Source organism: Magnolia sinica, chromosome 3 (genome assembly GCF_029962835.1).
Source record: "Magnolia sinica isolate HGM2019 chromosome 3, MsV1, whole genome shotgun sequence".
Classification (NCBI taxonomy): domain Eukaryota; kingdom Viridiplantae; phylum Streptophyta; class Magnoliopsida; order Magnoliales; family Magnoliaceae; genus Magnolia; species Magnolia sinica.
In genome coordinates, this window is record NC_080575.1 from 93,861,442 (window position 1) to 93,933,530 (window position 72,089).

The 72,089-nt window shown below is 39.9% G+C and overlaps 2 protein-coding genes across 2 annotated transcripts; one reads left to right on the plus strand and one right to left on the minus strand.

Annotated features, from left to right (window-relative positions):
• The first annotated feature begins 5,959 nt into the window (after window positions 1–5,959).
• LOC131240268 (beta-hexosaminidase 3-like) lies at window positions 5,960–54,836 on the plus strand. The gene is made up of 14 exons (XM_058238391.1): window positions 5,960–6,792; window positions 8,777–8,851; window positions 13,259–13,294; window positions 13,438–13,549; window positions 31,321–31,391; window positions 33,413–33,543; window positions 33,630–33,695; window positions 34,444–34,544; window positions 36,668–36,727; window positions 44,532–44,565; window positions 51,779–51,877; window positions 51,984–52,043; window positions 52,560–52,810; window positions 54,396–54,836. Exons 1-14 carry the CDS (start codon window positions 6,490–6,492, stop codon window positions 54,560–54,562), a joined length of 1,566 nt encoding a protein of 521 aa, XP_058094374.1. The 5' UTR covers window positions 5,960–6,489; the 3' UTR covers window positions 54,563–54,836.
• LOC131240270 (uncharacterized) lies at window positions 18,405–19,420 on the minus strand. The gene is made up of 2 exons (XM_058238392.1): window positions 18,811–19,420; window positions 18,405–18,508 (listed from the first exon to the last, which is right to left on the minus strand). The coding sequence occupies exons 1-2, from the start codon at window positions 19,412–19,414 to the stop codon at window positions 18,474–18,476; spliced, it is 639 nt and encodes a 212-aa protein (XP_058094375.1). The 5' UTR covers window positions 19,415–19,420; the 3' UTR covers window positions 18,405–18,473.
• Window positions 54,837–72,089: the final 17,253 nt, after the last annotated feature.

Here is a 72,089-nt window from a genome sequence, read left to right on the forward strand (position 1 = left end):
TTATAGTTTTGGAACTAGTGGCCCACCAACGAGCGGTCTAAAGCTTGTTCGGAAAATCGGCGTATTTCTATAATGAATTAGGTATTGAGATTTTTCGTGGGCAATGATTAGTGTTTGGATTAACTATGTTCATAGTGTGGCCTATTTATAGTTAATGAAAGTGGAGATTTGGTCATAATTACTCTAAACTGTCGGTTTTAGGCTAAAAGAGTAACGGGGTTGATTTGGTCTATTAGTCAAGATCCGGGCCTTATCTGACTCGGCTTCGGTTAGATCTTTAATTTAGTTATGTCTGTCTTGATTAGTTAGCGATGGGTTGGTTAGATTTGTGCCCTATGTGAGTAATTCATGAGGGCTAAACTTGATGTTCAAGTGATTGGGCGGATTCGTTGGCTTCCTATTGTTGATTAATCAGACTTGTGCAGTTCTTTACTAGTTCTACCCATGTATAAACTAACATTGAGTGCTAATGGTCAGTAAGTGATATTATAAGTTAATTACAAAAAATAAAAATAAAAAATCAAGGATTTTTAGAAATCCAAAACAGTGAAAATTCAGGACGTTACATGTGTACAAAGGTGCACACGTGAGTAGGTGCGCAGGTGATCATGACTCATTTGCATGACCCAAAGAAATGAGGTTTTCTGAGCCAACCACGAGTCAGAGAACTCGTTTGCGTGGCATGTGCATTTCAAAGTGGTATACCTGTGAGATTTAATCTATCCATCAGTGGGGCCTAATTCTTTAAATGCTTTTATTTGTCCATACCCTTGAAACCTTGATCCGAATACCTGATAGGTATCCCATTTCGACCAAAAAATCGATTGGATCTGGTCCGGATCTTCCACATGGGAGTGGATTAGGTGCTACCAGGTAACACCTCAGTGGGTGTTATCCTTACCTTGCGGCCAGTCTTGATGATTTTCATATATCCACACTGTCCATCCATTTCTTTAGCCCATTTTAGCGCATGATCCCAAAAATTAAGAAGATCCAAATCTCATGTGGATCATATTAGAGGAAACAGTGGTGATTGAATATCCACCATTAAAAGCTTCCTAGTTCCCACTATAGTTATTTTCCATCCAACCCCTTGATATATATATATATAGAGAGAGAGAGATATGCTCACACACAACTAGTTGGACCATTCAAATTGGTCCAACTAGCTGTGCATTAAATTACATAAATATCTCTTTTTAGCTATATGTAAAGCTTAACTATGAACGGCCACGTGGCATCAAGTGTTACGTGAGTATGTTGGGAATGCATGTCAAAGATCTAGCTCGTTTATCAAACATGGTCTACTAATTAAATTTTATTGGTTAAAATTTATAAATAGACTTTATAGCTGAATCCACACATGTAAGTTGAAACTAAATTATTGGAATGGGTTTTAACAGCCGCTTTTCTTGTATAAAAATGTTATGTACTATTGATAACAAATATATATTTTTTATACCTTTCATATATGTACAATGAACTCTATTTGATTAACGGATTGGATTTCTTACCCATCTGATACATTATCTAAACCTATCACACGTGCACACCTTACATGGTTATCTTACCTTTTTTTAAAAAAAAAAAAAAAAAAACAAGCCTGTTCCTCCTTCCTCTCTCCACATTTAATGCTCTCTCTCCCTCTGTGCCGCTGGCAGATGGAAATTGCCTCTTAATCTTCCGCCACTTCTGCCATAGGAAGCTAGTGGGCCCACTATGATATCTGTGATAAATCTATTCCGTCCGTCAGTTTTTCTAGATTGTGTTAGGACTTGGGTCCAAAAATAAGACAAATCCAAAGCTCTAGCAGCCACACAATAGGAAAAACTGCATATTGAATTGAAAATACAAAAATATTAGCATGATCCAAAACTTTTGTGGCCCGTCCTACCATGATCCGGTAGAACATTTGATAGTCTCCGGTGCATCGGTACTCTTCCAGAGTGTTTTCAAAGGGGGGTGGATTAGATATTACCTTGACCATGGGGCCCACCTTGATGAACGTGTTATACATCCACCTTGTCCATCAATTTTTATTGATCATTTTAGGATTTGTTCTCATTATTTAATGCACACCATAAAAAACTACATAGGTACCACCTATGGCCCACTGCAATGTTTATTTTCCATCTAACCTTTTAATAAGGTCAGATAGACCCGGATGAAGGAAAAATACAAAGATCTACTTAATCTAAAACTTTACAGCCCACAATAAGTTTTTAATAGCGAATCACCATTGTTTCTAGTGGTGTAGTCCACTTTAGGTTTGGATCTTCTTAAGTTTCGGCATCAAGGCATAAAATGCAACGAAAGAATGAATGGACAGCATGAATATACAATACATTCATCAAGGTGGGCCCCATACGCTTAGGGTAACACCCACTCACATGTTACCCGGTGATACGTAATTCACTCTCATTTGGAAAGAAGCGTAAAAGAAGGTGCGGATTGAGTATTACCTCATCGGACTTATCCAAGTCGAATGGTCATGTCAGAGGCTCTCCGGCCCTACGTGTTCTATATTTTATCAACACCTTTCATCTATTTTGACGTATCTTTATATCACGTGAACCAAAATAAGTAGAAGAAAAAACAAAAAAGTAAATTGGATGCTCAATTAGACCACGTCACATGAAGTAGTGGGGATTGAACTCTAACCGTTGAAAACTTACTAGGACCCACCACCATGTTTATTTGTCGTCCAACCTGTTCTTAAGGTCACATAGACTTGTAAGAAGGGAAAACATAAATATCAGCTTGAGCTAAAATTTTTGTGGCCCCCAATGGGTTCTCAACGGTAGGCTATAAATCTCTACTACTCATGTGGTGTGGTCCACTAGATCCTTTGATATGCCTCATTTTCGAGCCCATGTCCTAACATAATCTAGAAAAACTGATGGATGGCACAGATTTATCACAAAAGTCATAACGGGCTCCACCTAGCTTCCTATAGTATAGGGGCAGAGATAATATTAATTGAGAAGAGATAACATTAAATGAAGAGGGATGGAGAGGAGGAAGAGTCTTTTTCCGGTAGAAAGTAGGATGAGGAGACAAGCATTACATGTGTGATGTATTTGATTAATGCACCACGTGTGTAAAACATCTAGTCCCTTAATTAGGTAAGGTTCTTTGTAAGCATGTAAATGACATAAAATATTATTTCTGTAATCAATAGTATGATATATTTATACTAGAAAAGTATGTTGCTAAAAATTCATTCTAACAGTTCAAATTTAATTTTCATATATGCATTCAATGATGAGGTTTATTTATTAATTTTTTGTAAATAAAATTTAATTAGTATATCATATTTGATGAACGATGTTGATCTTCAGCACATATTTTTGTTGTACCTATATAAGACTTGATGTTACATACTCTATCATGAGTGGACATTATATGTAAATAAAGAAAAATATTTATGCAATTTAATGTCAAGCTAGTTACCAATTTGAATACTTGTGTGGGAGCATCTCTCTCTCTCTCTCTCTCTCTCTCTCTCTCTCTCTCTCTCTCTCTCTCTATATATATATATATATATATATATATATCAAAGGGAAGCGGTTTGTGTACTGAGTAACTCAGTACCCTTAGCATACTGAGTAAACTGTGTGGGGTCCACTGTTATTTATTTATTTTATCCACTCTGTTAATCCATGTTAAAAAATAATTTTAGGACTATATCCCAAAAATGAAGCAAATTAAAATCTCAAGTGAACCACACTACAGGAAACAGTTTGATTGAACCTCTACCATTGAAAATTTTTTGGAGGCCAAAGAAGTTTTGGATCAAGCTGATGTTTGTGGTTTCTCTTCATATATGTCTTTGTGATCTTATGAACAGGTTGGATGACAAATAAAAATTAATTTGGACCCTAGGAAGGTTTCAACGATGGTAATCATTATTCCACACTGTTTCCTGTGTAATGGTCCACTTGAGTTTTGGATTCACTTCAATTTTGGTATTAACCTTTAAAATTTTAAAAATGGATAGACAGTGTGGATAAATCACATACATTAACAGTAGGCCCAACTGAGTTTACTCAGTACGATAAAAGCGTACTGAGTAACGCATTAGGCAATTTCATGACAAAGGGAAGATAGAAAGATTAGGTTGATCTAAAACTGTTGTAGCCCACAAAAAGTTTTTAATGGTCATTCACTACTATTTCCAATGGTGTGGTCCACCAGAGATTTGAATCTACTTAAGATTTATGATTACGTCAAGCTGAAAATGTGGACGGAAGGTGTAGTTATCCTTAGCACTTGTTTGTTAAATCTGAAATCTAAAGGTGTATCTAAAATTTGAATTTAAAGATTTGAGTATGAAGTCGAAAAATTAGTAATGAATCTAGAACAACCGGTCTATTAACTAACATTTGAATGTTTGAAACGGTCATGATTGAATCCCTACTATTAAAAGCTTTAACTGAAATGTTTTTTAGCCATCCAACCTTTTGATAAGGTCACAAATAGCTAAATGAGGATATGACACAAACATCATCTTGATCTAAAGCTTTCGTGGTTCATGAGAAATTTTAAATGGTCAATCACCACTATTTCCTATAGGATGGTCCATCTAGGATATAGAGTTACTTTACTTTTTGGATCATGCCCCGAAAATGAGCTTTCAGTACGGATGGATGGTGTGGATGTAGTCATATATATCATAGAAGCCCCACAAGCAGGGTCACACCCACCTCGGTGGATCCGGGTCGCACCTTACATACTCCCCCCATATCTAGCAGACGCGGATTTACCGCGGAAACCATTCCTAGGTTCCTGCGCTGGAAACTTAGATGGGGGTATGCTATGATGTTTGTTAGAAATCCAACCCGTTCATCCGTTTTGTGATATCATTTTCGAACATATAGTAAAAAATGAGCCATATTAAATATTCAAATGAGCTGAAAACATGAAGATTAAATGTCCATAATTGAAATATTCACGTTGAAATATTCATGGGCCCACATAAGATTTGAATATAGCTAATATTTGTGACTTCAGTTGGTCTCAATAGTATAAACCATATTGATGGCATGTAAGCATCACTGTCAACCCTAAGGCAGGTTTCAGTGGTAGAAATTTCCCTACCCACGTTTTCCTTAGTGTGGCCCACTTAATCTTTGTATCCTGCTCATTTTTTATCTAAACTCGTAAAATGAGCTCAAAACATGGAAGGACAAATTAAATTTATGACAAACATAACAGTGGGCTTAACATAGGATTGGATACTATCCTAACATTTTATAAATTAAGACAAAAAATTAAGAAAGATGTAAGGATTAAGTGGGCCACACTATGAGAAACAGTGTGAATTATGTACCTACCATTGAAAACTTCCTGGGACCATAGAAGGCTATGATCAAATTGATTTTTGTTTTTTCCCTTCTTCCAGGTCCGTGTGACCTTACGAATAAGTTACATGGCAAATAAACTTAACGGTGGATCTTAGGAAGATTTTAATGATAATCGTTTCATTCTCACTAATTTCTATGGTGTGGTTGACATGAGCTTTGAATGTGCCTATTTTTTTTGAATCATATTTAAAATGATATAAAAAATTTGATGGACGGTATTGATCGAACACATAAATTATGGCAGGTCCAAAGAAGTTCCACATATTAAAAGTTATGTATTATTTAAAGGATAAAAATTTCGTCACACACGCCGCGTTAAGTAAAAAATCAGGCTAAAAAATCAGGCCCTTAACTTTACTTAAATCCGGCTCCAAAGTGGGTCGGGTCGATTTGAACCGAAAATTGCCGGTCCCAGATTCGGATCCACGCTGACGATAGTAGATATAAGGTGGGATCACAATTTCACATGGTCTGGCGAGTCACCTACCCGTTAACTTATAGGAAATGGCGGGAATGCTGGCAAACTACCACAGCTTCTATCTCCTGCAGATGGAGACAAAAACAGAGAGTGTCGGCGCGAGAGAGCGAAATGAAAGTGGAACGGAAGCCGGTAGCAGATATTTACCAAAACTACCCCTCGCGAATCTTTCCCATATCCCCTTGCTTCCTTCCTCTTCCCAAACTACATCTCACGTAAAATTACCAAAATGCCATTGCTTTGAGAGCTCCCGTGACTCTTAAAATATTACAAAAAACCCCTGCAATTTCCTTGTTTATTATCTAAGGTTCTCAGATTCCATTCCCCCAAATTTACCAAAATGCCACTCACCTGACAATCCGAAATTGATAAGTAGCGCACGACCCTACTCCCTCTCCACAGCGTTCTGTTTTCTTATAGCTCTCCATTTCCAAGATTCCTTAAAATTACCAAAATGCCATCCTTCTTCTAATTACCAAACTGCCACTCATTAGAGCTCCTGCAAAACCCTGCAGAAATTCTTTAATTTGTTTGTTTTTTTCTGTTTCAGGAGCTTTAAATTCCCTTAAATTACCAAAATGCCATTCGTCTAACCTTTTTAAAACCCTCTCATTCTTCTGTTTTTTTATTCTTAGGATTTGATAGATGGAGAAGATTATCAGAACCTTCTCTCTTGTGATTTTTCTAGGGTTTATTACTGTAGTGGCGGTTGATGGGATAAATCTCTGGCCAATGCCAAAGTCGGTGAGCTATGGATCGTTGTCGTTGTATCTGAGCAAGGAATTCGAGCTTCGAACTGATTATAAAGATGCTTCCGGGATATTGAAGGAAGGATTCTCGAGGTTTCTTGATGTTATCGAATCGGCGCATGTTGTTGATGGGACAGTGACTGGTCAGGCAGCTGCTCTTGAAGGATTGCATGTGGTCGTTTCATCGTCAGATGATGGGGTATATAGGAAACTGAATTCTCTCTCTGGATTACCTGTTTTTGTTCTTGTGAAATTGTTAATGTTCTGGTTTTGAATTTTGGTGAAATTTTGTATTTTGTTGATATAATGTTGATAGGATTTTGAAAGGCAAAATCATTTTTAAAATTTTGGAATTTGCGGAGAAGCCCGTTTTCGGGACAAAATTGAGGGTTTATGCCTGATTTTATACTGGATTGGATTTCTGGTAAGAGAACTAATCACATGCAGCCTGAAGTATGCTATCTTGTTGTGCAGTTAAATCATTCTGGTCAACATTTCACTTGTGTAGAAAATCCAAATATGTGAACGGTTGGCCCCTGCCATGAAGATTACCTAGCAGAAAAGAATCAAGCTGGTCCTCTCATCAGGAAGATCACACTGTTGAAATCAATGGACCACCACGGTCTGCTAACATGTAAATGTGGCCCACCTGATAAGAGGAGCATCCTGATTTGTGTGCCAGGTGATCTTCATGGTTGGGCTTGCCTTTTGCATTGTGCAGGTTTCCTACACAAGTGGCATGTTGGCAGAAAGTTGTGGCTGCACAGCAAGTTAGTGTACTTCCTGTTGTATGTGATGTTATCGGTTCTCTTTTGGGAATTGTTTGATTCCATGTTGTTTGGATACAAGGAATTGACTACTCAGCACTTATGAAAATGTTTTCAGTCGAAATCACTTCATCTTTTGTTTATGCACACTTTTGCATTCCCTGCAAAGACTAAGGGAGCACATTCGAGGGAAAATGAATCCTCCCAATGACAGGTTTCTGGGTGCTTTTAAAATCCCTTCTAGTCCCACTTCTCTCCAATGCATACCCTTCTTTCTCCTATGGCTCTCCTCTGCCACTCTTTCCTTTCTCACGTGTGCCCACCTGATGGATGCCTCATGTCCTGTACTTGTTTGTCATGTTGTTCCAAGCGCTGCGATTCACCTCTTCAATTTTTACTTGTGTGAATGCCTATTGTTTTGGCAAGAGTCATGTAAACTTACGTTCCATACATGAACATATCTTTCCATGGAAAATCCAAATTTCTCACTAGACACAGGGTCATTCAACTTCTGGGAATCCAGCCATTGGGAAATGGATTCCATTAGCAAGAGGCTGAATTTGTGTTTGTCTTGGGAAAAGTAGGGAAATGAATTCCATGGGAATCCAGTTCTCAGAATTTGTCCCTTTTATGATTCTCAACTTTAAGATAGCTTGTAAAAATTTTGGAAATGGATTCCCATCCAACAATCATACTCTCTCCTCTCCTAACAACTCTTTGTAAGTATCCAAATACAAAAACTGTATTCCGGCGAATGGCTTTCCCGGTACCCAATCACCATATACATGATCTCTTTCACTAGGAATCTGTTTCCTAGAAATAGAATCATGATCCCTTTTCACATTCTAGGGTGCCAATTGACCCCTGGATAATATCTTATCAGGGATTTTCTTTCTAACAAAGCTTTCTTTTGAGGGAAGAACACCTGTTTGTTGTTTCTTTGAGTTTATATTGGATAAGATGTTTGAAAATAAGGTATTTTATATTTGTAATGTTGTTATTGAAAACCTTCTCTTTTCTAAGACATGTTTTGTTGATGCAGTGTTGTATAAGAATTTCAAAACTGAAGATACTTTTTATTATGAAAATTGGCAAAATAACCAAAATTTTGAAATAAAAACCGAGGCTTTGTGTTTATTTTGTGCTGGATTAGTTTTCTTCTTCTTCTTTTTTGAGTAAAAATCGAGGCTTTTTGTTCATTTTGTGTTGGATCAGTTTTCTTCTTCTTCTTTTTTGAAATAAAATCTGAGGCTTTTTGTTCATTTTGTGTTGGATTAGTTTTCTTCTTCTTGTGTGTGTGTGTGTTTTTGTGGGTGGGGGGGTGGGGGGGTTGCATGGCCAAGACTGCTGCCTCTTAAATCTTCCTGTAGAGATATCTAATCATATGAAAATTGATGTTTGTTTGTTGGTTTGCAGTTACAGTTTGGTATTGATGAGTCCTACAAGTTATCTATACCTGCAACCGGAAGTCCTATATATGCTCATCTTGAGGTGGGTGGGAGACAGTTTTCTGACCATTATTTTAATCTCTCTCTCTCTCTCTCTCTCTCTCTCTCTCTCTCTCTCTCTCTCTCTCTCTCTCTCTCTCTCTCTCTCTCTCTCTCTCTCTCTCTCTCTCTCTCTCTCTCTCTCTCTCTCTCTCTCTCTCTCTCTCTCTCTCTCTCTGTCTCTTTTCTGTAATATGGAACTCTCTATTGAAGTACTAGTAAATTGCTATGGAGCAGTTTCTTTTTTCTATTCATTGTTTTGAAGAACTATGAAGTGCTCTCATGATTAATTTGAAAATTTGAATAGCTAACTAGAAACCAGATGAATTGTTGAAATCCCTAGTTGTACCAACTGTAAGACTATATGCGGAATGAAGGATCGATTTATGCATCAATTATGGAGATCATAAAACTGAATCTGAATCTAAATTGCATACCTGATTGGAAGCCATTCACACTTTGCATTGATAGGGATGTTTTTTGATAAACTTAGCCTTTTGCGCCTTACACCTTTCTAAAAACCCTTTTGAATAGGACTTAAGTTTTCTGTGTATGTGGGTGTGGGGATCAAGACATGTATTTATAGAAGAGAGGCCTGGAGTAGTTCTTCCCATCACAATTACTCCTCCATCAAGAGTCTCCATACTAGATAAGAGTCCATGTCCAATTGAAGTACTGTGGATACATAACATAGTCCAAGTGCACCATCCCATTATGTATCTGAATCGGTCACAATTGATGTGGGGTCCACCAGTATGCTCAACTAAATATCCAATGATCAAATCATCCAAATCATTGATCATGTGGGGCCCACTTAATAGAAGTCTTACATTCTCCCACTTGAGCTACACTGATCAATCAAGAAAAAAATTTAAACAGTTTACAAAACACATTAGCTTGAAACTTCTCATTGGGTACCCGCTATATTTATAAAAAAAAAAAAAAAAACCCACTAACATTGGATTACATCAACAATGCTTCTTAGATTTGGACCTTGGTCCATCAAGACCAGTGATATTGGATCATGGTAGTCATCACAACATTTAGTTAGTTCGAAGTGAGACGAATCACGATTATGAATACCAATAACCTTAATAACATAGATGGTAGACATGGAGTGTGGTATGACAAAGTGTGTATGCTGAAGGAGAAGCAAAAAATAAATTGTATAAGAAAATTGTTAAGATAAATGATATCTCTAAATGTTTGTACGTGAATCGGATTAAGCTAAAGCTCCCACTAGTCCAATACTTCCTTGGGGTCAACAACTTCCATAGAAGACATGACTCATAAGTAGTGTGAGAGAACGACCTTTAGGGAGTATATCCACCACATCTGTTTCGTGCTTATGAGTTTTACAGATATTTAAGAATTCTGCATTGAGTAAAACTTGAAGCCATATCACCTAATGTGTGGGCTCAAGAGAAGCTATGTATTTTGCTTTCACAGTAGGTGAAGCCATACTATTTCACACTTTTCATGATACAATTCCTTTACGAAAACGTAGCCAGAGGTGGACTTCTAATTATTAAGGCAACTAACAAGGTCTACACCTGTATATCCAATCAATTCTAAGTGTTACTTGCCTTAGGACCCATTTGGATGTGCCGACTAAGACTAAAGATGCATTTCGTGGAAACACCATTTGTCTTGTATTTGCAAGGTCAAAGAAATGCCTCATTTCCTAAAAAGTGGATCCATCTTATTTTTATTTTGGGAGGGGAGTTGAGTAGAGCTGGGCACGGGACGACTCGACTCATCTGAGTCGTTCAGACCCGACTCGACTAGAACCGAGAGGGTGAGTCGATTTGAACCAAGTAGACTTCGTCCAATCCGAACTCAAATCGAGTCGAGTTCGAGTCACCCAGTAACTCAACTCGACCCAAAAACTGACTCAGTACTAACTTGACTCGATTAGAAACCCGACTCATACATAATAAAAAAAATCCCAGATTTGATGTTTCAAATCTGAGATGCCATGTAGCTGATGGAGAGGCCGCAATTATGGCAGGTGCACTTAGGTTCTAAGCTGTGATTTCAGCCCATGGATACCCGCTGCGCCCGACCTGGCTCGATGCTGACTCGACCCGACTCGGTACCTGTGACCGGGTCCGACTCGGTCCGAGTTAGTCCTGGCCTGAACTCGGATCGGGTAAGGCATGCTGGACTCGGTACTGAGTCGGGTTGAGTTCGGGTCGAGTCTATTTCAAAACCAGGTCGAATCGGGTCAACCCTAACTCGATCCGACTCAACTCAATGCCCAACTCTAGAGCTAAGCCCATTAGAGGTTAAAATCTCCATGTGCCACATGTGCCACCATCCTACATGTGCTACATGTGCCACGGTCCCACATGTGCCAAATATGCCACAATGCCACCATACAACTCCCAAGTGTTTCACCTGTGCTTTAAGATTCCCAAATGCCTCACATGTGCTACATGTTTCACCATCCATCTTCAAGTGCCCTACATGTGGCACGTGTTAAAGTGTCACGTGTGCCACCATAACTTCAAGTGTCCCACATGTGCAACTGTTCAACTTCAAGTGCTCTGCAAGCCATATGTGTCACTATCCATCTTCAAGTAGGGATGCAATGGGCCAAGCGGCCTGGCACTATAGGGCCAAGGCCTAGGCCCCTCAGGCCTCAACTTGGTACAAGGACCAGGCTTGGGCTTGAAATCCAAGCTCGGTTCCCAGGCCAAGATGGGTCAATATGTCAATGATGAACAACCTAGCTTAGCTCATTAGCCCTAAAGCTCTTTTTTTTCTTTTCTTTTTTTTTGTAAATTAGGATGGATTGTTCAATGTGACCCTTTACCCATGGGTTATTCCTAGGCAAGCCCATCGAATGGAAGCACTTAAATTGATGATTAACGATCCATCTTATTCACGCCAACATGCCACCTGTGTGGGATCAGTACCATTCAAATGGTAGGCTCCACCATGAAGATCACTGGGCAGCAAAACTAGGCCAGCATGCTTGTTGGGGCCAACCCTGACTCGGCCCTAGCCCAGCCCATTGCCACACTTATCTTCTAGCACCGAACAAGTGCTTCATAGAATTTCAAGGTTTTAACATGTGCCACCATCCATTTTCAAGCACCCCACATGTGCCAAGGTAGCACATGCGTCTAGGTGCACATGTGCCACCATACAACTTTAAGCATCCAACACATGCCATTCATTTATTGTGGAACTTGTGTTTCTATTTCTGTGAAATCTTTCTAATGTCAAAATGAAAATGACGTGCTACATCATGGATGCCTAGTTTTTCAAAGGGAAATGGAAATGCCCCTAAACTTATTTTTTACATTTCCATCTCAATGTATTTCATTTCAATCGTATTTTCAGAAAGCCAAACCGTTCCATGAAAACTTTTCAAAGTATCCAAACAGTCTCTTTGGTACAAATGTATGTTTAAAACTTGAAATCCACTAGGAAATCCGTCAGCTGATTTATGAGAACGGCTGTGTGTCTGTGTGTGCACTTGTGAGTCTCCATATCCCAATTGGGCCCTTTGGCACAAATGGATGTTTAAAACTTGAAATCCATTAGGAAATGTGTTTGCTACATTTATGAGTTCTTCTCTGTGTGTGTGCGTGTCTAGCTTGGTGAGTTGAAAAGCAAAAGTAGGTAATGAAAAGATGAAAATGAAGAATATGTCAAAACTACTTCAATGGCATAAAAGAACAATGAAGAATAGGAGAAATATAAACAAAATTTCTGAAAACCTGCATTTGGTTACTTTCGTGTTTAGATGTGGGGGGTTGGACAACAACTGGCATAAAAGAACTATGAAGAATAGGACAAATAAACCAAAATTTCTGAGGACCTGCGTGGGGTTACTAAAACGTTTAAGTAGGTGAATTAGTTTAATTTTTGCAAGGGAGCTAAGAGCGATGAACTGAGAAGGTGAAAGAAAAGAGTAAAGTTGGTCTGTTGGTATTTTGGGTAGACAAAGCTGGTTTGAGTGGATGGTGGGAAGGGGTTTCAAAAAAAGCTTCTAAAATTACTAGAAAGCCCATCAAAATATTAGTAAGACGGTGATCACCAGCATGGCTGATTCTTGAATATTTAACGTTGATTAGCTCAGCTGACATTTCTTTTCGTTTTCTCAAAACATGTAAATTATTGAATTTCTTTGACTCTGCACATCGCCCAAGCCAAACCAGTTAACTCGAGTACCAGCATATGAATGGACATCCATATAAGCTAAAACAGTGTTAAATATGAGCAAAATAGTTCAATTGAGCTTGGGATGATGAGACTGAATCCATTCTCACTTTCAATTTTGTGACTGCTATGGTTATAGTCACTGTCCCAGTAACCAGTGTCAGCAGTGAATTAGTTTTTCCAGTTTCTTACAATTTTATACTCTCTAATTAACTTGATTGATTGGGAGCTGATGCAGGCACAGACAGTATACGGGGCTCTTCATGGATTGCAGGTAACTCAAATCCACATGGTTAATGAATTTTGTCACACCTATAATCATTGAAAATGGAAGATATACGATACAAGTTTTCTGGAAATGCGTTTTATGAATAGTGTTCCAATTCTCACCATGATTGTATGGCATGAAATTTGCAGACTTTTAGCCAACTGTGCCATTTCAACTTCACAACCAGGATAATCGAAGTTCACCGGGCACCATGGGTCATCATAGATCGGCCAAGGTTCTCTTATCGTGGGCTTTTAATTGGTGAGAAGCCATTTAGCTGGAAGTTATGCCTGCTTTTCATGTCCGTTGATATGTTAATTAACTGCTTAGGTAGCCTCTTCTGCATGTGGCACCAGATGTCTTATTCTTGAGGTGTAGATTGGATTTGGCAATAACCCCTCTCGTAGACCAGGACCACACAAGGGTCTACATGACTTCTCTTGTTTGTAGAAACCTTGTCGAAGATATGCCACTTGATTTGGCATCCTGCTTGCAAAGAAATTGCAAAACCATGGTTTGTGTTAAGGTTCAAGAGAAAACCCCCAAATGACCAATGGAGAATAAGATAAGAGCAAAATGCCTATTTTAAAGGCATTAATAGACACTGCTACCTTCAAAACATAAAACAAAATCAAATAAGAAAGAAAGAAAATAACTGAAATGCAGCCCTCTGTTTTCACTACAGCTGAACTACTATCCTACTACTTGATTCTGATGGGTCATACAGTCACTACTTGAATCATGCAACTCAGCTGTGAATTGTACGCTTTGATGATAAACATTCTGAATGGTTGATGGAAAATCGTTTTTATCCACCTGTGGATTCAAATCGTATATGGAATTGTAAATTGTCAGATTTTGACAACAGCAGATCTGGTTATCATAGAATAGAGTAACATCCATATTAGAGCATTCCACCACAACAGACAGGTGAGGAGTGGTTTGCTTCCTGCTAGCTTTTTTATATTCTGGTCATATTTATGTTGGGGCCAGATTATTTTGGCTGGCTTCTCACTTGTAGAAGTTTGGATTGCGAATCCATATTGCTTATCGGAAGAGGATTTTGGATTCTGAATCCATATTGCTTATCAGAAAATCTTCTTGCAGTTGTATCATTTCTTTATTTTCTTGAAATAGTATACATTCCACTTGGTATATTTTGTAATACTATCATACCTGTGCCTTGAGGTTTCTGCCTACGCAACCTAGACCTAGATGACCACCTATTGTTAAGAGAAATAACTACTTGAAAAGAAATAAAAATGATTCTACTGTAGATAGGAGGAGAACTTGATGTCAGGTAGGCAGCTGTTTTGGGATTTTCGAAATGCAATGGAAAATAAAATTTTCAAAAAATATAGATTAATTTATAGCCCCATGGATACTTGTTCAGACATTCTTATGGCTATGATTTGTTAGACAGCTCACATACTACCTTGTATATCTTCTTACCTTGTATAGATGATTGTAATATCTTTCCTTTCCTGTTATAGATGAGTGTAATATCTATATATTCAACCCCATTGGGTTGTCTCAAATACATAGAAAAACCTTTTTGGATTCACTGTTTACATGGTATCAGAGCGATACTGATCCAAATCCGGCCACTCCCTGCTGCGTCCCTGCTGCGTCCGGCCTCCCTGCTGCGTCCGGCCACCCCCTGCTGCGTCCGGCGTCCCTGCTGCATCCGGTCACCCCCTGCTGCAAGATCCGGCCTCCCTGCTCCCTGCCCCCTGCTGCGTCAGGCCTCCCTGCTGCTCCAGCCTGCTCCAGATCCAGATCCGATCCACCCCCTGCTGCCCCTGCATGGTTTTCCGGCTCCAGCCTGCTCCAGCCTGCTCCAGATCCTGCGCCCCTGCTCCAGATCTAGCGCACCTGCTCCAGATCCAACGTCCCTGCTCGGTTTTCCTGTTCCAGATCAAGATCTGACGCCCCTGCTCCAGATTCGACGCACCTGCTTGTTTTTCATACTCCAGATCCAGATCCAGAGTTGCCTTTCCAGATCCCGATCAAGGTTGCTGATTGCTTTTCCAGATCCAGAGTTCCTTTGCCAGATCCAGAAACTGCAATTCCTTGGGTATCTCCTGCTGTACGGTACTTCTACGACCTTCTTCTGCTGCAACTTCTTGTCTGCTTTACATTACTTCAGATCAATGGACAAGAACTCATCACGTACAGAGGCCCCACGATGTAGTTTTGATGGTACCAACTACTCTCTGTGGGCCATCCATTTTCAGAACTTTCTCAAGGGTCGTGGTTTGTGGGGACTAATTGATGGATCCGTTCCTCTCCCCACTTCCACAGATGCCGACAAATTAGCTGATTGGGAAATGAACAAAGGAAAGATATTACAATCATCTATACAAGGTAAGAAGATATACAAGGTAGTATGTGAGCTGTCTAACATCCCCCCTCAAACTAATGCTGGTCATCGACAAGTAATAGTTTGCCAACAAGAAAAGAGTGACGTGCAGATGTGAGGGACTTGGTGAGAATGTCAGCAATCTGATCATGGGATACCACATGTGGAAGAGAAATGAGCCCAGACTGAAATTTCTCGCGGATAAAATGACAGTCAACTTCTATATGCTTCGTCCGTTCATGAAAAACCGGGTTAGAGGCAATCTGAATTGCACTGAGATTATCGACATGGAGTGGAGTAGGATTCTGTAGACGAATGCCCAAGTCTGAAAGAAGTCCACGTAACCAGACAGCTCACTACACGCACCGGTGACATCGCCGATACTCGCTTCGTACTTGATTTGGAAAAGGTGCATCGCTTCTTACACTTCGAGAGATGAGAGAAGTGCAGAGAAAAACACGCAGTGGTAGATCTTCGTGTGAGCGCAACCGGCCAATCAACATCCGAATAAGCACGAAGTTCCAGCCGTGGAGGAGAAGAACAGAGATTGATCTAGAGTTCCACGAAGGTACCGTAGGATGCGCAACACAACAGTCATATGAAGAGTCCGAGGGGCATAAGACAAACTGATCGACTTGGAGGCTGACAAAGCGTAAGGCAATAATCAATATCGGGCGAGTCAAGTTAAGTAAACCAGACTCCCAACCAAACGGCGGTATGAGCGGTGCAAGTAGATCACCATCGTCACGGCCATAGTGAGCGTTAAGTTCTAAGGGAGTCTGAACTGTTTCGATTCGTAAATGATGCCAAGGCGAGAAGATCCTTGGTATATTTACGCTGGCCGACCAGGATCCCAGTTGGAACGTGAAAATTCAAGTCCAAGAAAGTATGTGAGATGGCGGAGGTCTTTCGTCTTCAAGGATGATTGCAGAACTTCCTTTAAAGCCGAAATACCAGTAGCATCGCTACCAGTCAAGAGGAGGTCGTCAACATAGACCGAACAATGACAATTCCGCGAGCAATGGGTGCGCAAAAAATAAGGATGGGTCATAACCACTTTGAGTAAAGCCAACACTTGTCTATAACAACATCGTGAAAGCGTTGGAACCATGCCCGAGGTGCCTGTTTGAGGCCATACAGGGCTTTCTTTAGGCGACATACCTTATCGTCAGGGATTAAAGAGCCAGGAGGAGGTTTCAAATATACAGTTTCTTGGAGGTCTCCATGAAGAAATGCATTTTTCACATCCATCTGAGCGAGTGGCCATGAGCGAACAGAAGATATAGCCAGAAGAGTACGAACAGTTTTCATCTTGGCCACGGGAGCAAAAGTCTCATCATAATCAATTCCGTATTCCTGTTTGTATCCTTGAGCGACAAGCCGAGCCTTATATCGATCCAATGATCCATCAGACTTGAGCTTGACAGAATAAATCCATCTGCTACCAATCAGCTGTTGGTCAGCAGGTCGAGTGACAATGTCCCACGTATGATTATCATCCAATGCCGCAAGTTCGTCTGCCATAGCCTTCTTCCAACAATCAAGAGTGGCTGCCTGAGAGTATGAAGTTGGAATAGAAACAGTATCCAGAGTAGCATTCATGGCAGACATAGAGCATATCAAGCGATTATGCGCATGTACACGATCGGAACGTCGTATCGAGGTAGGTTCGGGATCCGCAACAGGTGTATAGTAGGTTCGGGTTGAGTAATAGGTGGTGGATCTCGTACGTGGTCGACGTGAGTAAACCTGCAACGGACGAGGAAGAGTTCTTGAGGCAAACTAAATTTCTGGAAAGGCGGTTAAACCAGGAGGGTTTGGAGTGTGCGGAGGAGGAGGAGATGAATGAAAAGCAATGTGTTCAAGAAAGACAACATTTCGTGAAACCCGAACACGACGAGAAACCGGATCATAACACCGAAAACCCTTCTGAGTTTCCCCAAATCCCAAGTACATACATTTGATTGATTTTGGAGATAGTTTGTTGTCATGTGAAGCCAGTGAACATAACAGATACAACCAAAAACACGAAATGTGGAATATGCAGGAGGTAAGCCGGTGAGAGCAAAGTAGGGAGATTTACTGTTCAGAACCTTGGTTGGCATCCGGTTAATCAAGTAGACAGAATGTAACATTGCTTCCGCCCAGAAAGAACGAGGAACACTCATAGCTGTCATCAGGGTGTTGGCAGTTTCAACAATATGACGATTTTTTCGTTCAGCCACCCCGTTCTGTTGTGGAGTATCAGAACAGGTGGTCTGATGAATAATCCCATGACCTTGAAGAAATGTACGAAAATCTGTTGAGAGATATTCCCCCCCTGAGTCAGAGCGGAGAGTTTGAACTGGAACCCGAAATTGAGTCTCCACCATAGAGTGAAATAACTTGAATTTTTCAAAAACCTGTGACTTCGATTGCAGAAAGTAAATCCAAGTGTAACGTGTGAAATCATCAATGAATATAACATAGTATCGTAACCCAGAGAGAGACATTATTGGTGAAGGTCCCCAGACATCCGTATGCACAAGCTCAAACATAGAAGATGATTTTGTAGTACTTAGGGAGAATGGAACACACTTACTTTTTGAAAGACAACATGAAGAACAAGAATAATCCAAATCATTGTTATTAAGAGAAATATTCCCTAACATGCCAGACGAAATTAACTGAAGTAACCGATCGGAATGTGGATGACCCAAGCGAAAGTGCCATAGTTTCCACAATTTATTTGCTGAAGAAATATCTGATGAAGAAGGAGAAAAGAAACAACGAGCCGGAGTGACAGATGGATCAAAATCCAGCACGTACAGACGACCATGCCGCCTACCCCTCCCAAGCACCTTCCCCGTTGCCAGATCCTGCACAAAACAACAATTGGGAAGAAAAATGACTAAGCAGTTATTGGATGTGAGTTGACCAACTGAAATTAAATTGGAGGAGAGGTTAGGGACATGAAACACATCACGAAGGGTGAACTGGCGATGAGCAGAAGGAGAGAAAGTCAATGATCCAACAGACTGAATAGGTAGTCTAGTGCCATCCGCAGTAGAAATAGCCTGATTGCCGGTGTAGGGACGAATGTTACGAAGATGGGATACAGCACTGGTCATATGATTGGAAGCATCCGAATCGAAGAACCATGTAGAAGATGGGGATATACCTGACAAACCGGCCGCAGAAAGGGCCTGAACGATTTGCTGGATCATCGCAGGAGTCAACGGAGATGAAAGACCTTCAGCGGAAGCAGTAGATGCAGAATCACTAACAGACGGCTCACAAGAAATAGTGGCAGCAGTAGCAGAAAGAGCACGACCACGGCCACGACCACGACTTCCACGTCCACGCCCGAACGAAGATGCATTGGCACGTGTACGGCAGTCCTGAATACCATGACCAGTCCGTCGACAATAAGCGCACCATTCCTTGCATTGAGCGACAACATGACCCACCTTGTTGCACCCGCGACAAGTCAAAGGAGAGGAACCAGAACCACGTGTTGGTGGAGTGGTGGACACAGCAAGCACCATATCAGATGAGCCCGGAGTTGAGGAAGGAAGAGAGAGAACTTTCAGACGTTGTTCCTCAGCCAATAAATCATTAATAACTGAATTCAGTGAAGGAGTAGGGCTACGGTTCAAGAGAGCAGCCCGACAATGCTCAAATTCCGGACGTAGCTTCATAAGGAATTGACGAACTTGCATACTCTCGCGCATAGATTGGAATATTTTAAAGTCATGAGGAAATGGTGGATCCATCATAGCCATCTCTGTCCAAATTGTGACAATTTTAGAGTAAAATAATTGAATACCCATTGGGTTGTCTCAAATACATAGAAAAACCTTTTTGGATTCACTGTTTACATGATTTACCTAAATGGTGTCGCCGATGAACCATCGATTTTGTTGGTGTTAAGCCTTCAGCTAGAAGATCTCTCACCAATCTATCCCAGATGAAAGAGAGGATGAGAGTCACGCGCCAGCCCTCGGAGTAGGGCCAAGGGAAACGCAAGAGCCATCAACACAGTGGACCCTACATGTGGAACATGTGATGTATGGAGGAAGGAGAGATGAGAAATATCCTCTCTCTCTCTCTCTCTCTCTCTCTCTCTCTCTCTCTATTTGCACTGTCTACAAGTGACGCCCAAGGGGGAGATGTCCAAAGCTCTCTCTTTCTCTAGTGCTTCTTTCCCTTTAGGATAGGGTCTGTATATAAGGAGGAACTAGGATTAACGGGAAATACCAACTATGGTACACTACCACCCTATAGTCTTCTATATGCCCCACTACATTGGAAGTTTGTGATCCTGCCTTATCCCATATGCCGAATTGATCCAACCCTTCCACTATCATGGTCATCCACCATTGACTTAATACTTATGCAGATCAAGTGGTGGGCCAGACCAAATCTAAACCATCATATCATCATCATCAAATGGGATCAAAACCATTTTAAGGGATCGTTTGGTTGATGGTAGACGGTGGTGATCAGCAGTAAATGGATGCACATGGACACAAAGGGTTGTTTGGTTGATGGTAAACAATGGTAATTGTAATCAATGTTTTAAATATCAACGATATCGGCCGATATATCCCACGATATATCTTGTATCCCACCATTGCAATATGAAACGCACAAGTAGTGCGATATATCCCACATGTTCGATCTGGTGAGCGTTTTTGTATTTCGATCATTTTATTTTCTATAAATCATGTTAAATTAGTGTCAACTTGTTACAAATCCATGATTTTTCATGTTTTGCATGAAAAATCATGGATTGAGACCTTTGATTTCAAGATTTGGAGATGGGCAGAGTTGCGGAAAATTGAAAAATAAAAAATAAAAATTCCCAATTTCTCGCAAATCATTTGCAATCTATGTCCAAATATCAAATCAAACATGAAACCTAATCTAGTGATTTTTCTTTTGCTTTTGAATGTATCACTTGTGTTTCCATGCATCTTCTTACATTAATAAATTATATGAATAGACATTGAATATAATTGCATCAATTCAGTTAGACAACGCATAGATTAGGACCCCACACAAAGAAAACCTATTATGTGTACTTGTTTTTTTTAATGTTTTGATTTTTAAGTGTGTATTGATGCTTTTTTAACAATCATCGAAGTTTCATTGAAAAATTTAACCAATTTCCCAATGTTTCCCCATGTTTCCAACAATAGCTATACATTACATGATACAACCGATATCTCCCATGCAATAACCGATGTGTATCCGTATCCCAAGAATGCGATATGTAATGCGATAGAGATATTTTGAACATTGATTGTAATAAATATGAAATGAAATGCAACAAAATCATGTGAATTGGATTACTCTCAAAAAGCTGAGAATCAGATGTAAATGCCCAAAATGATTGGATTTTCAAAATTGGGCCCACTTTTATGGCCCATCCGAAGCTCCGAATTTCCTTATTTTTGGCTGAAGTATATATTTCAATGGGCTTATTATAATTATTATGTCAAATGTCTTTAGGAGGAAGAGATTAAGTGGCGTCAAAGATCAAGGGCTTTGTGGCTTAAAGAATGTGATAAGAATACAAACTTCTTTCATGCAATTGCTAGTGCTAGAGCCCGCATGAATAAGATCAAAGTTCTTCACAAAGATGGTGTGAAGTTAGAGGGGAAAGAAAAAATTTGTGGTGCCATAGTGGAGTTCTATAAGGATCTATTGTCTAAAGACACTTTGCGTCGACCCCCGTTAGATGATTTATGCTTCTATAATCTTTTGGCTGAGGTGGCAGATTCTTTGGAGAGTCCTTTCTTAGAGGAAGAAGTTAAGAAAATAGTGGCAGATTTGAGAGGTGATAAAGCCTCGGGTCCCGACGATTTCCCTATAGCGTTCTATCAGAAATTCTGGGAGGTGGTAAGGGGAGATGTGCTTTGTTTTATGAATGAATTCTTTGATAAATGTTTCATTGCGCTAGAATTAGGAGCCACGTTTATAGCCTTGGCTCCCAAAAAGGAAGGTGTTGAAAGTCTTAAAGACTTTCACTCTATCAGTTTGATTGGTGGCCCATACAAGATTTTGGCTAAGGTGTTGGCTTCCAGATTCTGGATGGTGTTGGGAGATGTTATTTCAGCGGCTCAAGGAGCATTTGTGGAGGGTAGACAGATGGTTGATGGGTCCTTGCTAGCGGATGAATGTATTGATTCCTGTAAGAGAAGGGGGGATCAATGAGTAGTTTGCAAACTTGACATCGAAAAAGCATACAATCATGTAGATTGGGATTTTCTAGATTATATGCTGGGGAGGTTGGGTTGTGGGGTAAATGGCGAGGTTGGATCCAATCGTGTGTCAGATCGGCTAAATACTCCATTCTAGTTAATGGCTCGCCAAATGGCTTCTTCCCTGCTTCAAGAAGACTTTGTTAAGGCGACCCGTTGTCTCCTTACCTTTTTGTCTCGGTGATAGAAACCCTTAGCAAAATGATGGTGAGAGGAGAAGAGTTAGGGTTGGTGGAAGGCTTTGAGGTGGATAGGTCAAAATTTGCAGGTTTCACACTTGCAGTATGTAGATGAGTTCAAAGTGCAAAACCTTTGGTCGATTATAGTATCGTTTGAAGCGGTTTCCGATCTGAGGGTGAACATCAGTAAAAGCGAGATTCTCGGAGTTCGGCTCTCTATAGAAGAAACCCAAAATTGTGTGTCGATATTTGATTGTAGCGAGGGGTCCTTCCTGTGTTCATATCTTGGCCTCCCATTATGCTTAAGTAAACCGGCCAGACACATGTGGGGCATAGTGATTAGAGCTGTACACGAGCAGCCTAAGCTCGGTAACTCGCTCGACTCGACTCGGATTGAAACGCTGTTCGAACCGAATCGAGCCATATTTTGGGCGCTTGGAACATTTCCAGTCGAGTTCGAGTTGGACGTAGCTCAACTCAGCATTAAGCTCGACTCGGCTCGACTCTAAGTTATATATAAAGTTTTTTTAAAAAACCTTACCCAGTCGCCCGACCCTACCCGTACGCCCAAACCAGCAAGCCCTACCCGTTCTCCCTCCATTTCGCCCGAATCGCCCCAAATCACCCCATTTCTCCTTCCAAATCGCCCAAATCGACCTTCCGTCCGGCTACATTTCATTCGTCTGGCGTTTGTCTGGCGGCATCTCGTTCATCCAGCGTTTGTTCGACGGCATTTCGTTCGAAAGTGAGTCCTATCCTCTGACCTCCACTCTCTCCATTTTTTCTGACCATCAAAGTAGTGGAACCCATCCGACCAGCGACCACTGGCTGGACAGACCTGTTGAATGTATATTAAGTCCGACCAGTTCCGACTAACGACCACTAGCTCGAAGACTCGAACTCGAACTCGACTCGAAAACTCGGCTTGAACTCGGCCAAACCGAGCACAAGCTGTTGTTCCGAGCTCGAAGGCCGAGCCGAGCCGAGCCGAGCACGAGCTAAGACTTGAGCAATCCGAGTCGAGCACGAGCTGGGCAAAGCTCGACTCGGCTTGACTCGTGTACACCTCTAATAGTGATCGAGAGATGTGAGAGGAAGATGTTTAAATGCAAATCGAAATATTTATCTACAGGCAGAAGATTGACTTGGATCCAAGCGTCTATGTCTAACCTTCCAGTTTGTGTCATGTCTCTTTTTAAATGTCTTAAGGAAGTCTTTAAAAAGTTGAAAAAACTAAGGAGGGATTTCTTTTGGAAAGGATCAGAAGTGTATCACAAGTTTCACCTTATGAGATGGGAAGATGTGTGCAAACCATGGAACCAAGGAGGAGCAGGTATGAGAAAGTTAGAAGAGATGAATCTGGCATTGCTAGGGAAATGCGTATGGAGGTTTGGGGTGGAGAGGGGAGTTAGGTGGAGGAGATTGCTAGAAAAGAAATGCGGGATTGACGAATCCGGGTGGTGGACCAAATCTTCTTCGTTGTATCGTGCTTCTTACTTATGGAAGTCGGTGGCATCTTTAAAGCAAAAAAGTTTGGGAAGGGATAGGCTTCGAATTGGGGAATGGGGAAAATATTCGTTTTTGGGAAGACAGATGTCTAGGTGACAATATTTTGAGAGATTCCTTTCCTAGATTAGTGGGGATAGCTAAGGAAGCAAACATGAAGGTCATAGTTGTTTCTCGTGGAGGGGTCAAGAAGCAATTTGGGCTTCCTAGAAGGAATTTGGGTGAAGAAGAAATTCAAGAATTCACTTCTCTTATCCTTTATTTGGAGAAGGCTTCTCTGGTTGCTTCAAGAACGGATTCTCTAAGATGGTTAAAAGACAAGTCCGGAAATTTTTTGGTTAAATCTTTGTATCAGTTTATAACTGAAGATGGGGATATTGAAGGGCTTGCGTCGACAACATTTGTTTGGTAGTACGGTGCTCCGTTGAAGGTAGTAGTTTTTGGGTGGTTAGTCGGTTTGAACAAGGTGCTTACTATTGATAATATTTCAAAGAGGAATATGATTCTTCCAAATGCTTGCTCGCTTTGTTTGTGAGATGCGGAATCAGTAAATCATATGTTTCTTCATTGTTCTTTCGCTAGAGAGGTGTGGGATTCCTTATTCCATCTCTTCAGGGTTATACAGGTGATTCCGAGCTCAATTGATGGGGTGAGTCGGGAAATCAGAGAAGAAGATCTGGAGGCTTAGTGGGCTAGCAGTTTTGTGGGCACTTTGGTTAGAAAGAAATAGTCCAGTGTTCAAGAACAAGAGCGGCTCAGTGAAAAATGTTTTTAGGAGGGTTAAATCTCTAGTTGTAGAATGGACTTTTGGCTTTAGCTAGCTCTTCTTCTTTCCCATTGGGCTGGTAGTAATTGGCCTTTTTGGGTTTTTTTTTTTTCTTTTTTTTTCTTTTTTCTTTTATATATATTGGCTTTGGCCTTTTAATGAAATTATCATCTTAAAAAAAAAATGTCACATATACCAATTTGGGGTATTAAAATTGAGCTACTTATGCATTCCCATTAGAGGCATCCAAACACAATTTTTTATTCTAGTGTATTCTAATTAGGGTCATCCAAACACAATAGAGGTGATGCAGGACATGAAAATTAAATATGATATGTGAGATTTCAGGCTTAAGATCACGTTAGTTCAGAAACAATTACACAAATTCCATATCCCACATGAAAGTCTAAACATTCAATTAAGGGGAATCTATGCGGGTCTAGGCTTACACATGATAGGGCTGGATCAATAAAAATTATGAACCAAACAATACTCAAAGATAAGAAATAATCATCCACGCATACATAGTAATTAGTCCATAATCCAAGGGATTCAGAAAATTGGGTAAGAAAATTGGCAAATAACTTAGGGCAAACGTAATTTAGGGCTAGGATTCATGAAAAACGACTATGAGAGAATAAAAGAGGATAAAAACCTGAGCCAAAAGACGATCCCGCGTGTGGACAACAACAATGGCCAGACGGACGTGCGTGTGATCCCGACCGCAATTGTGTGGGGCCCACTATTCAGAAAAAGGCCACCTTGGCCCTAGTCGGCCATGGATGGTCTCCAAAACCTCCAAATCTCAGCTCGATCCAATGTACGGTTTGTGCATGGTGCTCCGCCGAAGTTTCAGCTCGCCTGCGGGCCGAAATCTGGAAACCTGCTGTAATGAAGAAATCTGATGCAACAAAAGAATGAATTCGAAGTACGGATGGTGGGGAAAGATAGAAAAAAAAATGATGGAGGATGGGGGTGAATCGGGATCGATGTTGCTTCGCACCACGTTAGTTAGCCCTTCGAAAAGGGAGGGCTTCACACCCACTTTTGAATTCTTCTACAACTCACGCAGAGAGTAGAAAAATAAAGCAGGAATTTTTTTATTAACTTCAATGACTCAAAAGAACTTTATAGGGAAAATCCTATACCCCAAAACTCGCACCATGTGCGCAACCTATTACTTGGTGATGAAGTAAACTAAATAAAAACCAAACAGAGAAATCTAAAGCGTTCACAATGTTCTAAATAATAACAATAAACAAAACCTAAAATATGAAATCAATCGGACTAGTGGGCCACGATCATGAGATCCCATGATGGGCTTTTCTTGACTATCGGGCCCACTTTTCTGAACCAAAACTTGTCTTCTAGCTAGGAGGTCCTCCCTGGACGTCGTCATCGAGCCAGATCGATGGTGGGGTCCTCCTTCTGCGTACGTACATGCGTAGGGGTGGTGGTGTGCGGGCATGCATGTGCACGATGTCCTCATCAAGAGGACTCCAATTTGCATCGATTCCATTTTACCATGTCATTTGGATTCCAGTGTATTCCAATTACAAGCATCCATATGAGCCCTAACGGTTAAAACAAAAGTTTAATGGTTGAAAACATTTGGAAAACCTTTTCGAGTGATGGGCCTAGCAGGAAAACTACTTGATGAACATCTAATCCCCAAGATGTAAGCTATCAGAAAGTTCCTAGGAAACTAATGGACCCCTTGTTGGCCCATGTGAGTCTCAATGGACCATGTGATGACCTCGTAAACGAGCCAAAGCACCTATAATCAAGACCTTGATTCCTCACTCATCCTCAGGTATAAGGATTAATCAATGACAGTACATCCTCTAGTTGATCCTAGTCCATGCATGATGGTTCTCTTGGTCAAGAGACTTGACCTCGATCCATTAATGCATGTGCCCAACAAATCCAAACTAGGAGCCTATATCCCTGGTACACTCACACTCCTATGGGGGGTAAGGCAAAGGCACACCGACTTGTCATCATGCCCGATGGTTGAAACTTTTCATCTGGACTCATCGTTAGTCCCCTAACGCCCTAACATAGGATGACCACATGCAAAGTAATAACCACAAGTTTATCCTATAACCTACTAGGTGGCCATTGTATAACCAGCTACTGAGATTCATGGCCCTTGGTTTATGACCATTGTATCCACTATCAAGTTTCCAAGGACAACCAAAGGACTCCCTTTCTTTTAACCCATGTTTATGTATGTTCATGATAATCCCACATATTAAATGGCATAATCACATGTCCATCTAGGACCATGGTCATCATGATCTACGGTCAAGATCATCAATATCACTAGATACCAGTCATGTCATCAATGGATAAGATTCGCATTGGTTTTTCAGGGCATAACTCCAACAACAGCTAGTTGGCAAACCTTTTCCAATCAATCACAAGACTTCCTGCTTCGAATATAGTGAAATAGGAATCATAAAGTTGACCCCTAATAAGACATGGATACGATGGTGGTGGTGGTGGTGATGATGATCATAAGAGGAGAATTCACTTTTAATTATGCTTGGTACCAATGCATCATCTACTCTACAAGCCCCGATAAAGATGGGGATTGGCCATTGATGTCATCAAACTTAAGGCAAACAATCATGGGAATCAACCAACAACTAAAATCTGGGACAAACTATGATCACAGCAGTGTTCGAAATATCGATACTATCGGCCGATATTATCGGTATCGCACCACTGCGAGACGATACACCCCCGATAACCACCGGAAGATACCAAAAAATTCAAAATCTCAATAACGGCCGATATGTCGTCGATATCGCACGATATATCGACGATATGGCGAGATTTCCTCTCCATTATCGTCGGAGACAAATGCACGGACAGAAAATTGGATCCGGCTTGTGGAAAATTTAAAAAAAAAATTGAATTAGAAAAAAAAAGAAGAAGAAATCGGAGCGTACCTGGCTGGAGGTGGGCCACTCGACAGGTAAGTAGGATTTTCTGCAAATTTTCTTCAACTTCCCCCTTTCTTGGAGATTCCGGCGAGGAATCAGGCCGTGGTCGACATTTCCGGGTCACAGGAGAGAAATCTATCAACGTCCGAAGAAATCCAAGCGAAATCCGGAGAAATCCTCTCCGAAATGTCGAGAAATCATCGTGAGATCTGAAATTTCCTGGATTTGGGCGAGATTTTAGGGTTCCGGAAGGCCGGAACTCTCTCTGCGTCGAAAAACAAGAGCGTCCGAGCGCTCTTTAAGTGATTTTGGGTTGGGTAGTGTACCGCACACCACCGAGTGTTGACGTCATCAAGTGTTGTGGGTCCCATTATAAGGCATGCGTTATATCCAAACCGTTCTTCCATTTCGCGAGCTCGTTGTAAGGCTTGAGACGAAAAATAAGACAGATCCAGATAACAAGTGGACCACACTGCAAACAACAGACAATAGTGGGAGATTGAACGTCTACCATTGAAACCCTTTTGAGGTCAGAGAAGTTTTGGATAAATATGATATTTATTTTTCCTCTTCATCCAGCTCTGTGTGACCTCGTCAACAGATTGAATGGAAAATAAAAGTCATGGTGGGCCCTACGAATGTTTTAACAGTGAGAATCACTGTCCAACTGCTATTTGTGGTGTGGTCCACTTGAGCTTTGGATATTAATTATTTTTTGGCTCATGATCTAAAATAATCTCTCCAAATGGTTGAACGGTGTGGATATAATAAATATATTATTGTGGGGCCATATAACATTAAATCTGGTCCAAAAGGAAGCGGATTGGCTGGTGTACCACACGAGGACGCGGATTGCATACTACCCCCGCCCGTCCCTAGCTCCGAATGGGCAGGTCTGTGGTCGGGCCCACCGTGATGTATCTGTACATCCAAACCGTCAATCCCTTTTCTCATATTATTTTAAGGTATGAGTACGAAAATGAGGCATATCCAACACTCAAGTGGACCACACCAAATAATAAGCTTGCATTAAAATGCACTAAGCATTAAATGTCAGTGGGATTAAATGCAAGAGTCATTTTGTAGGGCCCACCATAACGTTTATTTTCCATCCAATCTGTTCATAAAGTCACAAAGACATGAATTAAGAGGAAAAACAAATTTTATATTGATCCAAAATTTCCGTGAACCCCTAAAGGGTTTCAATGGCAGACATTTAATCCCCCCATTACTTTTTTCAGTGCGGTCCACTTGATCGTTAGATCTATCTTATTTTTCATCTCAAGTGGACTATACTCAAGGAAACAATGGTAGTTGAACACAGTACCATTAAAAACTTTTTAGGGTGCACCTTGATTTTCCCTATATTTTATTAGGCACTTAATTTATTGATAACTTCACATAAGTTTGAATGAAGATAAAAAACAATTATCAGCTTGATCTAACCTTTTGTGGCCCACTAATGGTCAATCATCATTGTTTCCTATGGTATGGTCCACTTGATTATTGGATCTGCTTCATTTTTTTTTGAATAATGTCCTAAAATGATATGAAAAAACGGATGGATGGGGTGGATACTGAATATAGTTGTCATAGTTCAATCGCACAGCGCATATCTTAGTACAATATACAAAGGAAACCTATTATGTCCATTTCTTTTTTGAGATTTTATGATTTAAAAGTGTGTATTAGGGTCTTTTTAAATAATCCCTGAAGTTTCATTGAAAAAATCAACAATTATCTTAATGTTTCCCCATGTTTCCCAAAAGTGCGATAAATTATGCGATACAAACGATATATCCCATGCGATAACCGATACGTATTTGTATCCCAAGGGTGCGATACATTGTGCGATACCGATATTTCGAACACTGGATCACAGTATGAGTAGCCATCGTTTTGTATTGCAATTGAGCTTGAATCGCCATATACAGTCATGATCAGAGCTAGGGTTGGCCATTACATGTTATCTTTTATATTCCGACTTTTTTTAGCTCATTTAATTGTCTAAGATAAGTCATGGCAAGGCAGATGCAATTTCGATCAACATCCTAACCTAATATAGTTTATTAAGTGATTTTTTAGATGTATGTTATTATGGGGGGAGAATATCTGGTGTTTCCTGTTTGATTGGTTTAAGCATTGCTGCTTTGTCTACTCTAGTATTTATTTCGAGTCTCAACACATCCTTTAAACATTGCTTCTTCATTCCTATATTGAAATATAGGGATGGCACCATTAAGAGTTAAAAGTTAGTGTAGTGACAAATTTAGATACATGAAAGAAACTTACAAAGCCCAACATTTCAATTGATATTCATGTTAACACCATCTCTTTCTTTTCGGTAAATCATGTTGAGTGTTTGAACCGGAGCTGCATCACTGCCATTATCCCAAGGAATTGATTCACTGAGTGATAGACCTAAGGTAGAAGTGTCAATTGGGCTGAAACAATGAAATCTAATCCTCCTTTTACTGTGACCTCCAGACATCCACTCACCTCATCCGCTTAGATGCCAAAATATATCGAAGTAGGGCATCTCTCCTGATTTTCAGATAAACTCTTTAGAAGTGATATCTTTATACATTCACAAATTGCTTTTGCTTTTGACAGAATTCCAAGATAGTCTCAAGTCTGTAAGGACTGGTTTCTATTTTCGTTCCCCCCCCCCAATTAATCATTATGGTTGTAACTGTTAGACAGGAAACATGCCTTGTATAGCTAATTTCCATGTATAGATAGATGATTCTGTTTTTATCATTTACCTTGTATAGATGATTGTAGATCTTTATATATTCAACCCTTTAAGGTTATCTCAAATACAAGAAACCAAAGGAGGTTTGTCTTCTCTTTGTTTATAGTAACTGGCTTTGCGCTTTGCTTGTCTTTGCTTTCGCATGGCATTGGGTGGCCAGTTTTTTTTGGAAATGTAAATGTTGTCCTCTTTATCCTTTAATCATCCGATGTTATTTATGCCTCAACATTGCAATTTGTTTTGCCAATATTCATGCTACTGTTCTGACAGTATTGTCTTTGGGGGAGAGGGATGCGTTTATTTCAAGGTTTTCAGTGGCCTTTCATCTTGTCTTTTCTCTTTCCTATAAAGACCATTCCTTGAATTATTGGGGCTCTTTTGGGCCCTGTTAAGACTAATGTGTTTTCCTAAGTATGTCACTAGGCAGCAGGCGCCTGCACAATTCATACACGAGATGGAAGTAGGTTGGAGATAATTTCATCCAATCTATGAATTGGTGGAAAACGCAGGCAGAATAATGGGTCAGACACCTGTGTTTCTGTGTCTAATCAAACACTCGTCTTTCACTAGGGGTGGAACAGAGCCACTAAGAAGTAAGCTTGGGGAGTTACGAAGGAAGCTTCGGGTACATATTGGTCATGGGTTCAAAGCAGGAGTTGAACTCTACAATGGAATCTCCCACTGTTCCTTTGTAGCTCAGTCATAGAGAAATTTTTTTTTTAACAGACTGGCTGTAGGTTCAAATCCTACTTGGGGATGGATTCCTGAAATAAGATGATGGGGCAGCATATGGATTGAGTCACAGCCAAACAAGCTCTTCACATTTGATTCACTATTTATAGTTTACAACATTTTTTGAGGGTTCAAATTTTACTAGGAAATGAATTTGTGAATGCATGGTAAATTCATCAACGCTATGCAGTACTTCAATAAAATTTATTAACCTTTCTCATTCAAGCATATCTCTATCTTTATGCATTTGAACTTTTGATGTCTGCCTCATTATTAATACGCTTAATATGCTAGGATAGACCTAACCTAGCTCACTGCCATAATGTAAAGAAAGTGATCTTTTTCATCTGATAAAATTGAGACTAGAGAGCAGATGATTGTGGCTCTCAGAAAGCATGGAATACTACTTGAGAAATCTTCCAAAACTGTCCCTTTTCATGGCTCTGCATTTGCTCTTGCCAATAAAGAACCAAATAGCATCTTAATGCATGTCAAAGTTTTATATTTGTTACTTACAAAGGACTGCAATGCAGATACTTCTCGACATTATCAGCCTTTGCCGATGATAAAGAATGTCATTGATGCTATGGCCTATACAAAGTTGGTATGTAATGCTTCTCCATGATGAGTGGTCTGACCTGATTTTTGCATCAAGTGTGTTCTACATTTTCCAATCCAGTCACACATGCACTTTTGGATCAGATTTGCAGTTCTACATTGTTTTCTATGATGTGGGCCACATGGTGAGTGGAGTGGCCAGATTTTTGCATCTTGCTCTTCATTGTGGGACTAGTCTTTTGGACCAGTTGGATTTCACACACACGTCATGTAGCTGATTTTGTGCTAGTTGGTTGATAGTCTTACAGTCCAACTAGCACCAAAACGTCAACGTGTCAAGTGTGTACAAAATCCAACTTGTCCAAAAATTTGGCCTAACATGAAGAAATCAAGTGCAAAAATCAGGCCAATCTGCTCATCAATTGGGCCGCACCATAGAAAGAATACAAAACAGTTGAGCTGGCCAAAGTACATGTGGCTCTCCTGATGAGTAAATGGTGTTATTTTGTGGTTGGTGATCTTCATGGTGGGGCTAACCTGTTTGTTGGGTTGTATGTCATACTCACATAATATGTAGGCATATAGGTGCTAGTCGGACAATAAAACCTTGTCTAACTAGTGTGTGAGATCTCCTCTGTATGTGTGTGCGTGGGTGGTAACTTCTCTAATGGGCCTGTTTGATTGGCCGTAATTACAGGTAGTCAAATGTAAAAAAGTAATAATTATTTACTTCTGCATTTTCTGGAAATGTACGACATCTGAAACAAGTCTGACGTTGGGTACCGTGCCACGTGGCCGAACTTTGTGGGCCCTACCATAATGTATATGTTTCATCCATGCCTTCCATTCATTTTTGTCAGATCATTTTAGGGCATGAGCCCAAAAATGGGGCAGATCCAAAGCTTAAGTGGCCTACAATGGGAATAATGACATCCTCCGTTAAGTCCACTGTTTTTTGTGGTGTGGTCCACTTGAGCTTTGGATCTACCTCAGTTTTGAACTCCATCCACTAAAATGATTTGAAAAATGAATGAGTGGTGTGGATATAACATATACATCATGGTGGGGCCCACAAATTTTTGGCTTGGAAGGATGTTGAAATTTGTCTGATTTTCGAGGTGGAAATTCCGCCTCTTCCAAACACCCAGCAAAAGTTATCATTGTGCTTTTTCCACCGATTACCTTTATTTACTGACTATCAAACATGCCCCGATATCATTGCTAATTTTAATGAAATTCCAAAGATAATTAAGAAAATGCTTGTTCATATGATTTTATCTGCAGAAACTTGCATTTAATCAATCAATGTACTTGTGCAAGCAGAACAGATGCCAAGAAAAATGCCAATTTTGCAGAAATATAGGGAAACCGTGACACTTCCTCTAATTCATTTAACAGTTCACATGCAATCAAACAATGTTTAGGAAATCACAAGTAATGATTTTTATCCACAGAAAACTGCTTGGATTGATAAATATATTGATTTTCAATTGCTTCTGCAGGAGTTATTCCTATGAAATTATCAAACAAGCAAACCAGAAATGTAAACTTTCGCCAAGATTTCTGTAATAAGTTCAAAAGCTCCATGTGAAATTATATGATAAATAAGGAAATGCATCTTCCAGAAATTATGTCAATGCAACATTGCATTACCAGTAAACCGATTTTCAGGCAGTGCAGATAATTCCTTTGGAGTTGAAGTTTAAACTTAACACCAAGGTTTCTCTAAAATTTTGACAATTTCACATGAAATTCCAATTATAGCTAAGAAAACGGTCTTCTAATGGCTCTATTCACAGAAATTCCAGAGCTAATGTGTATCTACGACTGATATTCCTCATAACTGGACCATGGTCTTGAATTTTGAGCACCAAATCATAAGAATTTGAAGTTCTTTCTCCGTTGGCCAGTCATGATTCATGAATGCTTGACATCTGCATTGTGCAAAGTCTGTTTATAGTGATTTCCCAGTTCCTGTCAATACTAGCCTCATTTGTTTTCCTTTTTCAGTGGTAAAATTTTAGCAATATTGACATGAATGCATATATCTTGTTCAATATCATACAGAATGTTCTACATTGGCATATCGTAGATACAGAGTCTTTTCCATTGGAGATACCCTCATATCCAAAACTGTGGAATGGTGCTTATTCTGTTTCAGAACGCTATACAACTGCAGATGCAATTGAAATTGTACAGTAAGATCTTTGTGCCTTTGGTTTAAATTTGCATTTTGTCCCTTATTGGTGCACCCTGGTAAGATGCTTGATCATGAATTTTGCAGGTATGCACAGAAACGAGGGATTAATGTACTGGCCGAGATTGATGTACCAGGGCATGCTCTCTCATGGTAGTTTTTATCTAAGCATCATTCTACTGTTTATTGTGCAAGGAAAGTAGAATAATTAGGCAAGCAGCCTAGGATGATCAATCAAAATTTTCAAGTCGTGAACAAATCATCAAATCTCCGTTAAAGTTGTTTATGTTAGGAGTCTAGACGTTACAACGAGGACTCCTTTTCACATTTTTCTGTTGTACATTATACGGCCGATTACCCTGATCATTATCAGTCACCATTTTACATAGGAAGATTCATCATCATCTAAGCCTTCTCCCAACTAATTGGGATCGGCTACATGAATCCAGTTACGCTTCATGCTGGCTGCCAACCTGACATAACCCTCTTTTATCCAGGCTTAGGACCGGCAACGAGAGCACAAAACTCCCACAAGAGGCATGTAATAGTCTATTATATTGGTCTAATAGAAGATTATGAATCTTATTATTGTTTTTAATACCCCAAACCAGTTCCCCTTCTTCATGGTGATGGGAATCACTCAACAAAGGCAACCATTAAATCTTTCCCTCTGCTTCGTTGGTCAAGTGAAATGTAATACATCCGTCTTAACAAGTTGGACTCATCAGAAAGTTATTGTAGTTGAAAGCAATGGAGATAATTTTGAATATGTAACAAAACTGCTTTGTAGTTGTGACTTTCAATTCTTTAAAGAGAAGCAGTTGAACTTTGACAATCATTGATTGCATGAAACTAATGAAATTATTATTATTATTATTATTATATTTTATTTTTTTTGTAGGGGTATTGGCTATCCTTCTCTGTGGCCATCCTTGGATTGTCAGCAGCCACTTGATGTCAGTAATGAGTTTACGTTCAAAGTAATAGATGGAATTCTTTCAGGTGATATTCTATTTCCAACTGGATGTTTGTTTCAGTTATATGACTCTGAAGTGTTATCAAATGTGAACGGGCTATTATATAGCTCATTCTTAGGCCCATTTAGGTTTGGCATATAGTGGGTATTTTTTGCTTTTGTTATTAATGGTATTCTTGTAAATACTGAAAATTATTTTAATAGACTGAGAGGTGTGGGGATGTGTGATGCAGGACACATGATTTAATGCTAGCATGCAACGTGGAGATTATGAAAGAGTCCATAAAGTAATTCAATTAACAAAAGATGCCAACCTACCAGTTTATTAAGAATAAACAATAGGAAATAAAATCTTATTTAACCTAAATCACATGCCCACATGCTAAGAAATCACATAAATCAATTAAAACTAAGACCGATAGAAGGATAGAACTTCCAATTTAGCATAGGCACGTTCCACACTCAATAGACAGATTTGTAGGTTTTACGATTAGGGTTAGGAAAGGGAAAAATCTGAAATTAGGAAAATTAGAGTTCATGGGAATTGGGGATTTTGGAACTAGGGTTTTTAAAAATCGGGAAAATTAAGAAATTGAAGATCTAGGGTTTATAAGGTTGTAATGGGAAGGAAAAGAGAAAGATAAGAGAATAAGAAGAATACATTTCAAAGAAGAAAGAGGAAAGATGTAAGAAGAAGAATACCTTTCGAAGAAGAGGAAGACGAAGGATGTACCTTGGGGAATCCACCATCAAAAAAGTTTGTACCCTTCCACAATTCAATTGGAAGTGAGGTTTTTTTTTTTTTTCAAAAAACTCTAGAAAACAATGAGGAAAATTCCTTCACACAAGAGCTTTTTTTTTTTTTCCTTCTCAAATCTCCACTAGGGTTGGAACTGCACCCTCCCTATGCTTTTATAATTAAACATTCAAAATTAAAATACAACAAAATTACAACCATGCCACTCACTTAAGTAAAGTGGCCTATCATCCAAAATAAGAAAACTAAAACATATATTATCAATCTTAACCATCAAATAACTACTAAAAATAACAAAAAATATAAAGAAAGCAAGATCAGAGTCCAAGGGGCCCAGATCTAAAAGATATGGTAGCCTAATGGCCTGATCGACAAGATCCAGCGGTCGGATTGACACGAAATAGAAATTACATGACTAAAATGATCTCCTAAGCAGCCCACATGCATTATCCCAAGGTGGGGTCTTCCTGATGCACGTCCAATGGATGTGGGGTCTTCAAAATGACCCAGCGGGCCCCATCTAGAACTCAGTACCTATCTACAAAGAAAGTTGCGCTGATGTGAGTGGTCGTCTCTGTCTCTGGTACATCCGAGTAGGTCCTCTGATGTCCCCATCAGATATTTTGATGCAAGTTGGGCCAGTTATCCATCCGATAGGCAATTTATATATGTACGTGGTAATCTTTTTACATGGAAGAGTAAGAAGCAAAGTGTTGCCACATGTTCAAGTGCTAAGGCAAAATGCAAAGCACTGGCTCATGCAACGTATGAGCTTATTTGGCTAAAAACATTGATGGGTGAACTTGGATTTATAGTTGAGATTCGCATGAAGCTGGACTGTAATCATCAAGCTGCCTCTCATATTACCAGCAACCCTGTCTATTATGAAAGGACCAAGCACATTGAAGTTGATTGCCACTTCATCTGGGAGGAGGTTGTAGTTGAGGAAATTGGCGTGCAACTTGTCGTCCCAAGAGCCTGATAGTTATATTTATGAAAACTCTGTCTCGTACTCAACTGGATTGTCTCTTTATCAAGTTGGGCATTTATGACTTGAGGGGGAGTATTATCGAATATGAATGAGGGCTGTTATATGGCTCATTGTTAGGCCCATCTAGGTTTAGGATGTAATGAGTAATTTTGCTTTTGTTATTGATGGCATTCTTGTAAATATTGAAAATTATGTTAATAGACTTAAGAGATGTGGGGACGTGTGAACCCTAATCCTCATTCTCTCTCTCATTCTCTCTCCTTTCTTCTCTTTTTCTTCATTTTTTTTTTCTTCTCTTTCCTACTTTCTCAATCTGTCCTCATGAAGCATGATTATATAGAGAACGTTTTGATTGTTAATTACTAATGGTCATTATATTTCCTTAAACTTTTCATGTTCAGATTTCAGCAAGGTATTCAAGTTCAGATTTGTCCACTTGGGAGGTGATGAGGTTGACACAAGTAAGTCCGAAGCATGCAATTATGCATTTACCTTTAGTTGCGATTCTTCTTACTAAAATAATTATTAACTATATATGCAATCCTCTCTTCCTGTAGATGTTTCTATTTTTGTCATTTATATATCATTTCGTTGAAAATATTTATTCACACAATGTCATTCATGTTCACCTGGTCAAATTATCCAAAGAACATGCCATTAGCTATGTACTCGATATACTATCTATGATGATGCTTTGAGAAGAATGGGCATTATGCATGTTACAATCTGTAAATAAAATGCTCTGTGTTATTAATTTTTTTCATGCACATCTAAAATGCAATTCGGATGAGTGAAATGGTTTTAATAATAGAGATGTGGGGAATTTTTTCTCGAGGCACCATGGCATGCTTTTAGATGTCGGTTGCAAGCCCAGTTTCAAGATCTATCTTGACACGACTGTCATGATATTATACCTTTCTTCTTTTATTTTATCGTCAGTGTTTTTCCCCCGTCTTAGCCTTTATTGCAACACCAACTGCCCAAACAATGCTTACAACCAGGCCTTTTCAAATATGAAGGGGAGCTTATGGATCCGGATGATGGTACATTGAAAAGTGGAAATGGACCTTAGGAGAATTGTTCACTACACGAGCAAATGGAATTACTTTCTTGTACTTACCACTTTCTGGGACAGTCAATCTGCAATTGCTTATTGACCTCTCAGAAGTCAATTTGCCATAAAAGGGATACCTTGACATTTACATGTGATACTAGTATGATGTGATATTACATGTGCAATAAAAATAGTTAATGGTGAATTTAAGAAACAAGTGCTTATAAACCAGAGGTCAGGACAATTAGATCAATCTGAATGTTTAACAATAAGCTATCTAAAATGTGTCTAACGACCTGGACAGTTTGATTGTGTTAATGCATTCCACAAGTTAAATTTCCAAGTGTCAAAGTATCAAATATAACATTCTGCCGAAGTATTGAACTCCTTAGTGATGACATATGGAATATATAATTTTGGAGAATTCTCCTTTTTTTTTGTAGCCCTAAAAGGTCTTATTTATAGAGATATACAACCTATTAATCTCACTATACATGGAAGAAAAGTAAATCAAAATATTACAATATGGCTCTACATGGAAACCACGATATTACAATCTATCTATAATAGCTGGAGGAGGAGGCACTCTTAACTTGGCTTGTTGACAGACCTGTAAAGAATCAGGAGATAAACTTACCACAGGTGGTATATCAGGAAAGTGGGTTAAGAGGTAGCCGAAGTGGGTGAGATTGGAGTATGAAAGGGAATATTGTAATGGGTGAGATTGGAGTATGAAAGGGAATATTTTCCAAGAAAACAACATTCCTTGACACATGAACACAACAAGCAATAGGTTCATAGCAATGGTAACCTTTCCAAGTCTCTTCGATTCCAAGAAACACGCAACGAACAGATTTTGGAGAAAGTTTATTACGTGCTTGTGAAGAAAGATGAACGTAACAAACACAACTAAAGACATGAAACAAAGAGTAAGAAGAAAGGGAATTGAATAAAACAAAATACGGAAAGACATTATGAACGTAGGGCCTTAATCTTTTTCTCAAATTGGGTTGTAACCATTATGTAGAACCGTTTAAAGGTTGTGAAAACTTATGACTTGGAGTTCAAGAAATATATCCACGTATATCTTAAGAAGTCATCGATAAATATCACATAATATCTCAAGCCAGATATTGATAGAATTGGAGGTCCCCAAACATCTGAGTGCACAAGCTCGAAAGGAGCTTTGGATCGAGAAGTATGAAGAGAAAAATGCAAACTTTTACTTTTAAATAAATAACATGAAGGGCAAGAGAAATCAATAGAAGTTTTATTAACTTTCAATTTTTCCAAAATACCAGAAGTAAATAAGTATGATAACCTATCTGAATGTGGATGCCCAAGACGACAATGCCAGAGTTTCCACATTTTATTAGCATTACTAATCTCAGTAGAAGAAGGAGAAAAGAAACAAGAAAACGGAGTAACTGAGCTGTCAAGATCAAGCAAGAAGAGTCGTCCTTCTCTCCTACTCGTCCCAACTACTTTCCATGTTGCCAGATCCTGCACAAAACAACAATCAAGAAGAAAGATTACTAAGCAATGGTTCTGTACAAGCTAAACCACAGGGATAAGATTAACAGACAAACGGAGGTCATTAAAGACATCAGTCAGAGTAAATATATGATGTGGAGAAGGAGAAAATTATAATGACCCAACAAAAGAAATATGTAACTTTGCTCCATTAGCAGTAGAGATGGCTTGATTATCTTTATATGGTTGAACATTGTGAAGATAGGAGACAGTACCTATCATGTGGTTGGATGCACTAGAATCAAATTACCAAGAAAGCCTATGAGCCTTACCTGACAGTCCAGCAACAGACAAAGCTTGTATGATCTGCTAGATCATCTCTTGAGAGAGAGGTCCACCAGTAGGGGGAGTAGACAAAGCAGTAGCAAATGAGTCCTCACATGCAGTTAAATAAGATTTTCCTCTATCCTTATTTTGATTTTAAAAATTAAATATAAATATAAATAAATTTTAAAAAATAAAAAATAATAATAATAATAATAAAACGTGTTTCAGGTATTGGAATATCTTATGTTCTAAAATAATGAGGAAATTTAGATGAAAGAACACTCATGATCAATCATTTCATTAATATGGATTATTATTACATTCCTTACACTACCCTTAATTCTAAAACAGAGTACAGTTAATTGTAAAACTTTGAATAATAATTGAAAATAGCAATTCCGGCAGCATTTCAGCCCTGTAAAGTGCCCATCAAAATGACAAAAGAGTTGTGCGGGTTTAAAACCCATGTTTCACGCTGATACACAAGCTAAAAGTCTTGAATTGAAAACCCATAGGCTTGATTGTGCGACGATCATGAACAAATTGAGCACGACTACTATTGCGTGGTCGCGCAACAGGCTCATTCTGTATTCTCTTCCTTCCACCCGCCGGCTTCTCGATACCTGACTTCCGCGATTCTTCTACTCTAGGAACTCTCAAATGTCCCAAGTCTCCAAATGAGAAGGGTAATGGGGTATTTATAGGAACCCACACACAGGAATTAACAAATGTACATAATGCAACCTTGTTGCGCGGGTGCACAACACTTCTCTATTTTGCAGTCGCACAATTCATACATGTTACGCGAGATGCATATTGCACGGTCGCGCCACTAATCTTCCAATCTTGTCCTACTTCCTTACCCCATAGCAACATAACCCTTTTTCATGTCTTATTTATTCAATTACACGGTCGTGCAATATATTCTCGTTGCACGGCCGCGCAACACATACTTGTTGCACAGGCGCGCAATTGATTTTTTGTGCCTCAACAATCTTTGTTCTTCTTCTTTCGACATTCATGGATACTATGGCCATGAATCTTGCAATATGTACAAAAAGGACTATCTTTGCAGGTCGTCACAAGATGACCGAACTTCTTACACCAATTGCATTGGATGTGAGACATGTCCTATTTTCCTGGTGTAGAGGAATATGCCAAAAGGATTGTATTTGAGGTGCCAGCAAGCTGGGGCGGGCTCGAAAGTGCTATGAGATGTTGCTCTTCTACCAACAAATCAGATATCATAACACTAATTGTAGGAAGTGGACTTAGATTGAGTAACGCGGCTCAACAATGCTCAAACTCAGGGCGTAGTTTCATAAGAAATTGACGAACACGGGTGCCTTCATTGACATCTCAGTCCAAATGGCCACGATAGCATTATAGAATTCCTGAACGGTCTGATCACCTTGGGTGATTTGAGCCAATTCTTGCATTAGCCTATATAACCGAGCATCATTACTCTATTGATAGATCATTTTTAAATGATCCCACATTGCCTTCTCAATTCGATGAGGAGTTGGGCCCACAACAATTGTCTTATCAACTGAATCTAATATCCATGTGGCTATCTTTCCGTTCTTCATTTTCCAACCAGCCATTTTAGTTGGTTCGTCATAGGAATAGGATCTGTACCATCAACTATACTCCACAATCCACACCCTTAAAGAAAGTTCTTAATGTGAATGGACCAAAGTCCATAATTTTTGCCATCAAAGGTGCAATGAAACGAAAACTCTCGATCCATGATATAAGTCAATAAATACAAATAACACCAAACAATCGAGGAAAATGGAAAGATATATGCTTGATGTACCCGAGCAGCAGATAGATATGCGCATAGCTTGCTGACAGAGAGCAATCAGATAGGTCAGATGTGTTCACCTGGATGCAATTTTAGGGGCCCGGAACAGACAGTTGCAATTATCAACCTAGTAAGACAGTATGTGGGTGGCACTAATATGCTCCAAACGCACACTGTAATCTGCAATGGACAACGGATCTTCAAAGGTGGGTCACGATATGCAACCAGGTCTATTTTAATCAACAGAGATCTAATCTAATATGAATGACAACAGTAGGTCGATAAATCTCAAACGGCGGCAGTTGTTTGGGGTTGAATGGCGCTGGTGCTGTTGATGGCGTTGATGTTGTTGATGGCAACAACAAATCTTCAATGAATCATGAACAGAGAGGGGTTACACGAAAGATCTGGAATGGAAAGGTTACGACAGCCTGTGGTAACAATCGGCGATCGACGGTAGCAATGGCAAATGTAGAGATGAGCAACAATGGTAGCAAAGGCATTGATAGTAATGGCAAAGGCGTCCTTGACAAAACCGTACCAGCAATGGCGTCCATAGCAGAGATGAGCAACAACAGTGCCAGTGATGCTAGTCGACAATGGTAGAGGCCAAGGATGCAGCCACAAGAAGGAAGCATCCGAAGATATACCAGAAGCAGCCGGAGATGATAATGGCAGAGACGAATCAAGTCTCTGGTCGACAATGGGCCTGATTTCTAGAACGGGGAAGACAGATGGGGTTTGAATGGGTGTTGACGATGAGCACGCTAACAGAGCCATGACAGAGGAGATGGTAGGAATCGATTTGGGGCAGATGGTTACAGAGGTTTGGGATCTGAGGAAGATCGGTAGAGATGGCAGCGGCGAGAGGAGATTAGTGGAGATAGTAGGAGGTTGGGTTATACTCGATTGGGCATAGGGGTTGGATTTGCAACAACTATAATCGGGAACCTGAAGATGGGGTTTGTAGAGGTGTGTGCGATAGGTGGTAGGGTTCTGACGTTGTTATGACAAGACAGGAGGAATGCGGGCACAACCACGAGTGATATTTGGATTAGTGACTATGATCAGGACCACGATGGTAGAGGACTGAAGGATCGATGGCTCAAATGTGTTGCTTTGATACCATGATAACATGTGAAATAGAAAATTTTGGAGAATTCTCCTTTTAGTTTTTGGTTGTATTGATCTAGCCCCAAAAGGTCTTATTTATAGAGATATGCAACCTATGAATCTCGTTATACATGGAAGAAAAATAAATTAAAATATTACAATCTACCTATACATGGAAACCACAATATTACAATCTGGTTATAATAGCTATCACTTGGAACCACCTCTCCACCCTTCTCCTACATCTTGCAAACCATTCCCTCTCTTTCCACATGCATTGCAAATGCCATATCCAATAGTGTTGTTAATCTTTGTCAAAACACCTTATTGTGATGTGATTAGGTGGACTTTAAACTATGGCTCGTCCATTCCATGGAGATGTCCTTTTCTATGTCATGATCAATGAGATTATTGATTATTTTTATTTATTTATTTATTTATTTTTGGAGGATTTGGATGTCTCATTATGTCATTTTTTTAGGGAAGCCAAAAGAGATTGATGATTAGAACTGTACACGAGTCGAACCGAGTCTATCTTGGCACGGCTCGACTCAACTCGGCCAGTAACTAACCCCAGCTCAAACTCGGCTCGGCTTGGTCCTCGAGACTGACTGGCCAGCTCAGCTTGGTTTGGTCAGCAGCTCGGGCCAGTTTGAGCCAAGTTCAAGCCTATGCAACATTTTCTCAAACACATGTAGTGCACCTTCAATTTTTCACAAAATGCAAAACAGTAACAACAATATACAGGTATTTCATCAAACACTGTACGAGCAACATCAAAATCATGATTTGAGGTCACTTTTATAATGTGAAGTTATTTTTTTCTAGTGATTTGTTTCATATCCATTCCTCCCTCGCCACTAGCCAATCTCACCGAGAATGTATGCACTCGAAATAGCACTTCATTAAGTCATTTCATCAAACACTTGGCGAGCAACATGAATATCAAAATAATCGAGTCACCGAGCAGATTCAATACGAGTTAATTCGAGTTGAGGTTCGATCTGAGTCAAGTCGAGCACGGGCAAGCTCGAACTCGGCTCGAAATTTTTTCGAGCTCAAAAAATCAGCTCGACTCGGCTCGAACTCAATTTCGAACTGAGTTGAATCAAGCTTTTTCGAGTCGAGTTGAGCGAGTTAACCGAGCTAACTCAGTTCATGTACAACTCTATTGGTGACATTTTGGCTTAAGGGGAATTCGTCTTTGTTTGTTGGGAGTTTCTTCCATGTTAGTAATTAGCATGGTTGGTGCAACCTAGTTATCGAGTAAATGAGATCTTGACATGAAAGAAATGGATAAGAGTACATCCTTAACAATATTTGAGTAGAGAGGGAGAGAACTTCATTGATATCAAACTTCTCTAACAATACTCGAGAAAAAGTAGAAAAAGTCACACTTAAATATTAGAATGCCTACCTTCTCTTCTCATTCTTCCTTCTTTGAGTTCCTCTTGATCTTGAGTATGGTTAAAAAGACGATAGTCTATCTTCTTGTTGCAAATCAACAATAGACACTATTCTGGTATTAGGACCAGATACAGACTCAGTGAGGGTATGGACTCAGTTGAATCCTAGGAACAATATGCAAGAGCTCTTTTGCACCATTGGAGGCGTAAACTGTCTTTAAGAAGTGGCATTGTAGTACGCATTTGAGCTGAAATTCTTCAAATGGGCCATCCACTTGACAACAAATCTAACAGGGAAAACTTCAAAGCTATTGACTCAACCTTTCAATTTTCTGCAATTTCCTTGTATTCGAACACCTTTTCTGCCTTGCTTAGCCAATCGATGAAGTCATTAACAAGCAACTAACCATGGAATTGCATAATTTTTACCTTAATTTTGGGCTCTTTGTTATGTTACAACAATCGAAGGATTTGATCATTGGTGTCTTCACAAACCAGGGTCACCCATTGTTGATTAGGAATTTGATGGAGACCTTTCACTATATGTCCACGTGCTCCAACTTGGGTCTCTAGATTTCCTCCATGCTGGAGTTCTCCCTCTTAATTAGTGAGATTTCCTGCCGTATGCATGGTTGATCTACTCACCTTTTTAGTAAGTGGATCAATTTGGTTACCTATGCAAACTCTTCCTATTTCATCCCTTTCGAAGCCATTAGGAGATGATGTAAAGTAAAATGGTGCAACTTGGTTATCAATGAGATCTTGACACCTAGATCGCAAAGAAATGGACAAGAGTACACCCACAACAATATTTGAGTGGAGAGGGAGAGAACTTTATTAATCTTCATGTGTTGTATTGTTTATTTCAATAAACAGGTTCACCAAACGTGTTTTTCCGTTAGCTTCTTTTATGATCAATGAGTATTATGTTTTGAGTGATAGTGCTGAACTCATGATTCAACAAGAGAATTTGCTAGTCTGTTTAAACTGTTTTCCTTCTGCTTAGAATACTTTTTGGGTAGGAATGACTAAAGCTGTATAATCAAAATTTGCCAATACTTAATCATTCAAGTTACGGATTTCAGGTTGCTGGACGGTAACTCCTCATGTAAAGAAATGGTAAAAATCTCTATGACCCATGCCTTTGACACTCTTAAATTTTCAAAAATATCATATCTGCAAGTGTGAAATTATTCCCTATACTGCATCTGCTACTTTTCTAGGTTGTTAAAAACAACAGTAGAACACCTAAGTGATTTTTTTATTTATTTTTTGAACGGCTAATGATGCAGGACATGAAATTTAAGTATGAGGTGCAAGAATTCAGGCTTAGATCATACCAATTCAGAAACAGTTACACAAATTCCACATCCCACATGATAGTCCAAATCATTCAATTAAAAGGGGAATTTATGCTGGTCCAGGATGACACAGGCTAGGACTGGACCAATAAAAAATTATAAACTAAATGATGTCAAAGGGAAATAGAAATCAACCACACATGCATAAAAATAAGTCCCTAATCCAAGGGATTCCCCAATTTCAATTCAAGGAACCCTAGGGTGATGAAAACGGTAAACAATTTAGGGAAAACGTAATCTAGGTTTAGGGTTTATGAAGAAAACATGTATGAGGAGGCAAAGAAGGATAAAACCTGAACCAAAGACGATTCCCGCGTGTGGACAACGGGCCTGGGGCGCTCGCACGTGCGCAGGTGCCTAGCCGTACGTGCGAGGGGGTGTCAGTTTCGAGAAAGCCTCCTTGGCACTAGTCGGCTGGGGGTAGGCTCCAAAACCCTGAAGTTTCGGGCTGATCCGAGTGATGGCTTGTGTGTAGTACTCCGTCGAAGTTTTTGACCTCTTGCAAGGCCAAAATTTGGAAATCTTTTATAATGAAGAAACTAATGCAACAAAGGACGAATTCGAAGCACGGATGGTGGTAGAAGATGGGAAAAAAGAGATGATGGAAGATGGGGGTGAATCAGGATCGATGTGGCTTCGCACCACGGTAGTTAGCCCTTTGAAAAGGGAGGGCTTCGCACCCACTTTTGAATTCTTCCACACCTCACAAAGAGAGCAGAAAAAAATAAAGCAGGAATTTTTATTAAACTTGAATGAATGAAAAGAAGTACAAGGGGTGCCTATTTATAAGAAAAACCCTATACCCCAAAAACTCGCACCATGTGCGCAACCTATTACTTGGCGATGAAGTAAACTAAAATAAAAACCAAACAAAGAAATCTAAAGCGTTCACGATGTTTTAAATAATAACAATAAGCAAAACCTAAAATATGAAATCAATCCGACGAGTGAGCCACGATCATGAGATCCCATGATAGGCTTTTCTTGACTATTAGGCCCACTTTTTTGAACCAAAACTTCGTCTTCTAGCTAGGAGGCCCTCCTTATACGTCGTTATCGATCCAGATCGACGGTGGGGCCCTCCTTCTGGCGTACGAGCGTAAGGGGGTTGGTGTGCGTGCACATGTGGACGGCGTGCACGGGATGTCCCCATCAATTCTCCTCGGCTGCGAAGATTTTGCCACTGGCGAAATAAAACTCCTGAACCGCTCTGAGATGTAATGATGAAATCTCTGAAGCTCCTACTCAGCGAGCCACGTATTGGTTGAAGCTGAACGTGACTTTAACTTGACCAAGAACTTCTGAAACCCGCCGTTCGACGTTGAAACTAGCCGATGGTCCATGATATCCTCTATTTCTTTTTTGGGTGTGTGAAGGTTAGGTATGGTAGGTAGAGGCTGGGAAAAACGGTCGGGACGAGTAGGTATGGGAGGTAGAGGCTGAGAAAATGGGTCGGGACGGGTAGGTATGAGACGTAGAGGCTGGGAAAATAGGTCGGGATGGGTAGGAATGGGATGTAGAGGCTGGGAAAATGGGTCTGGAAGAGTAGGTATGGGAGGTAGAGGCTGGGAAAATGGGTTGGGACGGGTAAGAGGCTAAAAAAATGGATCGATAAGGGTAGGTATGAGAGGTAGAGGCTGAAAAAATGGGTTGGGACAGGTAGGTATAGGACATAGCTAGGAAGATGGGTTGGGACTGGTAGATATGGGACATAAAGGCTGGAAAAATGGGTCGAGAAGGGTAGGTATGGGAGGTAGAGGCTAGGAAAATGGGTTGGGACAGGTAGGTATGGGACGTAGAGGCTGGGAAGATGGGTTGGGAGGGGGTCATGGATCAAGGGATAATTCTGGAGAATAAGGATGAAGGGCCGGACAAAGTATCAGTGGTCCCATGAAAAGTAACTAGATCCTTCACATTGAATCCGGAATTAATTCCTATGGAAGGTGGAAGATCTACCTCATACGCATTGAGACCGTTTCGTTTTATAATTTTGAAGGGTCCAGTGCTACGCGCGTGTAACTTACGAATGACCTTCAGAAGATACCACTTGGGCCTGATGCGGACCATCACAGAGTCCCCAATATTGAATTCTTTGAAACGTTCATGCTGGTCTGTAGAAAATATGTAAAGTTCATTACTAGTAGTGATCTCCTGCCTGATTTCTTAATGCCATGAATGAATGTGATGCGCAAAAGACTCTGCAGGCTCTGACGGCTTATGGGATAGTAACATAAGGACAAGATCAATAGGTTTTCCAGGTTTATAACTGGTAACGACTTCATAAGGACTGAGACCTGTGGACCTATCGACAGAACTATTAAACACAAACTCGGCTGTAAGTATAACGATGTCCCATGTTCTGGTGTGCTCTATATCCCTCCTAGGGGAAGACTCATCCGGTAGATCATCAAGAACGACATCACGAAACTCATCCACTACCGAAATGGCCTCAGTGGGTAACTCTACAGTAGCCTCTGGTGCACTCTCTAGCCACGAGGCCGCACATATTGTACCCCTCAAAATAATGGTCTTGATGTCCCTCATGGGGTGGGGGTATGGGTGCACTCCCATGACTGATTCCTTGGCTACCTTCATTCATTGGTCTATCCTACTGGCCACCTGCATGAGATTGGTCATCTTCCCTAATGGTGGGGTTTGTCTTGAGGGAGGCCTCTATTTGGTCAAGGCGTTGATCTATGCTTCGTTCCAAGCATTTACCCCAAGACTCGATCTACTGGGACAGCTTGTTTAGTAACTCTAGCAGTTGTTCCATGTTTAGTGTAGGGTGCTAGCCAAAATTCAGCAATATAGTTGTCAAAATATAAGGATTTTTTATTTTTTTATTTTTAAAAGAAACAACCTAGTTTCTAAAAACGAAAAAGGAAAGTTTTTGAAAACAAATTAGGAAAGTTTCTAAAAAAGCAACCTAGTTTCTAAAAACGAAAAAAGGAAAGTTTCTTTTAAAAAAAACAACAAATTAGGAAAGTTTCTTAAATTAAAAAAAAAGCAACCCAGTTTCTAAAAACGAAAAAGGAAAGTTTCTAAAAACAAATTAGGAAATTTTCTAAAAAAACAAATTAGGAAAGTTTCTAAAAAGCAACCTAGTTTCTAAAAAAAGAAAAAGGAAAGTTTCTAAAAATAGAAAGTAAGCTAATTTCTAAAAAGAAAAAGGAAAGTGAACTAGTTTCTAAGAAAGAAAAAGTAAAGGAAATTAGTTTCTAAAAATAGAAAAGGAAAGTTTCTAAAACTAGAAATAGAAAGCAAATTTAATTTCTAAAATAATTCAAATAAGGGGATAACAGAAAATTTCAGCAGCTTATGTCAGGGTTTATGGACCTCTAGACAGCCATATATGATGAGAATTGATGCATAATGGACATAAACAACTAAACCCTAAACATGTAATGCATTCCCCTATAAGAACCCTAAGCTCTGATACCAAATTTGATGCAGGACATGAAATTTAAGTATGAGATGCAAGAATTCAGGCTTTAGATCATACCAATTCAGAAACAGTTACACAAATTCCACATACCACATGACAGTCCAAATCATTCAATTAAAAGGGAAATATCTATGCGGGTCCAGGACGACACAGGCTAGGACTGGACCAATAAAAAATTATAAACTAAATGATGTCAAAGGGAAATAGAAATCAACCACACATGCATAAAAAATCAGTCCCTAATCCAAGGGATTCCCCAATTTCAATTCAAGGAACCCTAGGGCGATGAAAACGGCAAACAATTTAGGAAAAACATAATCTAAGTTTAGGGTTTATGAAGAAAACATGTATGAGGAGGCAAAGAGAGATAAAACTGAACCAAAGACGATTCCCGCGTGTGGACAGCGGGCCTGGGGTGCTCGCACGTGAGCAGGTGCCTGGCCGCACGTGCGAGGGGGGGTCAGTTTCGAGAAAGCCCTCCTTGGCACTAGTCGGTTGGGGGTAGGCTCCAAAACCCGAGGTTTCGGGTTGATCTGAGCGGCGGCTTGTGCGTAGTACTTCGTTGAAGTTTTTGACCTCTTGCAGGGCCGAAATCTGGAAATCTGCTGTAATGAAGAAACTAATGCAACAAAGGACGAATTCAAAGCACGGATGGTGGTAGAAGATGGGAAAAAAGAGATGATGGAAGATGGGGGTGAATCGGAATCGATGTGGCTTCGCACCACGGTAGTTAGCCCTTCAAAAAGGGAGGGCTTCGCACCTACTTTTGAATTCTTCCACAACTCACAAAGAGAGCAGAAAAAAATAAAGCAGGAATTTTTATTAAACTTGAATGAATGAAAAGAAGTACAAGGGGTGCCTATTTATAAGAAAAACCCTATACCCCAAAAACTCGCACCATGTGCGCAACCTATTACTTGGCGATGAAGTAAACTAAAATAAAAACCAAACAAAGAAATCTAAAGCGTTCACGATGTTCTGAATAATAACAATAAGCAAAACCTAAAATATGAAATCAATCCGACGAGTGGGCCACGATCATGAGATCCCATGATGGGCTTTTCTTGACTACCAGGCCCACCCTTTTAAACCAAAACTTCGTCTTCTAGCTAGGAGGCCCTCCCTTGACGTCGTTATCGATCTAGATCGATGGTGGGGCCCTCCTTTTGGCGTACGAGCTTAGGGGGGTGGTGTGCGTGCATGTCTGGACGGCGTGCACGGGATGTCCCCATCACCTAAGTGATTAAACATGTTTGAAATGTTTGAGTGGATGAACCTGACGTACATCAAAGTTACGTATGGGTACATATATGAAGTACAGCAAGGATGAAACATGTCAAATCCTCTAAATAAAAAATCTCAGGATATGGGTGCAACAAGGATTGGTTACAACTAATGATTACAATCATGATTAAACATTTCCTTAACAATGTCGCACGTTGGATTACAGCCCAATGGTATGATTCACTTCTTCAACTTAGCTGTTCTCCTAGCAATTTGAGTGGGGTTGTCTAGTGTCCACAGATACTGGACCTGATCTAAGAAAATCTGGAACCTAACATTGGGGATGTTTAGAAATTGGGTTGGGTTGGGTTACCAAATCAGGTCCTGTTGTGTGTGTGTGTGTGTGTGTTTAGAGGGGGGGTATTGTGGGGTCGACCTCATGGGAGCTTCCCATGAGGTCGAGCTGTGGGCCCAACCATGATATGTGATGGACATCCATCTCATTAATCAGATGCACCCTTCTATGGTGAGACATGGGCCAAAAAATCAGGCCAATCCATGACTTAGGTGGGCCACACCACAAACAATAGTCGAGAGTGGATGCCCACCCATTGAAACCTTCCTGATTGTATATAGGATCCAGTGAGATGCGGTTTAGACATCCAGCCCACCCATTGTGTGTCCCACTTGGATAAACCGTAGTTTACAGTCCACCCACTAGATTACTTTCAACCTGTTAAGTGCTTGTGGTGTCCAATCCTCCTAATAGGTTGGCCCCACCATGAAGATCACCTAATGCAAAAATCAACCCTATCCAATCATCAAGTGAGTGAACCACACCATAGAAAACAGTGTATAACCATTGATAAATAGCAAAATGCAAGTGTGGTCCACATGATCAGTAGATGGGGCTGATTTTTGCATGAAGTGTTCCTCATGGTGGGGCCAATCTATTGAATGGGTTGGATTTAGTAAGTTAGAAGTTATTCACTGGGTGGACCATAACCTATGGTCCAACTGGTTGGACTTGAGAACTTCTCGTGTGTGTGTGTGTGTGAGAGAGAGAGAGAGATGCTCATCTCCAACTGACTGGATGATAAGTTATCGTCCAACCAGTGGATAAGTTCCTGTGTGTAACATTCACTTGTCCAATGGGTTGGTCCCACAATGGGGCTCTCTCTCACATAATCTTTCTCCAAGACGTGATGTGAATAGATTCCAATTAGACTGAACTAAACACTGGCACTCCCCCGCCCATCCCAATGGGTCACCAACAAGCACCCAAGCCTGATCGGGCTCAGATCCAGTAACTCAAATATGGTATCCAGACCCAAGCTCGACGGGATCCAAACATAGGCCCCTTAGCTGGGTTCAGATACAGGTATGGTAATACCTGACCCAAACACGCCCTGTTGATCGCCCTAAATTTGGGTTGGCTTTTAAATGGTAGATTTTTCAGAAGTTTTACATTGGTTTTCCACCAACCTTCATCTTTTACCTAGGTTCTTGCAACCAGCCATGGTAGAGTCTACACCATTCACGTCCTACACGGTCCCACCTAGTATCAACTCCCCATCCCAATATTGCTTGCATGCCCCAGAGGACAAGCGAGCAAGGCAGAGTCATTGAGGGGCAGTTTGACTGGTGAATGTTGCACACAAATGTACTGCCACTGGATCAAAAGTGGAAAGGACATGCTTTAATAATCCATTCATGCGCATCACTAATTAGATGACAAGGCTTAAGAGAATCATAGATACTCCCTTTGCTTGCCCCGCTTTGTACATATTTAGTAGGTATTGAGTTGAAAACCACAGTAGATCCAAGTATGAGGGAAGGGGCATCTCTTATCTTAACCTTTTTTTTTTTTTACACACACACACACACACCCCACACACTCACGCTAGTGGAATTTCACCACCTATGGATACTCAAACCCTTGACTGGGTGTTGAAACTCCTAAGAGTCTACCACCCGAGCAAGAGTAAGGATACATCTCTTATCTTAACCTGAGTACTCGAGTTTTAAACTTTGATACTATGTTTTTTTGAAGGATCTGGTTATCATAGGTTACCAGAAGTAGCAGGAAGCAGGGGTAGTTATCTCATTTTGTCCATGTGTGTCTATAAATACTTTAGTCTTGTTGTATCTTCACCATATTTTCTTGTCTAGCATCTTTTCTTTTTGATAGGCCATGCTCTCTAGGTGTCTCAATTTGTCCATTCTGTATCTCTCTCTATATTCACATTTAGTTTTATTAAATTTTTAATCCTTAGAGACTAACCGACTTTCTAATGTGCAGGTTAACTAAACAAGGACTGAATGGATCTCAAGCTTATGAATACTTTGTCTTGAGAACACAGAAAATAGCATTGTCCCATGGGTATGAAATTGTCAACTGGTATGTGCCCTTGCTCGCTCTAATGCATGTTCTGCTTCAGTACTATCCTTCTTTCTTCTTCTTTTTTTCAGATATCACTCATGTATATGCTTTGTGAGGTGAACAGGGAGGAAACATTCAACAACTTCGGCAGCAAATTAAGCCCAAAAACAGTGGTGCATAACTGGTACTTCCTCTGGCATGCTCAATGAGATGTCTATTCATATGTGCCTTTTCTTCTTTTAGCCTTTGTGCATGTATGCATGCATGCTGCAGTTAAAAAGTATATAGTATTCAAAATTCAATCAAAGAACACAAGCTACTGAAATGCAAAAGGTCATTCCATTCCTTTGGTAATTAACCGAGCAAATTTTGGGTATAGTTATCTATAGCAATACATCTTCAACAAGATAAGAAAATGAAGAATAGTGAAACATAAATTGAAAAGGAACAAAATGTCATCAAGCCATAGAGATATTAACAGATTTTTAGTCCATTTACTCAATATGGACTAAAATACATAAAGCCCTTGATGACTGTTGACTGATCTCCTACAGTGGTGGAGTTGCTTATGAAAACCGTTGAAATAAAGATACAGTAGATCCGTTGCGGATGGACATTATATCTCTGTTTAATTCTCTTTCTTTCAATGATCAGTCTTTGGGCTGCAGATTGATCTTTACTAGACCAATTTTGATGATAGGCTCGGTGGAGGTGTTGCTCAGAAAGTGGTTGCTGCAGGGTTAAGGTGCATTGTCAGCAACCAGGACAAGTGGTATTTGGACCACTTGGATACCTCATGGCAGCAATTTTACATGAACGAGCCACTCACAAACATCACAAACCCGAAACAGCAGAAACTAGTCATTGGGGGTGAGGTATGCATGTGGGGCGAGCACATTGATGGATCAGATATTGAGCAAACCATTTGGCCACGTGCTGCAGCAGCTGCAGGTAATAATTATTTCTTTTTTCTTTTTTTCTTTTTAATGAGGGTCGGCCGAGCGAGCCAACACTATTTGGGTCCCACTAATTATGCTGGCCATATGTCTTGATAGCCATACAGCACTCACCATCCATTTCATTTTTATTTATCATTAATTTGTGCATGTACATGGAACTATTAGGAAAATTTCCGTAATTTATCTGGTAAAATAACTGAGATATTCTCGTTTCCAGAAGCACACTAAATTCTTCAGAAACAGCAGTTAAACAACTCTTGTGGCATACTGCAACTATTTGAAATCTCAGCAACCTGCTGAATCAACATTTGGTATTTGAAACTTGTCCAAAACCAGTGGAGTTCATTGTGGTTTTGAAAAACTTAAATTTACCCTTGCAATAATTGGGTACTTAAATTTACCCTTGCAATAATTGGGTACCTTTGTCAAGCTTCAATCTTTTTCCCCTTCATTTTCTTGTTCTTCATGAGAAAAGTTGTCTCTTGTGCATAGTGACAGGTTTTGCAAAATCTCTGCTAGGTGGTATACTTGATTACTCTGATCTTAATTCTCTTTTTATCTTTGAGAAAAACATTTATTAAGGTCAACTAAAACTGGCAATTGTTTTGGAGTTTCTTTGAGTGGAAAGATCGGTAGTCTTCTGAACATTTGGGCAGCAACCTTGTATTCCAACCCTGAAAATGATGGGACATGTATGATTTGAGTCAGCCCGTAGCTGTTTCAGCCAATAGTATAGACTTACCACTAACCATGTTCTCTTTTCTTTAGCCGGAACTAGGGCTGGAACTTGGATTTGGGTCAATCCAAACCTGACTGACCCAACCTGAGTTCAGGTCAGGTTGTTGGGGTCCCTCGGCTTGGAAAACTCCAACCCAAATTGAAATCGGCTTGGGTTCAGGTTGAGCAAATTTGGGCCAGGTTAGGTTCGGTACTTCCATTGGGAACAATCACATGTATATGGGTCAGGTTGGATCAGTATAGAGGGCTTCAGGTTGGGAACTGCATGTTGGAATTTGGTCCAAGTTGGGTTGTGGGTTGGGTCCTCTTGAGGTCAGGTTGGGCTCAGGTTGACCCTCAACCCGACCCAACCCACCCAAGTTGCATCCCTAGCTGAAACCACCATTACACAATGGAATTCATGAATCACTTTTACCATGTTTATTTTTGGAAGAACCTTTTACCTTCTTTCACAATGTGATTCTTGAGAGAGATGAATTTCTTAAAATCCAACTGTATGCTAGCTAACTAAAATGAATGACTGCACTCGATTCTTGAGTAATATGAACCTGCAACAATTGCTTCGATGTATTAGCTTTCAACAAAGCCTAATCCACCCCCAAAAAAAAAAAAAAAACTATATTAAGTTGTTAATCCATGTGCCTCATTGCCCATTTCCATAAGGTTTTCGACAGATTACACCAGCGTCTGAGTTGAAAATCATTTGGTGAATTTCCATTAGTAGAGTGGGTCTGGTAAAAATGCATATAGCATTCGTTTGTAGTCTGTTGACTGTCTCCTGCACTGAGCATTCATTTACTGTATGCATGTGCTTCTGTGTCTTCTCTTTGGCTACAAAGAACGTTTGTGGACGCCTTTTGAGAAGCTGGCTAAGGATCCAAAGAAGGTTACAGGAAGGTTGGCTCACTTCAGGTGTCTGCTGAATCAAAGAGGAGTTGCTGCTGCCCCATTGGCCGGACCTGGTCGAGTTGCCCCTGACGAACCAGGCTCTTGCTATAGGCAGTAGTCTGCTCCAATCCACTGGCCAGAAAGTTGCCAAGTTTGTGTAACATTCTACAGGTTGTGATGCGCGAGATTCTTACCTCCGGATTCGACCAATCTCGGAAGAAAGGATTGCCTCATTGGTGTCTGAAATTCAGGTAGGATTTTTATTTTTATTTTTATTTTTTGAAATAAAGCATTTTACCCCCTCAGCATAAATTGGGCAGTGTCATGGGTTAATTTGCCTTGTATTATGTGAACCAGTTTTTCTTGATCAATGCACTCATTGCTTAGCTGCAGTGATAGTTAACAGCCATTTTTTTAAGTAGTGCATGTCCACTGTACATATAGCATACATTTGCTGCAATCAGGGCCATTCAAATTGAATCCCACTGTGGATGGAGCTTAGCCCAAACTTCAGACTAACAAAAATAAGCCCACCCAACTGATTTTGCTTAGTGAATTTGGACTGCTGACCCCATTTTATTTACAATCGTCCATTTGATCTCTCCCGATTGGTTGGTTAGGAACTCGATTAGTGGTGTTTTGGGTTATGCTCCATCTGCAATGGACCACACAAATATCAAACATCTCTATTGCCAGGGACACTAGTCCAGTTAATTTTAGCAAGACTATAGGCCAGGGTATGCACATGATGGGGGCCACCTTGTGGATATCTTGGATCTTGCACGTGTGCCACTTCACAACAGTACTAACATACGTGTGGCGTTTGTGCCCAACTTTTTATAAATACCACTAGCGAGCAGGAAAATTAAAGGGATGATGAAATAGCATGGTGGAGGTTTATACACCCGCACTTGAGTTTTCTAGAAAAGATCGATGACTTATAATACTAAATCCAGGATGGTCCATTCATCAGGCGGGTTCCGACGTTGTAATTAATCTATAGCTGTATGTGCATGGCCCACCTTACCAGTGGGCTGTTTCAATTTTTGCTCAATCTAATCTTCATGTGTGGTCCACCCTTTTAACGGCTCAGATGTTCTACTGAAGTGATGACTGAGTGTATATGTTGAGTGGGGCATTTGTCATCCGACAATATTAAAAGGCAATTGATATCTAGGCGCCTCACACGGTGGTAGTAGAACATAGTACTGAGGTATTACCTATCAGGTGAACAAACCATCCACCAAATGCAATGGGGGAATGCATGACTCTTAAGGCCCCGTTTACTGAAGTCTAAAGTCTGAATCTGAAATCTGAAGTAAAGAAAAACTTGTTTGATAATTATGGCTGAAGTCTAAAAATTAAGTATTGAATATGAAATAAACTATTTGTTAAAAAACATCTTAAACGTTTTAAATATGTTAATTTGACATATTTGCCCCTATCTCCTGTTTGGAAATATTATACATTATAAAGAAATTATTTTTTATTAAATGAAAATAAAATTATTCTATTTAATTCAAATAAGTTATAAATTCAAATAAGCTATAAAGTATGTAATAGAAAATTAAAATATCATTATTCATAAAAACAAATAAAAAATTAATGATTTCCACCGTTGAAACCTTTCTAGGCCACATAGTGATATTTATTTGTCATCCAACCTGTCAATTATATCATAAGTACATGAACAAGGGGAAAACAAAAATATAGGCTCACTCCAAAACTTCTGTGGCCCCCAAGAAATTTTCAACTATAGAAGGTCAATTCAACTGTTTTTTGTATGTGCCGTCCATTCAAACATTCTATATACTTCATTTTCTGGCCTAATGTTCTAAAATAAGTTCACAAAACGGAAGGATGACATAGATTTCTCACAAAAGTCAGGGTAAGCCCATATAGGTTTCCAGCGCAGGAACTTCCTGCGAAAGGCTTTCCCACGGAATCGGCGTCCATGCGCTGGTGTACCACACGGAAACGGATTGGCTACTCCCGCTGCCACCGGCTGATGGTCGGTGCTCTGTGGGCCCCACCATGATGTGTGTATTTCATCCATGTTGTCCATATATTTTTCCAGATCATTTTATAGTATGAGACCAGAAATGAGGTATATCTCAATCTCAAGTGGACCACATTACATGAAACAGTGTTGAATGAGCTTTGTCCATTAAAAACCTTATGGGGCCATAAAAGTTTTGGATCAAACTGATTTTTGTTTTTTCTCTTCATCTGTGTCTGTATGACCTAATCAACATATTGGATGTCAAATAAACAGTACAGTGGGCCTTAGGAGGATTTTAATGGTGGATATCCAATCATTATTATTTTCCTGTGGTGTGGTCCACCTGAGATTTATATCCCTCTTACTTTTGGGATAGAGATATCAGATATGTAAAAATGGATGAAACACATACATCATGGGGCCACAAAGCACCGACCACCACCCACCGGACCGGTGCCAAGGGGAAGCGGATTGGCTGATGTACCACACACCAGCTATATCGCTGCTGTAGGTACTTGTCGTGCCAAGACGAGCACTTACCTCCTCGAGCTCCGAGTTGTACAAACGGTTCAAAGGAGATCAAAGTTACTTACATGGGCCACACGGTGATGTATTTATTATATCTACACCGTTCATCCATTTTTAGATATCATTTTATAGTATTATCCAAAAAATGAATCATATCCAAAGATCACCTGGACCACACCACAAATAGCAGCGTAGATAATGATTTTCACCGTTAAAAAATTCGTAGGCCCACCATAATGTTTATTTTCCATCCAATCTGTTCATAAGGTCACGAAAACATATGAATGAAGAGGAAAAATGATCCGTATCCAATACTCAAGTGGGCCCAAAAAGTAAGTATTGAACATCAACAGTTGAAATATTTGTGTGGCCATGGAAGCTTTGAATCCGGATAATATTTGTTTTTTCATTTCATCCTAATATGAATGAGTTATAAACGGTATAAATGGCAAATAAATATCACTTTCAATCGCAAGGAACGTTTCAACGGCAGGAATTTCCATACACACCCCTTAGTGCGGCCCACTTGAGTCTTGGATCCTACTCAATTTTGGTCTCAAGTTCTAAAATGATCTCAAAAAATGGATGGACGGGATGGATTTCTCACAAACATCACGACAGGTCCCACCTAAGTTCAGGAACTTCCTGAGCTTTTGCAGGAAATCCGCGTCCACCGGTAGGGAAACGGATTGGCTACTCCCCTTGCCACGAGCCCGGTAGCTGGTGGTCGGTGCTCTGTGGCCCCACCATGATCTTTGTGTTTCATCCATTCCGTTCATTTATGTTAAAGATCATTTTAGGGCTTGATCCCAAAAACTAGAGGAATATAAATCTCAGTTGGACTACACCACAGGAAAATAATAGTGATTGGATATCCACCATTAAAATCCTCCTAATGCCTACTGTACTGTTTATTTGACATCCAATTTGTTGATTAGGTCATATGGACCTAGATGAAGGGAATAAACAAAGATCAGCTTGATCCAAAACTTTTATGGCCCCCAAAAGGATTTTAATGGCTGACGCTCATTTAACACTATTTCCTGTAATGTGGTCCACTTGAGATTAGGATATACCTCATTTTTGGTATCATATTATAAAATGATCTGGAAAAATAGATGGACAACATGGATGAAACACATACATCATGGTGGGGCCCATGGAGCACTGACCGTCAGCCATTGGCCGGTGGCAGGGGCAAACGGATTGGCTACTCCCCTGCCACCAGCCCGGTGGCTGGTGGTTGGTGTTCCATGGGCCCCACCATGATGTATGTGTTTAATCCATTTTGTTCATCTATGTTTAAATATCATTTTAGGGCTTGATCCCAAAAACTAGAGGAATATAATTCTCAGTTGGACCACACCACAGGAAAAATAGATGGACGACATAGATGAAACACTTACATCATGGTGGGGCCCACGGAGCACCGACCACCAGCCATTGGCTGGTGGCAGGGGGAGTAGCCAATCAGTTCCCAAGGGAGTAACCCATCCGTTTCCGTACCACCTACCAGATATATATCTAGATACGTGTTGTGGGAAGACGAGTGCCGACGCTCTTCATGTTTGAGTTGTACGAACGGTTCAAATCAAGCATTATCCAAAAAATGAATCATATCCAAAACTCAGATGGACCATACCAAAAATAGTGAGATAATGATTTTCACTGTTAAAAAATTTGCAAGGCCCACTATAATGTTTATTTTCCATCTAATCTATTCATAAGGTTAGATATATCTGGATGAAGAGGAAAAAAAAAATCATATTGATCCAAAACTTTTGTGACCCCAAAAGGGTTTCAATGGTAGACGTTCAATCCCCCACCGCTTTTTGCAGTGTGGTCTAGTTTATCTTTAAATCTGTCTTATTTTTAAGCTCAAGCCTTACGATGAGCTCGCAAAAAGGATGGACGGTTTGGATATAACAAATACGTCATGATGGGACCTACAGAACTTGCTGACGTCAATACACCAGCCAATCCGCTTGCAAAGTCCTACCCTCGGAATAATTACCGTCCGGGCAAGGCTCTGTGGGGCCCACCGTGATGTAAGTATTTTATCTAAGTCGTTCATCGTTTTTCTCATATTATTTTAATATATAATCCTGAAGATGAGGCAGGTCCACAACTCCAGTAAACCACACTAAAGGATGCTGTAGTGATAATGACATCCACCGTTGAAATCTTTCTAAGGGCCACTGTGATTTTTTTTTTTTACCATCCAACCTATTCATCTGGTCATGTAGGCGTGGATGAAGTGGAAACACAAATATCAGCTTGATCCGAAACTTCTCTGCTTCCAAGAAGTTTTTAATGGTGGATGATCAATCCCTACCTTGTGGTCCAATTAATCCTTGGACCTGCCTCTTTTTTTGGCTCACACCTTAAATAATCTAAAAAAGTTGATAGACGGTGTAAATCAAACACATAAATCATGGTGGGGTATAAAGAACTCTTACATATCAAAAGTTGGGTTTTGTACTGCGCAGACATTTTTAAGTACACCACTAAACACTGAATATTTTCCCAATTCCTTATTAAGTGCAAAAAATTAGCTAACAAACAGGCCCTTAGTTGAGCCACACCAAAGGAAACAATGGGGGACATTGGCGAGGGTCCACCATGTAGTGTCATGTCATCTGAACCATTCATCAAGCGTGCCACAGTGAGACTGAGAAGGCATTGAGATTCAGAGCATTCTAAAATATTGGTGGGCCATGCCAAGATAATATATAAATTATAGGCATAAATGTACATTGCTCCTTCTGTGGTGTGAATTACTTGCGCTTCAGCTTCATTTTTAAGTTCATGCCATAAAATGAATTGAAAAAAAACAGATGCACGGCGTGGATGTAATACAAATGCATCGTGTTGGCCCCACAGCACTCAACACACAGAAGCGGATTAGCTACTGACAGGTTGAGTAGTGAGATTAGCTATGGAAGGGACGTACGTAACCAAGTTCTGTGGGCCCTAACATGATGTTTGTTTTGTATCGACACTGTCCATTCATTTGGAGATATCATTTTAGGACACGATCGAAGACTGATTCAGATACAAAGCTCTAGTGGACCTCACCACAGAAAACAGTGGGAGAGTGACTCCCACCGTTAAAAACTTCTAAAGGCCACAAAAGTTTCCGATCAAGCTGATATTTATGTTTTCCCTTCTTTCATGTCTTTGTTAACTTATGAACACATTGGATCTCAAATAACATCATGGTGGACCTTAGGAAGGTTCCAACGGTGGGCATCACTCTCTCCACTGTTTTCTGTGGTGGGGTCCACTCAAACCTTGGATCTACCTCATTCTTTGACTCATGGCTTAAAATAATCTCTCCGAATGGATGAAAGGCGTGGATGCAACAATTACATCATAGTGGGGCTCACAGAACGTGGTGACATCAATTCAGTGGCGAGTCTGGCTACTCAACCCGTCAGTAGCTAATCCTAGTCCTCAACGCATCAACGCACTTACGTATTATTATGAGAATCAATCCTACCTCTGGTTTCTGGGTTTCCACACCTGAAGAAAAAAACCTGAGACTTATTGCTCAAATCATTGTCGGGTACTGGGTGTAACTTTTCCCCAGGCAAAATGCCTAATATTTACAATGCTGTGTAACCTTTCCCCAGGCAAGATGCCTAATATTTACAATGCTATGGTAGTTAATGGTCGAGATACTGTTGGTCAGTAAATTAATGTGACTTGTGATGCACAACAATTATTAAGAAATGATCGAGTTAGAGCTATAGCTATGAGTGCTACAGATGGTCTGATGAGAGGAATGGAAGTGATTAACACGGTAGCTCCTCGTAAGTATTCCAGTCGGTGGAGCTACTCTCGGGCAAATTTTCAACCTTCCTGGCGAGCCTGTTGAAAACATTCATGATCTGTATATGAAATGAGTCGAATTACTTATCCCTCTGTCTATAAGTGAACTATTTCTTCAGAGATTGTGAAAGGTGTTCCACTAGAAAGATTCTTGTTATTGCTTCCACTTATATTTCTAAAAAAGTGAATCCCATTCTAATGGCTGCCAATAAATTAAGTACATGTATTAAGAAGGCTTCTTATTCGGCAACAAGGAAAGCACTATTTCATTCTTTCATATATTTGGAGAAGGCTTCTTATTCAGCAACAAAGAAAGCACTTTTTCATTCTTTCATATATTTGGAGAAGGTTTCTTATCCAGCAACAAAGAAAGCACTTTTTCATTCCTTCATATATCAGGGGATTTGGCACCACCGCTGGTAGTGGTGTCCGTTTTAGATGTGAAGCCAATACCAAATCCATCAACGCACTGCCGCACCACCGTGGAGCCCACCGTGATATATGATCTTTACATCCACGCCGTCCATCTGGTTTGAAAGGTCATTTTAGATTATGGTCCAAAAATTGAAGCAGATCAAAATCTCTTATGATCATACGCAGGAAACAATGGTGATTGAATACCCACCATTAGAAACTTCTTGGGACCCACCGGAATGTTTATTTGACATCCAACCTGTTGAGACCTAGACGAAGGGTCCATATAAATATCAGCTTAATCCAAAACTTTTGTTGTCCACAGTAAGTTTTGAATGGTCAATCAACACTGTTTACTTTGGTATGGTCCATCTGAGATGTGGATCTGCTTTAATTTTGGTATCATGTGAGCTGTTAAAACGGATGAACGGCGTGGATGTAAGGAATATACATCACAGTGGGCTCCACAGGTAGTGAATCCAGCCACCTCGGTAGCCGCGCACACCTAATCCGCGTCCGGTGTGTCGATGGTAAGCCCAAAGACAAGAGAAATATAAGACCATGGACCCCACCTTTTATCCATTGGATATTCATGTAGGAAAACAAACTTAACGTACGAACTTGGACCTGTTCGTACGGACAGCGAATTTGAGTACAAAAGCAGTGCAGCCCTCTGGTTCAGTTACGGATTATAACCGTAGCTATAGCTATAATGGCGATAGTGTCACTGTAGTCTGCGCAGTTTTGCACCCTGAATGGCTACGGATTATAACCGTAGCCGCTGTGGCCTCCCGCACCAGCACCACCATATCGGTAGTAGTACCGTGCTAGTCTTATTTCTTTTTTTTTTTCCCCTTAACATGGAGAACTTTATTCTACCTCATACATATTTATATAAATATGTATATATAAGCATATAAAAAAAAAATTCTCTCTTTTTATAATTTCTTTCTTTATTCATTTAACAAGAATATGTTCTAAACCAAAATTATTTACTTAACGTATCATATATGATTTTGGGGTAGGAGAAGCAACTTTAACCAACTAACCTGATTATTTTCCAAGATTTGATCAGGTCAATGGTCAAAAATCCATTTTATTCACTTCGCGGTTAATTTTAATCAGTTTGCGGTCAATTTCAATCAAATTTAGATGGCTTGGATTGTCACACAGCTATGCCGTGTATGGTGGAAGAATTCTCATCATTTTTTAGTCAATGTTGCATTAAAAAAGAAAAGAAAATGGATTTTATTGTAACACACTGTCAACATGGCGATTCATATGCAGGTGTAACAATTATATATGACACAGGCAAATAGGAAAATTGTGTTTGCAAAAATGACGATTCATATGCGGGGTAAACTAGAAATTGAGCTGGGCAAACTATAAATTAAGTGGGGCAAACATGAAATTCAGCGGGGGAAACTGGAAATTGAACGGGGCAGACATGAAATTCAGAGGGGGAAACTAGAAATTAAGCGAGGCGAATTGTTCACTCCCCAAGTGCAGGGTTGTGATGTAGTAATAAACTCGGTAAGACCGAGGTCGAATCCCAAGGGACTGAAACTTGTATGTTATCTGAAACTAGGTAGAATTAGAACTAGACTAAGATAAAATGTAAATCAAATATAAATTGATAAATAATGGTGAGAGATTAATGTAAAACTTAAGAGAAACAGAGATAAGAAACTAAGGATTCAGAGGATCCACTTGTAGAGATCAGGGAGATCTTATGCCTGCTTCAAAAATCATGGAAATTAAACTGAACTTCCTCTGATATAATTTTAAAGAAATGAAAAGTATATGAATTAGAATGGATTCCATCACCAAACCATATCCAGGAGATAAAGAAAACAACAGAATTAAACTAATTACCAACCAATCAACATGCTATGAAGGTTAGGAAGGGTACCGTCATCCAACCATGCCCAGGAGACGATGGCGAACAACAGGACTTCCTGACGTCATAATCACAATAAGGAAAAAGAAATACTCAAAGCCATCACAGACCCATTGTAATTTCAGTCACAACAGACCATTAAAAACTAAAAACATTCCCTTAATTATCAAACTAAAATCAAAGTCAGTTTATAAATTTAAATTAAATTACCAGCATAAAATGGAGTCTCCTATCTCGCTACAAGTTTCACCTCTTAGCCCTAACTAAGAGGTTTAGCTAACCACGGGCATGATTAACTAAATGTTAAAGAAAACAGGAAATAAAGAAATCAAAGAAAGAAAAAAAAATCTAAACTACTTCTCTCACTCTTTGGTATCCACGTTGAAGCCCAAAAACCGATCCTTCCCTTCTCTTTCTCTCTTCCCTTTATAGCTGCCAGGGTCGGTCAGTGCACAAGGAGGTCGGCTGGAGTCGAGATACACACTGCTTTGGACTCTGTTTACGCGGCCGAGCAGCGTGAAAGTCACACCGTGCGTAAGAAGAGGACCCTTCCTGCGTTGATACCTGGTGGGGCCCATATTCTATGATTGTTGAAGAATCAGATCTGTCCACTGGATTTCTGGTGTCGATTTAGGCTACCTATCCAAGATTGAAGTGGATTCGAGCTATGGGTGGACCACACCACTAATCGACGTGGTGGCTTTTCCTTACTGCTGCGTTCTCGAATGTCTGTACAGGTCCACATGCTTGACATGGGTTTGATCAGTTTTTTCACACAAACCCAATGAACCGACCAGATCATTTGTTCAAAGCAACCTTGATGGCCCACTACAACCCGTCCACAGCCCCTGTTCTTGCGCTTACGGCGGAAATTCATAGTGCGTAACCTGTGGGGCCCACACTCCCTATTTCTTGAGAAATCCAAGCCGTCCATTGAAATCTACTCGAAAAAACCATTCGGGTACAGTGGTTTTTGGATTGAATTCCGTGTGGCCCACAATATCTTCTACTCCGTCGTTTATCCTGCATTTAACGGTTAGGATTCTGCAACATCTTACATGGTCTCAAGAGGCCACCTTGGTGAGGTAAATACCCCACCAATGCACACAATGGACGGTCCCGATTGATAATTTGGATGGGGAGTGGGCCCCACTGAGAGGAACCGACGGACACTGGAGCGTCCACTGGAAGCTTATTCTTGATTTGAGAAGATGAGTCGGTCAGCACACGCTGACTGACTTAAGGTGAATTGGTATACGTCCGATGCACTTATGTACATGCACACGTACTGTACATGTAGGTCCCACGGAAATGTTTGTGATAAATCTGCTCCATCCATCCTCTTTATAACCTCATTTAAGGGGTTGAGACTAAAATTGAGACATATCCAAAGATCTGGTGGGCCCCAAATCATGATTTTAGTTGCTGATCTGTCCGTTGGGATACTCTTACAAGGATCCAACAGTCAAAATTCGACATGTACGGTTACTTTATGTTCTTCAGGCGATGTATGAAGTTTCGAGCCGAGAAGATGGTTAGAACCCTGTGATCTTGCATTCTGGCTGATTTTTGGGCTACTTGAGCTTCAGTTTCTCAGTTTTCTTGGATCTCTGGCATGTAAATCTATTAATCTTGGTCCTCTGGGGTCCATCCCTTGCCTTGGTGCATTCTGAGTGTCAATTCCATGCTTTTAGCATCTTTTTTCAGCCCAAGCTCCTAAAGTCACCTTGCAACACAAATACGATTAAAATAGTTTGTTAAATAGTATCATGTTCATAAATGCAGGCAATAACTGGGTCTAATATGCAATATTTGACCCTCAACACAATCCCCGACCAGCATTTTGCTAGTCCCGAGCAAAGCATGCGAAAAATAAGTTGAGAGTTATAGGACAATCTCTAAAAACTTGAGTGATTTTTTTTTTTTTAAACAATCAAGATACTAGAAGTCTAAGATTCATGAATGTTGGGCTTTACATTCCCTATACTCAAGCACTCTGTAGATTTCATAACCAAGATCAAAGTATTAATCCAACAATCAGAAAAATTCTAAACATTGAGTTCCATGGGTGTATCGTGTAATCTCGGCTTATCATTAAGGTTCACTTCTTAATTTCATGATATTATCGGTAACCAATAAGATAATTCATGATAACCAAAACTTTCCTCACAGATCATCTTTTCATTAATCGACCTTTGATATATTTTTTTCATTAAAATACCGCCAAGGGGAGGAATCAAATCTTCACCTATAGGGAGCAAACCTATGATGAAGACCATTGCCCACCCCTTTCCGACTGGCTACTTTGGGAAATTGAACCTTCACCTATAGGGAGCAAACCTATGGTGAAGATTATTCGCCCAATCCTTTTAATTTTCTCAGGCCGGTTCCTTTCATGCTTAGTGAGTACCAAGTTAATCCTTCAATATCAAACTGAAACCTTAATGTGAAAGCGAGATGTGACATGTGAGATCATAACTCAATCAATGTTTACAACTTCTAATTCTGGATTAACAATTCAAACTTAACTATGAAATCGAACAGATACTGAATCCAAGCGTCCTAAATTACCAACATCACGTATCTTGAAATTCTAAGTGCCCTAGATGGCCGTCAAAATCACTTCGAATTCACAAGAAAGTCCAGAAAAATTAAAAAATTTCACATTAAAAATTTTCACAATTTTTGCTCAAGACCAAGAAAACACTGATTAGGAAACCTAATCTCCCACCCCCAACCTAAAATCTATATTGTCCTCAATGTAAAAGATATGAGCATGCACTGCACATGGGACAACAAAAGTAAATGAAAAGTGATGGGAAGATAGTACCTAGAGGAAGAAATCAAGAGACTTTTCAACAAGGATCCTAGCATGTAAGCGAATTAGCAAGAGAGAAGCCAACAGAAGTAAAACAAAAATAGTAAAAATATAATCCTACTTACACCACTTTTGCAGGTGCTCTCGATTGCATTTAGCGTATGCAACAAGCCTTTAAACCCCTAGGTTACCCCTAGTGGACGAGTTGTAGTCTCGTAAGGGTTTGCAGCAATGTTACCCATAAACATTAAACTAAGAAAATAAAATGGAATGAAAAGCTAGGTTGCCTGCCAGGAGTGCTAAGTTTACCATCTATCCTAAAGCAATATAAAACAAACTACCCTAGTCCTATGAAAGTAAGGAAAAACTACTCGATCATGCCGCAAGATTCCTCTTCCGGCCAATATCTTGATAAGTTTCTCAGTTAGTTCCTCAACAGGATCATCCAAAAGCCCTTTTTGCAATAGGCTTGGGCGCCCTGGAGCATGACTTTCCAAAGAGACTTATGTACCTCATAAGAAATTTTCCATTGAATTACTTAAAGTATCCAGACTGTATATGATTCACCTATGATGGAAGAAGTTTCAACGTTAGTATCCCATGGTAAATCAGAGACTACACGTAAATAAAGTTCAGAAAACTCTTTAAGAAATGATGTAGTCCCAACACATTCCAAAGTATCGGACTTCGGTTCCATTGTCAGCTCTTCCTCCTTTAATGGTAGACGTTTAAGATCAAAGGAAGGGGCTTCAGAATAAGGGTTCTCTCGGTTAGTGATGAGTACCAGGATGTTGTCTTGCAAGGCATCCACTTTATCTCTTGATATGGGATCATTTGAATCTGCAAAGTGTGCCAAGCAATCCCATGAGTTGGGAAGTTCAACTGAGTGTGACTTATTTTTCACATTGGAGCTCGTGATGATTTGCCCAAGGAATCCATCATCCTTGAAAGTGGACGGATGTACGCTCTCTTGCTCCAGTCCTGTATAGACAGATTGAAAATCGATAGGGGAAGCATTGATGTGATCACTTTGTTCATTGAAACTACTCAATCGAGGCGTTGAATTGTCAAACGTGTACAGCTCAGATGGTGGCCTCAACTGAGTGGTTTCAAATTCCAGGGTCATAGCGAGCAACTCGTCCTTCTCCCGAATTACATCATCATTCAATTAAGGGGAGTGGTCCAAACATATCTCACAAGAGATATAGGGTCGGTTGTAAGGAGCTCCTCCACTTTTAGATCAGACATGTCAGGTGAGTGGAGTAGCTCATTATGACCGTTCTCTTCGTGTACTTCTCGATCATTGACCTGGACCAAACTTGAGATTGATTCTAGGGGAATTTGGGCTACTCGTTCATGATCATCATCCCAATACACATCCTCGTCTAATTCCGTGCAGTGCACACTTGAGATGGGATCACTTTCCTCACATTCTATACCTAAATTCAGTTGAGGTTCGAATAAACTAACCTCTACCTCATCATTGAGATCCTGTGTGTCATGTAAGGAATGTGTGTTATCATCATTGTATTTGAAAGAAACCCATGTCTCTTCACCATTCTTTTGAACAATCATCGAGATCGACTCATCAGGAAATTGAACCGTTTGCTCATTAATGGAATCCAACTCCTCATTCATAATTCCAGAGTTCTTCAAAGGCGAGTTAGGATCACTTTCCTCGCATTGTATTTCTGGACTGAATTGTGGCTGGGATGATCGAGCCTCCTCTATCTTTTCAAGGCGCGAAGTAAGCGCTTCAAATGATTTTCTAATTTCCATAAGACATGCCATGTTATGCTGAAATGAATCATCTTGGATCGTTTCTGGTTGGATCTCAAAGGTAGGGGATCCAAGAGAATAATCATTATAACATGTTGTTGGTTCATTTTTCCAATTTTGATGTTTCCACTGATTATAGTCATACAGATCACAGGTGGAAGAATCTGATGGTTGGTAATATATATTATCACCCATAATATAATCACACATTGTTTTCTTTTTATCGGATGGGTGATAATAATTCTCACTCCCATAGTTATGATAACCCCAACACTCACGTACTGTTTTGTTAATCCGTGGGGTGTAATTGTTCTCTTGCATATGATCACGTAAGGACTTCTTAACCGGTGGATCTTTATATTCCGATCAGTTCTCGATGATAGTTTCAGAAAAGTTTTGATGCATAGGTTGTTTTCTATCATAATCATCATCCCAATATATGTTATTCTTCTCAGCATACTGATGTTCCCACTCATGCATATACATGGTGAAACCCGAACTCTGAATCTAATACTAAGAAAAACAAAAGAAAAGATTCTACAGCAACATGGAAATTAAGAGGAGGAGAAATTAGAAAGAATGTACCAAATGAGAGGTTCCTATGTTAAGATCCTACAAAAGAAAACGACAAAAAAGAAGAAGATTAGTTTCTAAAATAGAAAGTCTAAAGTTAGAAAGTTCTTGCAATTGAAATAGAAAATTAGTTTCTAAATAGACGACCTAGAATTAGAAAGTTTCTAAAATAGAAAATCTAAGCCTAAAATTAAAAAGTTTCTAAAAATAAACTAATTCTTAAAAAAGAAAGTTTCTAAAAAATAAAATAAAGGAAAGATGAGTTAGTTTCTAAAATTAGAAAGAATTTCTAAAAAGGGAAATAACAAACCTAGTTTCTAAAAATAAAAGAGGAAAGTTTCTAAAAATAAACTAGTTCCTAAAAATAGAAAAATACTAGAAAATAGAAAATTTCTAAAATTAAAAGAAAGCCTAGAATAAGAAAATTTCTAAAACTCAAACCCTAATTCTAAAAATAGAAAAAGTAGAGGAATTAGAAAGGGATTACCAATTTAGAAGTTATTTCAGGATCCTACAAAACAGGAAAACAGGTTAGTTCCCAAAAATAAAATAAAATAAAAACCTTTAACTTAAGTTAGTAAAATCCTAATCTTAACCTAATTTCAAAATTAATTAATTTCAAAAAACGTAACCGTCAATCCCCGGCAACAGCGTCAAAAACTCGTTCACTCCCCAAGTGCAGGGTTGTGATGTAGTAATAAACTCGGTAAGACCGAGGTCGAATCCCAAGGGACTGAAACCTGTACGTTATCTGAAACTAGGTAGAATTAGAACTAGACTAAGATGAAATCTAAATCAAATATAAATTGATAAATAATGGTGAGAGATTAATGTAAAACTTAAGAGAAACAGAGATAAGAAACTAGGGATTCAGAGGATCCACTTGTAGAGATCAGGGAGATCTTATGCCTGCTTCAAAAATCATGAAAATTAAACTGAACTTCCTCTGATATAATTTTAAAGAGATGAAAAGTATATGAATTAGAATGGATTCCATCACCAAACCATGCCCAGGATACAAAGCAAACAACAGAATTAAATTAATTACCAACCAATCAACATGCTATGAAGGTTAGGAAGGGTACCGTCATCCAACCATGCCCAGGAGACGATGGCGAACAACAGGACTTCCTGACGTCATAATCACAATAAGGAAAAAGAAATACTCAAAGCCATCGTAGACCCATTGTAATTTCAGTCATAACAGACCATTAAAAACTAAAAACATTCCCTTAATTATCAAACTAAAATCAAAGTCAGTTTATAAATTTAAATTAAATTACCAGCATAAAATGGAGTCTCCCATCTCGCTACAAGCTTCACCTCTTAGCCCTAGCTAAGAGGTTTAGCTAACCACGGGCATGATTAACTAAATGTTAAAGAAAACAGGAAATAAAGAAATCAAAGAAAGAAAAAAATCTAAACTACTTCTCTCACTCTTTGGTATCCACGTTGAAGCCTAAAAACTGATCCTTCCCTTCTCTTTCTCTCTTCCCTTTATAGCTGCCAAGGTCGGTTAGTGCACAAGGAGGTCGGCTGGAGTCGAGATACACACTGCTTCGGACTCTGTTTACGCGGCTGAGCAGCGTGAAAGTCACACCATGCGAAAGAAGAGGACCCTTCCTACATTGATACCTGGTGGGGCCCATATTCTATGATTGTTGAAGAATCAGATCTGTCCACTGGATTTCTGGTGTCGATTTAGGCTACCTATCCAAGATTGAAGCGGATTCGAGCTCTGGGTGGACCACACCACTAATCGACGTGGTGGCTTTTCCTTACTGCTGTGTTCTCGAATGTCTGTACAGGTCCACATACTTGACATGGGTTTGATCAGTTTTATCACACGAACCCAATGAACCAACCGAATCATCTGTTCGAAGCGATCTTGATGGTCCACTACAACCCGTCCGCAGCCCCTGTTCTTGCGCTTGCAGCGGAAATTCATAAGTGCGTAACCTGTGGGGCCCACACTCCCTGTTTCTTGAGAAATCCAAGTCGTCCATTGAAATCTACTCGAAAAACCATCCGGGTATAGTGGTTTTTGGATTGATCCGTGTGGCCCACAATATCTTCTACTCCGTTGTTCATCCTGTATTTAACGGTTAGGATTCTACAACATCTTACATGGTCTCAAGAGGCCACCTTAGTGAGGTAAATACCCCACCTATGCACACAATGGACGGTCCCGATTGATAATTTGGATGAGGAGTGGGCCCCACTGAGAGGAACCGGCGGACGCTGGAGCGTCCACTGGAAGCTTATTCTTGATTTGAGAAGATGAGTCGGTCAGAACACGCTGACCAACTTAAGGTGAATTGGTGTACGTCCGGTGCACTTACGTACATGCACACGTACTGTACATGTAGGTCCCACGGAGATGTTTGTGATAAATCTGCTCCGTCCATCCTCTTTAGAACCTCATTTAAAGGGTTGAGGCTAAAATTGAGACATATCCAAAGATCTGGTGGGCCCCAAATCATGATTTTAGTGGCTAATCTGTCCGTTGGGATACTCTTACAAGGATCCAATGGCCAAAATTCGACATGTACGGTTACTTTATGTTCTTCAGGCCATGTATGAAGTTTCGAGCCGAGAAGATGGTTAGAACCCTGTGATCTTGTATTCTAGCTGATTTTTGGACTACATGAGCTTCAGTTTCTCAGTTTTCTCGGATCTCTGGCATGTAAATCCATTGATCTTGGTCCCCTGGGGTCCATCCCTTGCCTTGGTGCATTCTGAGCGTCAATTCCATGCTTTTAGAATCCTTTTTCAACCCAAGCTCCTAAAGTCACCTTGCAACACAAATACGATTAAAATAGTTTGTTAAATAATATCATGTTCATAAATGCAGGCAATAACTGGTTCTAATATGCAATATTTGACCCTCAACACGAACATCAAATTGGAAAGGCAAACTGAAAATTAAGCGGGGCAAACATGAAATTGAGTGGGGCAAACTAAAAATTGAGCGGGACAAACACGAAATTAAGCGGGGCAAACACGAAATTCAGCAGGGCAAACATGAAATTCAGCGTGGCAAACATGAAATTAAGTGGGGAAAACTGGAAATTGAGCGGGGCAAACATGAAATTCAGGGGGGCAAACTAGCAATTGAGCGGGGCAAACTAGAAATTGAGCGGGGCAAACATGAAATTGAGCGGGGAAAACTGGAAATTGAGCAGGGTAAACATGAAATTCAGTGGGGCAAATAAGAAATTCGGTAGGGCTAACATGAAATTGAGCAGGGCAAACTTGAATTTCAGCGGGACAAACATCGAAAGATCGTTCAATATTATCGAGCATTGCTCGATATATCGAGATTTGAACGTCGATATTATCGGGACATACTCGATATATCGAGAAATTATTGAAATTTCAGTGTTGGCTGCTCAACATTTCAAAGACTAAGTCGATATTATCGAGCAACGCTTGATATATCAAAGATTAAATCTCGATATTATCGAGATACTCTCGATATATGTAACATCCTGGATTTTTACTATTTTGGATTTTAAAAAAATTCTTAATTTTTTTTTAATGTAATCAACTTATATTATCACTTACTAACCATTGGCACTTAATGATAGTTTATACAGGCATGGTACTAGTAAAGAACCACACAAGTCCGATTAATCAGCCGTAGGAAGCCAATGAATCCACCCGATCACTTGAACATCAAGTGTAGACCCATGATTTACTCACATAGGACCCAAATCTAACCGACCCATCTCTAACTAATCAAGAAAATCAAACTAAATTAAAGATATAACCGAAGCTGAGTCAAATAAGGTCCG

What these genes read in the sequence shown, in the direction of transcription:
- LOC131240270 (XM_058238392.1), bottom strand. Translation starts at nt 19,414, where the DNA reads ATGGCTATGATGGATCCACCATTTCCTCATGACTTTAAAATATTCCAA. An exon ending in TTCTGCGGCCGGTTTGTCAG is followed by an intron (nt 18,509 to 18,810) that starts GTATATCCCCAT and finishes TGTTTTGTGCAG; the next exon opens with GATCTGGCAACGGGGAAGGT.
- LOC131240268 (XM_058238391.1), top strand. Translation starts at nt 6,490, where the DNA reads ATGGAGAAGATTATCAGAACCTTCTCTCTTGTGATTTTTCTAGGGTTT. An exon ending in TTTCATCGTCAGATGATGGG is followed by an intron (nt 6,793 to 8,776) that starts GTATATAGGAAA and finishes GTTGGTTTGCAG; the next exon opens with TTACAGTTTGGTATTGATGA. An exon ending in ACTCCTCATGTAAAGAAATG is followed by an intron (nt 44,566 to 51,778) that starts GTAAAAATCTCT and finishes TCTAATGTGCAG; the next exon opens with GTTAACTAAACAAGGACTGA.